The 72089-nt window shown below is 30.1% G+C and overlaps 2 protein-coding genes and 5 long non-coding RNA genes across 9 annotated transcripts; 4 read left to right on the top strand and 3 right to left on the bottom strand.

Moving 5' to 3' along the window:
* The first annotated feature begins 2312 nt into the window (after positions 1 to 2312).
* Positions 2313 to 3487, top strand: LOC125608086. Its single transcript, XR_007339158.1, has 2 exons — positions 2313 to 2835; positions 3250 to 3487. It is a non-coding gene; the product is annotated as an uncharacterized LOC125608086 (long non-coding RNA).
* Positions 3488 to 11464: 7977 nt separating this feature from the next.
* Positions 11465 to 12899, bottom strand: LOC106449223. The gene is made up of 3 exons (XR_001289105.3): positions 12494 to 12899; positions 11886 to 12291; positions 11465 to 11787 (listed from the first exon to the last, which is right to left on the bottom strand). It is a non-coding gene; the product is annotated as an uncharacterized LOC106449223 (long non-coding RNA).
* A 9-nt stretch (positions 12900 to 12908) lies between these two features.
* Positions 12909 to 14374, top strand: LOC125608088. The gene is made up of 2 exons (XR_007339160.1): positions 12909 to 13686; positions 14052 to 14374. It is a non-coding gene; the product is annotated as an uncharacterized LOC125608088 (long non-coding RNA).
* On the bottom strand, positions 13976 to 21697 carry LOC125608087. Its single transcript, XR_007339159.1, has 2 exons — positions 19416 to 21697; positions 13976 to 14375 (listed from the first exon to the last, which is right to left on the bottom strand). It is a non-coding gene; the product is annotated as an uncharacterized LOC125608087 (long non-coding RNA).
* Positions 21698 to 52654: 30957 nt separating this feature from the next.
* Positions 52655 to 54610, top strand: LOC111214997. 3 transcript variants are annotated; one of them, XR_002664109.2, is made up of 3 exons: positions 52665 to 53403; positions 53493 to 54214; positions 54320 to 54610. It is a non-coding gene; the product is annotated as an uncharacterized LOC111214997 (long non-coding RNA). The 3 variants fall into 3 exon arrangements; XR_007339161.1 differs by having other exon boundaries at positions 53493 to 53693; positions 54029 to 54610; XR_007339162.1 differs by having other exon boundaries at positions 52655 to 53403; positions 53493 to 54610.
* A 3792-nt stretch (positions 54611 to 58402) lies between these two features.
* Positions 58403 to 64807, bottom strand: LOC106449222. Its single transcript, XM_048777948.1, has 2 exons — positions 60007 to 64807; positions 58403 to 59552 (listed from the first exon to the last, which is right to left on the bottom strand). Exons 1-2 carry the CDS (start codon positions 60310 to 60312, stop codon positions 58566 to 58568), a joined length of 1293 nt encoding a protein of 430 aa, XP_048633905.1. The 5' UTR covers positions 60313 to 64807; the 3' UTR covers positions 58403 to 58565.
* Positions 64808 to 69319: 4512 nt separating this feature from the next.
* Positions 69320 to 70123, top strand: LOC106448132 (lysM domain receptor-like kinase 3). Its single transcript, XM_013890058.1, has 2 exons — positions 69320 to 69372; positions 69445 to 70123. Exons 1-2 carry the CDS (start codon positions 69320 to 69322, stop codon positions 70121 to 70123), a joined length of 732 nt encoding a protein of 243 aa, XP_013745512.1.
* The last annotated feature ends 1966 nt before the right edge of the window (positions 70124 to 72089 follow it).

A 72089-nucleotide genomic window follows, 5' to 3' on the forward strand; every position in this document is an offset into this window, starting at 1 on the left:
CTCCCTATATAAAGAAAAATTTACACATTCTCTCTCCTCCTCTCAAATGGCTGCAACAAAAATGTAATGTTCATCATTCTAAAACTCTCCAACCTCTCTCTAATCTCTTTGACTTGAAAACACCAAACTTTATATGAATTTTTCAGTTTTGTCTCATGTATTTCTTACTAATCTATCTCTTTTGCAGGTTTTTAATCAAATGGTACTCATCTTCCACTAATTTAAAGGTAGATCTATTAATTTTAGATATGTATTTTTGTTTGTTCTATAAATATAGATTTATCTAATCTTCCACTCATTTTCTCTATTTTTAAGTCATTTGAACGTTTTTGGATATGCAGGTTTTTCAGATCTGGATTTGATATGCAGGTTTTTCAGATCTGGAAGACTTCTGAAACGACTTACCTGTTAGTCGTCTAGAAGTCGTCTGGACTTCTTGGAAGTCTTCTGACAAAGTCGTCTGGACTTCCAGGAAGTCGTCTGGACTTCCAGGAAGTCGTCTGGACGTCTGGACTTCCAGGAAGTCGTCTAGACTTCCAGGAAGTCGTCTGGATTTTTCTGGGCGTTTTGGTAAGTTCTTATGTCTGATTTTTCTTCATTTGATAACTTCTTGTTGTATAAAGTTTTTACTTTTTTTCCCAAACTAAAACTCTCCAAACCCACTCTAATCTCTTTGACTTGAAAACACCAAACTTTATATGAATTTTTTCAGTTTTGTCTCATGTCTTCATTACTAATCTATCTTTTTTGAAGGTTTTTAATTAGATGGTACTCATCTTCCACTAATTTAAAGGTAGATCTATTATTTTTAGATATGTATTTTTGTGTGTTCTGTAAAGGTAGATTTATCTAATCTTCCACTCATTTTTTCTGTTTTTAAGCCATTTGAACGTTTTTGAATATGCAGGTTTCAGATCTGGATTTAATATGCAGGTTTTTTAGATCTAGAAGACTTCTGGGACGACTTACTTGTTAGTCGTCTGGAAGTCGTCTGGAAGTCGTCTGGAAGTCGTCTAGACTTCCTAAAAGTCGTCTGGACTTCCTGTAAAGTCGTCTGAACTTCCTAAAAGTCTTCTGACAAAGTCGTCTGAACTTCCTGGAAGTCGTCTGGACTTCTTAGAAGTCGTCTGGACTTCTTAAAAGTCGTCTGGTCTTGTCTACTCAAGTGGAATCCAAGCTTGTCTTTATAGAGGAATGATCTATAATAGTTTTGTTTGTGGTCTGTTTTGTGAATTGCATGTCTACTCTTTTAGTTGTGAATTTTTTGTAAAATCAATAATAATGTTTTCCAAGATGTATTAAATGTGCTAACAATGTGTTTACACATTTACAAATCAATGAAATAATAGACTTCAGTAGCCTTTTTCTTATCTTTGGATCTCTCATATGCAATAATAAACTCCAATGGCCTTTTTCTCATCTTAATAAACAAGAATGTTAGTAGCTTCATATTGATACATTATTTTAAGAAGCATTTAACCCTTCTTCCAACTCATAACAGTAGTCATCATTATTGTGTATAACAATAATACTTAAGAGATGGAAACAAACAATAGTAACTAGTCAAAGCATATCATATTTTTTATAAGTTTGCGTTGAAAAACTTAGTCAAATTTAGTAAAACTAAGGGAGAGAACATATTTTGTAAATATTAATTTTTACATATCTTAAAGTTACTTATCACTCTTAAAAATACAAGTTATTCAAAAACTAACGTAGAAGACTTAAAAACTAGCGGAGAAGACGCGGACGACTTCAATCTAAGTTGTCCAGACGACTAAACTATACGTCGTCTGGTCAACGCAGAGGTTATTTTTGCAATTGACTTTGAAATCTGTTATTTCGGACGACTGAAAAATAAGTCGTCTACTATTGTTTGGTTAAAAAAAACTCCAAAAAGCTAGACGACTTACATTTCAGTCATCATAGGTTAGTTTTGCATTTGACTGGATTATTTCAGAAGTTTGACTTTTCTGGACGACTTACATTTCAATCGTCTAGTAAAAATTAAAATAATAATATTTTTATAAAAGTAGACGACTTACAGTTAAGTCGTCATAGGTTAGTTTTGCAATTGAAAAAAAAAAACTTCAAGATTTAATTATATACAGACAACTTAAGACGACTTATAATTCAGTCGTCCACGAGACGACTGAAATGTAAGTCGTCCAGGATTTACGAGGTTTGACCAGAATCTCGAAAAAAAATCTTGGACGACTTACAAGTAAGTCGTCTGGTGGACGACTGAATTATAAGTCGTCTGTGTATAATTAAATCTTGAAGTTTTTTTTTCAATTGCAAAACTAACCTATGCCTACTTAATTGTAAGTCGTTTACTTTTAAAAAAGAGAAATTAGGATAAATATACACATTTCACACCAATATTAAGAAACTACCCTATCCCTGTTTTGTGCACTGTGCAATTTTGATTAATACCATTTTACCCCTAATCTCTAATGATGCTACAAAATCCTATCGAAAGATACGAATTTATCTCAAGTACATGTATATTGAAAAAGAGAAAATAGTAAAAGAAAGAAATATGGGAGACACCAAAGAGAGAGATACGATAGAGAAAACAAATGACAGGAGGAAGAAAGAAAGAAGAAGACAGTCGGTGCGGAGGTGGTGATAGGGGCGGAGGAGACGGTATACTGGGAAGCGATGGTAAGCGCCACAGACGGTACATCAACTCGCTTCCAATGGTGACTCCTTCACTTCCTTTACCATCACCACCTCTGGCAACATGAATCCTAGATAATTGCATCATGTTCCTATCACTGCACCAAGTCTATTTCTCGTCTCCTTCCTGTTTCTCGGCTTATATGTTATTTGGTAGGAGAAACATGTTTAATAGTAATAACTTGTTTATTAGATGGCAACTTGTATTATAACGGTTACTATTTTTCCTTTCGCTCTACCTTTGATGATATATATGTTGTGTAAATGCCGTAGAAATAATAATTGTAGAAGTTAACCATATGTGAGAACGGTAATAACAACTGTAGACTATAACTACATAGTTAGATGTTAAGGTTCAGACTGTAACGACATAGTTAGACATCTATCTTGTATGTATTAACTAACATAGTTAGACGTTAAGGTTCAGATGTAGCATGTACTATATTGTATGTATAACTCTGTTTATTGTAGTAGACTGTAACATCATTGTTAGACGTCAAGTTGGTTGTTAGATGTAGCAGATAAATGAGTTGGTTTTCCACCATTCATTCTTTCTCATTCGTGTAGGTTATGAACACGCTTATGTTCTCCCTGGTGCTGCAAGGGAGCTAGCCACAACGATGTATCAAGATCTGGCTACTGGTTAACCAAAATTGGATGTCCCTATGCTACGGATAGTGTCCTATGGTTACCCTTCTCTGTGTTGGATTTCCTTTGTTGAACCATCTATGTTTTAACCCACTTTTTGTATTATATTGTCATGTCTTAAACATTTATTGACATTGCTATCTATAACTTCTATTAATAGTCACGAGTATCTTCCTCCACATTGTTATGATAACCACTATTAGATATATTAACAACTTTGTTTCAGCATTGCAGATCGTACCACCTATCTATATAAGTTAAAAAATTCATTTGCGCTGTAGTCATAATGACTCAAGTTATGTTAACTCTTCTGCGTAATAGATCAAAATAATCTTATCCACTAACAATTGACTATAGAAGCTATTTTACATATTAACAAGTTATATCACTAGGCGTTAATAGATTAGTTAAATGCTATTACTTAATATACATGATTCGTATACATTTACCATCAACTTATATAATATAGTTTCATCAACCAGCCTAATCGTTAGTCTATCATAAGATATTTTTAACCAAATATGACAAAATCCTCTACAGTCTATATAGCATGGTTCATGAAAGAATATGTGGTGTAAAATCGACCAACAAGCAGAGCTATACGTCAACAAGAACCTATCATATCTCTAGACCATATCCCTCAACCACCTATGTATCTACTATCATTGTCAACGTGGCCAAGCAAAAAGGGTAAAATTGGAAGCACAAGAGATAATAGCTACAGAAAAATGGAGTTTTTCACGCATATGGGTATATAGCTAATTTTGTATTCTCATGGGTATATTCACCCAATTATCTCTTTAAAAAAATATTATTATTTTAATTTTCGACAGACGACTGAAATGTAAGTCGTCTGGGGAAGTCAAATTTCTGAAATTATTCAGTCAAATGCAAAACTAACCTATGAAGACTGAAATGTAAGTCGTCTAGGTTTTTTGGAAATTTTTTTGAAACCAAACAATAGTAGACGACTTAACTTTCAGTCGTCTCAGGTTACAGATTTCAAAGTCAATTGCAAAAATAACCTCTGCGTTGACCAGACGACTTCCAGGTAAGTCGTCTACAGCCAGACGACTTCCAGGTAAGTCGTCTACAGCCAGACGACTTCCCAAGTAAGTCGTCTGACGAACAGATCTGGAAAAAAACTCGATGTCATACCTTAAATTGGTGAGATAAGTTCCTTAGCATACATAAAGCTTCTCCAAGCACACATAATCACAAACGAAAGTCACCCACCCAGAATCGTTAGCTTCTATGACTCTATGAACCATAAAAATTTTAGAATCAAAATCTTGGGTTTTTTTAGCTCATTGTGGAGAGAAAGTGAGAGATATGTTGTGTTTAGTTCACAAGAATGGAAAAAGAAGAAGGGTAAATCGATTTTGGGAGCATTAAGAGCTTCAAATTGGTTGTTCATGGTGGTTGTGGTATTGATGACAATGACAATCTTGTAATTACTTGAAGATGATGAGGGTGAGAGAGTAAAGATGTCATTTTCGAAAAAAAAAAAATTGATGGCATTTTCGTAAATTATATGAACTTGTGGGGTGAATAGGGCAAAACTAATTTTCAAAAAAAAAAGAGGTTAGTTTTGTGTTTGACTTTAAGTTGTAGGTCAATTTTGCAACAACCCCTATATAATCCCTTATATATTAATTGAGAAACATTACAACTTATTTTTGTAGCCACGTGTCATCACTAAGATGATTCTTAAAATCATTAGAGAAATAGGTTGGTCCATCTAGTTGTATAATAATTTTTTTATTAAACTAAACATAAATTGATTATTAATGTTGGTTATTATTTCCTTAAATAAAAGTTATGGAATTGCCTAATGTGGCTAAAGTATATACGACAATTAATGATTTTGAATGATACAGATTTGATAAAACATTAGTGTATCTTCTATACAAAAAATTAGTGTAATAAAAACTAGATTTTTCTGTATATTTTGAATTTTTAAAAACAACTATAAATTACTAAGATTGTTTAAAGTCTCATATTCAAATTTTGTGATCCTAAAACTTTTGTTATGAAAAAATACAAATGATTACAAAATCATATAAGTAAAAATTCTAATTTAATTAATTATTAAGATTAAAAGAGATATATATCTATATATAGTTTTAAATTAGCTATATACCATATAAAATAAATAAATATTTTAATTTCGAAATCTACTTTGAACAAATGTTTTTTTGATAAAAGCTTTGAACAAACATTGACAACTTATTTTTAAAAAAAAATATAAATTTCTAAAACTATTAATCACACAATGAAAATTTTGTTATCAAAAATTTAAAATTTTTTCTATAAAAGATACAAATGATCAAAAAAACCATATGAGTAGAAAGCACCATTTAATATTAAAAATATATGATGTATGTTAATATCATTTAAATTTAATTATATATCTTATCAAATAAAAAAATTACTGTTTGGATTAATAAAATTGATTTATATGTTCGTACTAATTTAATTATATGTATAATAGTTACTAAATTTTAATTATTCAATATATATTTATTATTTCATAGTATGTAAAAACATATAATACATTAAATAATTTATACATATAATGTTCATTCCGCGCATGACACGTGTCTTAATCTAGTTTGCAGTATTTCAAGCAATTTCTCTTTAAAATAGATGTATATGTTATATCAGAGCCAAATTCTGATTCTAGGATCCTCCTATATATTAACTGAGTCACTTTAGTGATTTATGTTGATGTGTCAGTCATAGAAGAGTTCTCCAATTAATTGTTATAATTTGATTGGTTTATAGTTTTTCATTCTTTATTTTTCATTTATTTAATTAAATTTTTTAAAAGGAAACTATTCATAAAATTACCTAATCTAATCTATGTTTTCAAACATACAATTAAACATCTTAAATATATATGAATTAACATAATTTGTTTATAGAAATAAATAAATATCTAGATTACATTATATAAATTGATAAGATACATATAAATACATATGATACTATAGAAACAATTATAAAAACGGTTTTTATTATGTTTGTATTAGTAGTGAATAAAATAAATCATAGATTTTAGAAAACTAATTAATCTAAAGTTAATAATATTAATTAAATTCACTCATTCACTATATATATAGTATAAAAATGTGTCAAATGAATGCAAAATAGTCAAATATATAATTCTAAAAAAATTCAATCATTTTTCAATAACAATGTGAAATCTATATACGTTATCACTTTTAGAAATGATTAAAATATTTTTATATTTTTAAACATAAAAATGATATGGTAAGTTATTGAGAGGGTACAGAAATCAAGAAAAAGTTTATTTAATTTATCTATTAATATAAACAGATGAATTAACATTATTATATTGTAAATCATTTACAATTATATTATTTGGTAATTTATTTAATTTATTATATGGTAAGTCATTTAATTATATTAATCAAAATATTTTTCTAGAGTTAATACTCTATTAATATAATTCATATAGCTTGGATTATTATAAAATCAACATGCTTATTTTTAGTAGGAAAAAAACAGACATAAATAAAAGAAAAAGAGGGAAAAATAATAAAATATATTTTTTGTGTTCTTGGTATTTTTATATTCTTATGTATTTAATTTTATTTGTTTGTCGAAGTACATGTACTTCTTATGTTACTATAAATGTGAACTAATTAGTTTTATGTGTTTTTAAAATGTTAAGATAAATTTAGTAAAAAAGTTCAATAAAAATGACTATCTCTACAATTGTTAAAATCAAAGATGGAAAATACAATGTATATTAAAAGTAAGAAAAAGTTATTTAAAAATTAATGAGATGTATTTTTACGCTATATTAAAATTTTAAAATGTACGATAATAAAAAAATTCAAAAAATTTATACAAATAAAAACATTTCATTTTATATAATATTTGATCTCACATTAATATTAAGTATATATGTCCAAAATAACGACATATGGTTATTTAAAAATTGAAATATTTTTTTTTCTTATTAGTTAATAAGATTTAATTAATATAGCTATGTTTTAATTTAATTTAAAATAAATTCAAAAAAATAATTTTAAAAGATATGTAAACTGTGATTTGTTTTAATTACACATGTTCGCATCGCAACTAATAGAAAAAAAATGACTACTAACATTTGGTTGAATGAGTTAGTGTTAGATAAAATAGTGTAATGATCAGAGATAATTTAAGGAAGAATTTGTTTGCTTAACCCATTTGAGTTTTATGTTAACACTAAATTAAAAAAAAATGAGTGAGAAAGTGTGACTTGGAACAAAATATGAGAAAAATTGCTTAAACTACCATTTTCCTAATACATGTTTTTATGTTTACCTTAACCAAATTTATCCTTAGTTTTAAAGAGATAAATCCTACTACATGTTTTGGTTATGTGTCTTTAATAAGTTAAGTTTTAAAAAATAGTTATAATTTGATTGGTTGTTAACATTTATTGGTAAAATTTTAATCAGATCTAAAAAGAAAAGGTAACTCTAGAACTAATTAATACAAATTATCAAATAAAAGAAATAATATTACAAATAATGATTTATGGTAACTAATTGTAGAATTAGAAAAAGAATATATATGTTTTAACAATTTCTTTATTTTTATTAATGAGTTATATATAATATAATTAAATAAAATACTTTAGCATTTTTATAGAAATAAATTTAATGGTTATATATTATTATATAAAAGAATTATATTTGTAGGTAAAGAATTATTATAATTTTTATGTTTTTAAAGCCCACACCAAACCGTTTACAAAATATCTTTCATGATAAAGGTTTCCGATCATTGTATTGGTCATATTGGAGATACACAAAAAACACACTTTTTTTTTCTTTCTTTTGAGAGCTAGAGTATTTTTGGTTTTTCATGGGTTAAACTAAAATCCTCCTATATATTAATTGAAAAGTCACTTTAGTGATTCTTGTTTATGTGTCATTCATACAAGATGTCTCCATTTAATTGTTTTAATTTTATTGGTTGACAGTTTTTTTATTTGATTTATTAATTCAGTTCTAAAAAAAACTAAATAAAGAAAAATCTTACATCAATAGCCAAACAAACCATACTTAACAATAATGGTTTTCACAAATATGTATTTAAGGAAACTATGTCATCAATGCTCGGTTTTCCTATATTTTAATGTTTCCAATTTTATCTAATTAGCATTGTAACTTTGGTAAGTTATAAAAAATAAATAGATATTATACTGTACATTTATTCATATGTTATTAAGAATCTGAGTTAAATTTATAGTGAATAATATTTTGTTTAAAGATTTCGATTGTATTTAATTTATATTACTAAATTCTTAAATTAAAACATCAAAATTTATATCCCATAGTATAACATATATTTTCTTAAAAATAAATTTGATTGGTTAATGTTTTTTAATTTTGATTTATTTAATTCATTTTAAAAATCTAAATTCAAATACAAACTTACACCAATAGCAAAACATATCATACTTAATAATAATGGCTATCACAATTATGTATTTAAGAAATCCGTGTCAACAATACCAGTTTTTCTCTATTTTAATGTTTCCGGTTATATCTAATAAGTATCGTACGTTTTTAGTAAAGTATAAAAAAAATTAGATTAAAATATTCCAAATAATATTACATATAATAATTAATTTTAGGATAAATATTGAAACATAATGTGTATCAACATATATTTTATTTGTATAAGAGATATTTTTAAAAAAATTCTCTTGCATATTATATAGACTAGGTAAGGAACCCGTGCGATATCGCACAGAAACTCATTTTATAAAAATAAATATGCTATATTTTATAATGTAGATTTTTATAAAAAAAATATTCTTACAATTTATTTTGAGGAAATACATGTCTTAGCATGAAACTATCTTCTCTTTTATTAATAATACTAAAAATCTACATTTTGTTTATAGGTTTGGTTGTAATAAAATCATAAATATTTTGAATAAACTTTATTTTGAAAACGAAAAGACACATATTTTTAATTCTTTAAAAATATAATAAAAATAATATGTCACATGATAAAATTAACATCACAAAAATTATGCAGTTTATAAGAATAAAAGACACACCCTTGGACATTTTTAGTAAATTTATCATTATTGCCTATTATTATGCACTTTTGATTTTAGAATATGTTAACATAATAAAATTTATTTGATAAAATATGTCTTTATCAGTGAGTTTAAAACATATTACAGTTTAGTTAAGAAAAAAATAAAGATACACTCATATAAAAAGATTAATTTTCTCTAAAATATAATTTAAACTTAAAATATATTAACTTTTTTTAAAAGGATTCACTTTTAAAACATTTTAGTATTCTTAAAGAATGCATCTACTCAACAGAAAAAAATAATAAACAAATGAATACTTTCATGAAAACTAAAATAAAAATTAATTAAACCGAGAAAACTAAGAATTATATAAATAAATACTCTTGCACTATTCAATTGTTACGTAAAACATACAACAACTTAAAAATATAAACAATTGGTAAAGGCACACACACTGACGTTTCCATGCATGGTTAAAGTTATTATAATGAACTCATTTTATTAAAAATATATGCCCTTTTTCATTTATAATATTGCTTTAAATTTCGGAAAGAAATTTTGTAAAACACTAACACTTATTATACTAAACTATGGAACATAAAATTAATTAAATTGATAAATTATGGATTTACCTTTTTGAAACCATTAACAGCTTTTATTAGATTTTCAAATAGTATTTTTGAAGTAAAGGTGGTATTTAGATATAAACACTCTAAAAAATTATTGGTTCCTCAAACAAAATTTCTCACCTTAGGCTAAGATATTAGAATAACAGAAAAAAAAAATTCATGTGTTTATATGTTTCTTCAAAGATTTTCGATGATTTTTGAACAATAAATCTTTTTTCTAATCTATTTATGATTGTTGTGTTTTTTTTTGTTGTGATTTGTCAATGTCCACAACTCTTTATATAGAGGACTAAAAGTTGCAATGGTTGTTAACACGGTAAGTTGCAATGATTTATCACCAAAGACTAAAGTCACCTACGATTGCAATAGTTCATCACTCAAGATTGTAATGGTTGATCACTAAAAATTACATTCACCAAAAGTTGCAATGTTTCATTTAATTAGTTATAATTGTTTCACCAAAAAATTGCATTGATTCACTTAAACTGTTACAAATTTTCATTTAATCGCTAATAATTCTTCTATTTATGTTTAATAGAGGTTATGGAACTCATGTATAAAGGAAAGTATTTAACCAATACAATTATTAGGTTGAAAAGACACATATTTAAACATTTTGACAGTTTCTATTAAACTCATACAATTCTTAAGATGAAGAAACACATTGTTAAAATGAAAATACACATTTTTAGATGTGCAATTCTTAAGATGATAAGATTTGTGCATATATAAGAACAAAACTATAAACATTTTGCCAACCGCTTGAATATCAAAACAATTTTATAAATAACTTCGAAAGAACCTATATAATTTATAGAACGATAAAACATATTTTTAGACATTTTAAACTTTCTAAAACCAATGCTTTCTTACAGTGACAAGACATATCATTACATAGTTTTACAGTTTACTAATTAAATAAAATATTTATAAAGAAAACTTAAAAAATATTACAACCCACAATGTAAGATTTTTTTTTTTTTACCATACGGTTAAAAATAACATTTATATATTTCAACTAAGAATAAATCAATATGTTCTATTTTTTGGAAAATCTTATCGTATATAGGTTTATGGAATTTCAATTAAAGTATGCTTTGGCTGTTAATCAATATATTATGTCTCAAACTTCTCCCAAAAGAATGAATTACCAAAACAATAGGATATCATCATTTCGTTGAAATAATGTGTGTAGTTGTAGATGACCCTAACCAGTCTCTGCAGTATTAAATATATATCTTGACAATTACAACAAATAAAAAACAAATCAACTTATAAGTTATAACACTTACAAAGTCGAACATGTGATCATAGACAGACTCATAATTTGCTTCTTGCGTATACACGTCGGTATATGCGTTCATCCCACTAAACATTATTCAAATTAGAAGAACAATATGATTTTGAACCTTGTTTTTACATTATGTGATTATGTCTAATGGTAACGTTACCATTATCTATATATATATATATAATAGTAAACCCGCATTGATGTTAGCAATTTTTTATAGGAAAATAAAAACAAGATAACGTTTAAGATGAGCTCCCGTGCATAGGATTTGTGCTCAGGTTTGTACTGTTTACAATTTGAGAATAATAAAAGGAAAGTATAATTCAGAGATATACATCCACGGCTCCATCGGACTCTCCTTTTCCCTTACTGGTCTTCTTCTCGGCTACCTTTCCAAAATACTGATCATCAAATTTATCGAGGCTAACATCAGAGACTTTCAGTTTCTGGCAATCATTGATCTTGAAGGGCCAATTTCAAAAATAGGAACATATCAGGTGACACAAGTAATCGATGCTTAAGATGGATAATAGAACGTGGCAGAATTAGAAAAACTCACCGGTCACAAAAAAGAAAAACAGAGGGTAGTTGGTTAAAAAAAAAGGATGATCGGTACTGTCCCAGGGGTGATGCTGGATCTGTAATACAATCACATTCACAAGAAAAAGCCTACTCGGACTACAGCTATAAATATTCAATAGATATCTAGATTCTTTTGCCATATGGAACCAGCCTAATCAGACAAATAACATGTAACCGTAAGTTGAGAACATGCAAGAGATGAAAAAGAACATATATGTGAAATAAGGAATGGATAATTAGTTTGAACCGGTTCAAACCCCGCTGGCCACACGAATATGGGCTATTGTTTTCGGCTCATTTGAATGCCCAGGAGAGGGTCTATCCGTGGGCTGTACCTCCATCCGGGGGTTAGGTCTGTGTCTTTAATAGACCCGGGTTTAACCCTTTTATGTTACAAAAAAAAATAATTAGTTTGAACCAGTTAACAGTCTTATCCTGTGCATACATCTACCATCTATGCAATCTATTCACTGACATCTAAAAACATCACATCTCTACGTTCGGAAACTTTGTTAAATCAAACTTTTTGTTAAAGCAAACAGATTTTCAACGGCGAGAGAGGAATATGATTAGAGAAAGACATACACTGACGTCTGCTCCGGTAGCTTACGACCCAAGAAACAGCGAAGCTTTAACAGACAAACTTCCTATCTTATTTTCTGAACTTTTAGCTTTTCAATTCCGTCCATGGCAGAGTTGTCACCGCCACAACTTTCTTCTTACTTCTTACTCTTCTCTCTGATCAACTTTATAACGTCGGTTTCTCGTCATCAACGGAGACGGCGGCGGTAGTTTAGATTCGCGGCGAGATCTATTAGAAATCAATTGTAGCCGTTGAACCAAAACTTTTCCTTTGGGACTTGGATTGAGAAGCGTTCTCAGAAAAAAACAACGGCTCAAACCAGTTCTTCAATCTATTAATCAGTTTAAAAGGTGTGTCGTTTCATTATCAAAAGAGGTCACTGTAAAAAGGGGCGTCGATCAGAGAAGAGGTGCGTCGATCTGTTGAAACAATTAGATGACGTAAGATTTTGTGATTAAAATAAATCATGTCCGTTAGATTAAAAGTAAGGATAAACTCAAACGTTAGATCAAACTTTTTTTTTCCACTATATTTTTAGTAAACCCGCATTGATGTTAGCAATTTTTTATAGGAAAATAAAAACAAGATCGTACGGTGGAGATTGCTGCTGTTATCAATACTAATGCAAACAGTATCTCTTTCGTTTCCTTTTTTCTGAATCGTCACTTCTCAAAAAACGTAACTTTTCAGAATAAAATCCTTAAACAAATTTAGATATCGTTTCTTCATCATCATTGTACTTATTTTTTTTTCTGTTTCATCTTCCTTTCTTCAAATTTTCTCAGTCGCTATGTAGGTTTTTGTATAATGGAATTCCCTTATCCAATTCAACCACCAATAAACCGAACTGAGTTTTTGTTTTTTTTTTTTTTTTTTTTTGAATATATGTTAAATTTATTCAAAAGAAAAGTACTTTTGTACAACAAGTGTAAACTGTTTTTTGAAAAAGCTAAAACTTAATTTTAAACCAAATCTCTTATCTTGTGGCAAACCACATTGTTAAAGTTCCTGAGAACTTCAAATCTCCCATTTTTTGAACTGAGTTTTTGTTCCTCTGCTGTTGATCTCTATCTGAACTTTTTACTGCTCTCGATTTTTTTCTTATCCTCTTTTTTTTTTCTGATAACTGCCACTTGTTTCTGTCTCCCCAACCCACTGATCTCTTCTGGTAATGATTTCCATCCATAAGTTCAGAGTAAGTATATCTATATGATCCACGATTCAAAACAACTTATTTGTTTCGATGTATCTCCATATCTGTTTCATTACCAAACGTCTCCAATTGAAGAGTTATGATTTTCTGTTCATATGAATGTCCGAACATTTGTCTGTTTAATTTCCTTAATCATTTTTATCCGAAAGGTAGTTCTTACTAAATTTGTTGGTAGTCATATTAGTTACACCTGCCGTTTAACATTGCATAAATTGTAGATATGCTTTTGTCGAACGTTACTGAATAGATAGTATATTTTAGGTCTGTTTCTAATTATTACTTTAATAGCAAAACACAAGGGTTGTTTTTACTCCAAAAAAAATGCTCATTTCGTTTCCTGTTTGCAGCCGGACAATAGGAGGAGATTCATTGATCGATGTGTTTCCTTGTCACCAAACAATTACGGTTTCGACTCGCCTTTAGGACCAGATTCAATAGGGTAAGTTCCTCTTTCTTTTCGTATCATCTGTACATGCGAGAAAATCAGTCACAGTGATATTTAATTAGGTAGGAGAATTTTGTTCTGGTGTAATAGATTTTGTTTGGAAGATTATAACCTTCCAGGCATGGGAGATCTCTTTTGTTCGTCTGTAATACTCTTGACAGTAGCGCTATCGTTTGTCCAAATCATGTATTTTCTTTATTACTTCTTTTATGTTATCTGTTGTGATCTGATGAAGTCAAATGTCAATGAACATGTTTACATAAGGTGCTTGAACTTTAAGTCTAAAGATAGTCGTTGGTATACATAAGACGTGTGCATGAATTTGAGGCTATATATTTCTGAGGGTGAAATATATAAATTTAGTGATTTTGAAGTATGGAGGAGTGTAGAGCATTATAAAACTGACTATTAGTCCCTTGACATAAAAGTAACAAGTTTTAGAAATGTTCTTATTTGAGATTTATTTTTTACTATTTTAATATCAGTTTGATTAGTGGAAATTTTCTTTTGAGAAATGCATGGACATAGACTATTTATAGATTTTAAAAATTATTTGAATAGTCACAACTCTTCAATTTAAATAGTCACAACTCTTCAAGTTGAATAGTCACATTTTTTCCATTTAAAGGTAGTTATTTTGAAAAGATACTTATAAGAATAGTCACAACTTTTCATTTTTTAAAAGATACTTATATGAATAGTCATAACTCAATTTTTTGAAAAGACACAATTTTATTGACAACTTTTAGAAAAAACACAACCTTTCAACATAAGTGAATTCACAACCTTTGGAATTAATTGGGATTGATATTATTAGTAGATATAAAAAACATAATAAAATTTAGTGGTTAGTAATTATTATTACTTATATATTATATAGACAATAATATACATATAATATAATATAAAGTAAAACGTAAAAGTAACATTATATAAGAAACATATTAAGCTTTCCCATCAACAATTCTTTAAAAATCAAAAAGCTCTTTCTCTATAAAAAAAATCTATAAAATTACTATTTACTGCAAAATCTGCTAAATTATTTCATACCTTTTATAAAAGGTTTTTTAAGAGATTTGAAGTTGTAAATATAATGTTTATTTACTGAAAAATCACGATTTTCTGCAAATTCACTTTTTATTTCATATACATCTAACTGTTTTAATTTATCTAAATTATTTCATTGAATATTGTTTATAATTTCTCTGAACTTTCCACTAATCAGAACTTTTTGGTTCAAATTCTTGCATATTTAACACTAAATAATCAACATGGTGAATTATTTCAAGCCATATTCATAATATATAATAAGACTGTAGATCAATTAAATTGCAGTATACATTAACTATTTTACTATAGTTGTTGATAAAAATCTAATAAAATATTGCAAAAGTCATATTTATATATTTTTAAAGTAAAATACAAAAATATATAAATCTGTTTATTTAGAGAATATATATCAAATAAAATTCATATTCAAATTTGAAAAATAAAAATATATTATAATGTATCAAAAACATAATTAATATTATATGTTTAACACTTGAAAAATTATTTGTACCCGCGAATTCCACCTAGGCCCTGTTCGTTTGCTCACCCAGGTGATCCATCTGGGTGAAGATGCAAATTGATGTTCGTTTAGTGCATTATAATGCTACATCCAGATGGATTACCCAGCTGAATTTTTAAAAACTCATCTCAAATTCTCACCCAAATGAAGGTGAGTCTTGATGGTGCATCTGGATGCAGATACATCTAGTTCAGTTCAAAATGATAAATGACAAAAATGACCTTTTAAAATCAAAATATTATTTTCAAACCGTAAATTCAATTTTTTTGCATATACTTTTTTCCACTATAACCAAAAAATACATTTTCTCACAAAAACGAAAAAACACACTTTTCCGCCAAAACCGCAAGATGCATTTTTCCGCAAAAAACATAAAACACACATTTTTCATTAAAACACATTTTTTCGGCTAAACCAGTAAAACCACATTTTTCGACCAAAACCCAAAAAACGCATATTCCTACCAAAACCGGAAACAACGCATTTTCTCGCCAAAACAAAAAAAAAACGCATTTTTTCGCCAAAACCGAAAAACACAATTTTCTCGCCAAAACCGAAAAATGGAATTTTCCTGCCAAAACTGAAAAACGGAATTTTCCCACCAAAACCAGAAAACAGAATTTTCCCACCAAAACCGGAAAAAACGCATTTTCCCGCCAAAATTGAAAACACACAATTTTCCCGCCAACACCGAAAAACACAAATTTCCCGCCAAAACCAAAAAACACAATTTTCTCGCCAAAACCAAAAAAACATAATTTTTCCGCCAAAACCGGAAAACAGAATTTTCCCGCCAAAACTGGAAAACAGAATTTTTCTCCCAAAACCAAAAAACAGAATTTTTCCACCAAAACCGGAAAACACATTTTCCCGCCAAAACCTGAAAATGTATTTTCCCGCCAAAACCGGAAAAATATATTTTCCCGCCAAAATCGGAAAAATGTATTTTCCCGCCAAAACCGGAAAAATATATTTTCCCGCCAAACCCAGAAAAAAAAAACTTATTTTCCCGCCAAAACCGGAAAAACGTATTTTCCCGCCAAAACCGGAAAACGTATTTTTCCGCCAAAACCGGAAAAGTTCATTTTCTCGCCAAAACCGCAAAAATGTATTTTCCCGCCAAAACCGGAAAAATGTATTTTCCCGCCAAAACCGGAAAAATGTATTTTCCCGCCAAAACCGGAAAAATATATTTTCCCGCCAAAACCGCAAAATAACTTTTCCCGCCAAAATCGTGAAAAAAAAACTTTTTCCGTCAAAAACACTTTTTGCGCCAAAACTTCAAAACACACTTTTTTCCGTCCAAACCGCAAAAACGTATTTTTCTGCCAAACCCTTAAAACATATTTTTCCGCCAAAACCATAAAAATGCACTTTTTCGCGAAAAACACATATTTCCTCAAAAACCGCAAAAATATTTTCGGCCAAAACCGTAAAAATGCTGTTTTTTCGCTGAAACGTAAGAAATTATATTTTAGTCATTTTATTAACAAGTCCACCTGGATGCAGAATGAAGTTAAAAAATGAAAAGCAAACGAACATAGTTGCATTCAGATGATTCATCTGGATGCATGAACGAAATGAAGAAACGAACAACACCCAGATGGAACATCTGGATGATACATCTAGATGGACCATCTGGATGCATTTTCCAGATGTACAAACGAACAGGGCCCTAGTATGATAATATTTGAGCTCCCGTGTGATTCTTTTAATTTACTATAAAATTGTCATTTTGAAATATATAAATATTCTTAAGCATATATGACTGTTTTAGATTTATATATATGTTTTGAAATATTTATTTACATATTTTCTAGTCTTTTCAGTTATATATATATATATATATATATATGTTTTACCAAATTACGGTATTAGTAATTAATATAGTTATGCATATAACATCTAAACTAACTTGATTACCAAAAAAAAAAAACTAACCAATATGATTTTGCTCATACTATCTTTTTATTTTACTGATTGGTGTGGGTGATGGAAAGAAAATATTTCACTCTAAGATCAATTCATAGAAGTTGGTTGGATAGAGGGTACAAATGAAAAGAATGCTGGTTCAATGCCTAAAGCAATGGTTACTGATGATAAGTTTGACAACACGATGTTATTGATCACTGACTTCTACCATCTAGCTTTCCTCCCTGAAGCAGAGGATAGTCCAATGATATGTGATCAATGATGGTTTGGCTCTCTTAATCTTCGGAGATGGCAAAATAAAGGAAGCAGTTCCTCCAAAAAGGTAGAACCTTAGTTACTTAAAGTCTCACACTTTGTGATTATAGCATCTATGTTACGCTATTACCGATCGTACCATACTTTAATCTTTCCATGTAGCGTTTTAACCACTTCTAGACATAAGCCTTTGGTATTTTAATAGTTTCTTGCACGTTTTTATATTAATATTTAATTACATAAAATGGAAAGAAAAACCAATAAAGCATTGAACATTTTTTTGTTCTTTGTGAAAAGTTATATACATGCATTTGACATTGATCGGGATCTTACATCTAACAGAAGGTTGACCCACGGTAAAGAAAAAATAAGTGGCTGAAATCTTTTTAAAAGGGATCAGTGGAGAAAAGAAAGCTTAACCAGTGAATATCAGCATCGATTAGTTACTTTACACTATAAATATAGCATTTTCCTACAAAAGGAGGACAAATCATTGTATTGGAAGTCTCTTTACACTTTCACAAATCATCGAATAATTAGAATTATAAATTTTACACCAATTGACATATTTTCATTTGAAATACACGAGCATAGCCTTATAAATTACGCTAACTGAATCATTATTATGTCTTTTCTCTATTCCATTTTCAATATTAGTTAATTTTATATTCCAAGTTGTATTAAACCACCCTTACAGAAAAAAATGTATTAGACAACGAAAGTTGGAAAAGAAGATTAAGCAGGGAAATGAATAATATATAGCTACTATACCGTAACATATTGTTTTGAAAGTTGTTAGTTGGGTTCATAAGAAAAAATGTTGTACATAAATTAGCAGTCACGCACCATACTTATCTGATAGTCATTTCTTAGAAACCAAAACCAATTTCATGACATGTTAGAACTGTTTCATTTTAAAAACAAATCTCTAATCACATTTTTGTGTCTGGAAAGAATAACCAAGGAAAAGGAGGCATGACTAAACTAATTACCTCCTCACATTGGATTTCACCCATTTTCATGATTATTATTGTTGATGTTAATACGCAGAATTAATATTTTTATTTGGGTAAAAAACGCAGAATTAATTTATTATTTTCCAAACTTAATATCGATACAAATGGTGTAAAATCAAAATGGATCCGATTCTCACTAGTCTGAAAACTAATTTACGGGTCCAAGCACTTCTTGATCTTGGATCTCGAACTAGTAAGTTAACTTAAAATTAGTTTTGAAGTAATACAAGATACTTTCAATATTTTGTTCATAGGAAAACAAAAACACTATTTCGACAAAGAAAAGAGAACACCCTAACAAAATTATTCACGGTATGTATTATATATGCGTATATGATAACAACAACAACAAATCTTAGTATAAAAAACAAATATTTGTATTAGCAAATCAGTGCCACAAAATACAGATAGTAAGAGGTGTGGGAAAAAAGAAGAAAAGACAAGGTTCTTGTGCTCTTGTTCTTGGCATGTATCCTAAATCTTTGAAACTTACTTGTATATGAACAAAGTTTTATCACTTGTCGTAAATGACTGGTTCGACCCACCGAAGAATCTCCCGGCGGCGAAGTCTCCGGTAGAGAGACCTTTTGACCAAAATGGAAGCTACCAAAGAATGAATCCAATGAGATCGCATGATCCAGAAAATGAAGCAAGTCTTCTTTTCATCTTTCGATTGAGAAAAAGAATAACTATTGGGGAATAATTCAGCTTAATTTGGATCAATGCGATCCCTTTGGATCCTTTCTCTAGTTGCTGTGAAGCACGCTCTCTCTCTCTCTCTAAGGGGGAGCAATATATGGTGTTTTTCTCGAAGGCCATTGATATAAAAGATGACCATGTTCCTCTTCTTGTATAAATAAATAGATAAAATACGTTTTTATCTTTTTATTCCACCTTCTAGACTAGTCTTTAGACCTTTAAAAATTATTACCGTTTCCACATTGAAGGTTCCTTTATATTTGACCTAAAGGAGTAAAAAAGACACAGTGTTTAGACGAATTCTTGTGGCTTTAATTAACCCATGATTTATATATTTTTTTTTGTCATCAACTTATACAGACTTGTACTAACTATTGTGAACCATACCGAAAGATTTTGATCTATGTGAATGAGAAAAAACAGTTGTTTCCTGACACTGCGTGCTAGGCTATCCGTTTTTGTATTTTACGTCTTTGGTACATAGATAATCTTTGATTGTGTGAAACCTTCTTTCAAGATCTTAATATATTTCAAATAATTTGTAAATGCTGGTCATTCTTCTGGTTCTAAAACCATTTTCACCAATTGAGAACAGTCCGTTGTAAACGTAATCTAAAATTGGCTTAAGTTTTTCATGCATTTCATTGCCCATAATTTATACTATCTAAACCGTTGTTAATATTATACTTTAATATTTTATATTCATACACGTATCAACTAACATAGCCGGATTGGACACAGCCGTATGAAATATTAATCTTAACCTCCTAAATTTTATAGAATTTTTTAACATAAAGATAAGTTCATAAACTACAAAAAAAAAGAGATTTATTAAATTTAAAAAAAAGAGATGATTATGGTCCTCGAAATCTTATATCCGGTGCCCGTAACTTGCCATCTACAACAGAATTTGATTGACTTTTGATTTCTTTATATATTTCGGAAAGTCTAACTACTATACCGCCAAGCATGAAGCTTATACAATTTAACACAAATCCAGAGAGTAAACGAAGTAGCACTAAGAGAATGATTGTTTAATCGTGATAGGAAATGGTAATTAAAGACAGACAATATTCAATTTTTGACGGCAATATTCAATTTTCTTTCAATTATATGAAAATATAGATAAACGATTAAAAAACATAGGGGCAAAAACAGCACATATCGTTTGATTTATCACATTAGTCAATAAACAGTTATATATTCAAAATAGCATAACATAAAACTCATTAGTTGTGCATGAATATGAAATTGTCACAAAAGATTTTTTTTTGAGAACTAGACAAAAGATTATTTATACCACAACATTGCCATAGTTAAGTTATTTAAGAACATTACCATAGTTAATTTCTCTCCAAATTTTTGCCATCTCACCTAAATATTTTCAAATTGATTATATATATATATATATATGCGTGTGTGTGTGTTTAAATGGTATAGTTTATAATCATAATACTAAAGTATCTTTTTATATAGACAAAAAAATTGTAATCTACAAAATATTTTTCATTCTTGATTGATGATCCGAATCTATGGTTCGACTCCATTTGACTTGATTCTTTTGCTTATATTTTCAAAAAATAATTGAATGATTAATTGTTATTATATACATGTTTGATAGCGAAACACAAAATCCAAGAAAAACATAATTAAGTATAAAGAAGATATTGCTTTGGATTTGTTTATGGCGTCGAGTTGCACATATTCAGAAGAAAAATGAACAATATACTAGGAGCCTAAATTTAAAAAAAATTACAAACGTTACAAAAATAATACAAGAAAGGAAGCAAGTAAAATTTAATAGAAACATATAATGTGATGTTTAACATCAAATCCAGGTTAACTAGATTTTCTTTTTGGTATGCTGGATCTCAAGTTTTTATCTGTTTGTTATATTTTATTACCATTAGAAGTTAGTTGAGCAGAGATTTTATGTATTGTTTAACATACTTTTTTATTTGAAAGTGTCTAGATATATATTATGTGTAAATGCTTATTTTGTGATTTTTTCTTTTTCATTTTTATCATTTATTTCGATTAAAATGTTTGATGTTAGGAGATACAAACTCAATCTTGATGTGATTAATTAAATTTCATAATTTAATTGTTTAGATGTTTTTAAAAAAGCTATGTTATGCTTTGTTTTAGCGATGCAGATATTTTTATTTATTCTGTCTTAGGTCATATGGTTTTAATTATGCTCTAATATATTCTCAGTCATGTTGTTTTGTATTGCATCATTAGTTCAAAATGTGCAGTATATATTTTTATTTTCCTATCAGTATTAAGTTTATGTTTAAATTATTTTCGGAATTCATGACGTAACTTCAAAAAATTCACAATATCAATTGATGGATTCTCCAAATCTTTATTCCTATAAACCTTTCTTGTATATTTTGAAATTTTGATATTTTATTATATATGTATTATTTTTGCTATACTATATATTTAACTAAATTTTTAATTATTTTATTTTATTATATTGATATTTTCACAAATTTTTAATAACCTTGTTTTAGTTATGTATTAATTTTTGGTTGTGAATTTTTACTAATTTTTAGTTTCATAAATAAAAAATATTTTTTTTGTTATATTCACTCTTTTTAGGGCTGAGTTTGATGGAACTGAAAAATTAATATCTTATATAGATACTTTATTTTATTTCTTATGTAAATTTTTTGTTTATTTTTGAAATTAATCTAATTGTATTACATGTTTTCACCAAACTTAAGTTATACTATGTATTTTAATAAAATTTAAGTATTATTTATTATATTTCTTATTCTACAAAATGATTTTTAAAAGAATATATGTTTTGTATTAATTTTAGGTTGAGATTCTTTCTGTAAATTTTTCTAACTTTAAGCTTCATGACCAAAAAGAGAAGAACAAAATTTTTGTGAGATTCACTTTTTTTCTTACAGATTTAATGAAATGTGAAGAATCATTATCACAGATAAAACTTTCATTTATTAAATTATTGTTTTTGATACATTGATATCAAAATTTACCGAACTAAAATAATGAATCATTTAAAATATTTTATGGATTAATTAATGGTCTATTTAATTTTTTTTTTAAAATAATTAAAATAAAAAATGTGAGACAATTACTAAATATATTAAAACTATGCTACTTATTGGTTGGATAATATTTATGAAAGATAATGTATCACTCTCTAAAGAGAAAGATCAACTTTATTTATTTATCTAGATTATATTTTCTCACTTTTCAAAATGGTGTTAATATGGTTTAATATTTTATTTTTTACTTTACGAGTAAATAAAATTTATTAAGTTAAAAATTATAGGAAAATTTTGGAAAAATAAAATTATATGAGATCTTATTTTGAAACAATACCATTTTCTAAGTTTCTGAAAAATACACTTTTGTATATATAAATTTACTAAATTATCCTATCTAAATATTTAATGTTATCTTCAAATTATTGTCATCATAAGTTAATGACTATTTAAATTAACGTTTTGAACAAGCATTTTAAAAAATTAAGAAATATAAAATATATTTTAAAATTTTATTAAAATTGAAAACAAACATTGTCTTGTGCATCTACGTCTTTGTTATCTTTTATTCTCCATTTTTGCAAAGTATTTTTTTTGATGAAAAAAATACTTTGAAAAAATGGAGAATAAAAGATAACAAAGAAGTAGATGCAAAGTATTTTTTTTCTCTAGTTTCATAATTCATTCTTCCTCTTGTTCAAAGCTTAGTTAATTTTTCATCCATGTTTTAAGTATAATTCAATTTGTAAATTATCATTTAGTCGCTTTCTCTTCAAATATACATTTGACCTTCGTAATTTTTTCATCTCGATCTTTTATAGTTCTCCTAAGATTATATAATTAAAATTTGAATCAAAGTTTTTTGATAATTTCAAAAGCAGATTTAGGTTTAATTCTGGTTGTGTTTTGTTCCTAAAATAGTTCTGTTTTTTTTTGTATACAACTGGAGTTTTTCGAAAGTAGAATGATATTTGGACTTTGGAGGGAATATCGTATTTTTTTATGAGAATGAGAACTGTCAGTAACTTGTTTATATAAAAATTATAAAAATATAGATAAACTTGGTAAGATCACAAACACATCATAATTTATTTATTTCTTAATGATATTGCTATTTTAGAATCCTAAATGGTAAAATAACATATATATTTTAAACAAAGATTTATCTTAAACATAAATAAATATATTATTATTAAAAATTTAGATTTATATTTTATTCAAATATCTAATCTGGATAAAAGTTTATTTTGACATTGAATAAAGTGTAAATTTAAAAAATAGAAAGATGTGCAATTTTCAAAATTTAAACTATTAATAGAGTTTTTTTCAAAATTTCCCAAAATTTGAATAGCCTTTCTCAAACAACCCAGACAAACTATCCCATCTTACATATTCCCCACAAGTTGGGTGGCACTATTAATTATTTTTCTGTCGTTTATATAATCCTTTTTCTTTGTTTTTTGAACAAAATCTTTTTATTTGTTCTTCACTTGTTAAAAAAAGAAATTATGGTGGGGTCCATCCCATGTTCCTATTTGCTTTTGGCACCAACCATTTCATATAGACTCTTCAAATATTTGTTTTAAGTTAATAAATTGATATAGAACCAATATATCATTAAATTTTTCTTTATTCATAAGCAAAATGAGAGGAATGGTTCCAAGGATAAATCATTTTCTTCTAAACTGCCTATACATAGGCACATATGGAATCATAGGATCAGATTTAAGTCAAAGATATGGTCATATGATTGACACCTAATAAGAAATATTAAATAAATGGATCCAATGTTTCTACATCGCCTTACACAGCACATATATTCATGTGTATAATTTGTATCATTTTTCTAATATCATCAAAGATGCTCATTAAGCATCTTAATGATTAAGTTAGCTCATAGACATCACATGCTTTACATATTTTCCTTCACATATATCACATGCGGAAGTAACACATACAGATTCTTTATTTACGAAAACAACAATTTGGCGAACCAGTAACCACTATGGATATGTATTATTGGCGGATGTAATAAACCCATGATGTTGTGTGTTTTCAAATGAATCAATCCACAGAGTGGTGTACTGTAACTATCATAGACAATAATTTCATAAATGTTTTATTGTATTTCGAAATTCCAAAAACGTGAACAATCTTTAAACATGTCATCCCTGCTTGGCTTGGCCAGGAGAAGAAAAAGAGCATGAGCATGTGGCCTACTGTGTTCCTCTAGTGGATTAATTTTTGAAAATATTTTATTAATAAAAATATACATATATCTTGAGGTGGGAAAACAAAGAATCTACAATAAATCAGTGCACATGGAGAGTCTATTCTACATAAGGGAGGTATTCAATTTCATACCAGACAAGGATAATCTTTGGCTTTTCCATCTGTTCGAACATGGCTCGAGTAACAGCATATATGTGAGCATTTATATAGTAAAAATAAAAAGAATAATGTATTGGCAAAATCTTCTTTAAATTAACCAGACAGTATTTATTTGAGAAACGTGAAAGTTGGAATAGAATGAGAATTTGAAAATTGTAAATGAGATTGTGCCAGTCTTCTCAATCACATGATTTGTGTTTGTGCTTTTTGTGACTACCGAGTGCCTTTTACTTTGGCAGGTAAAGGATACTCATCTAATCAGTAATATATTTTCAGCACTATGTATAAACTATGAATGGACCTGCAAGAAATAGACTAAACTAAAGGACCTAAAACATTGTTGACAGGTAATTAATTTAGTACTTCCTTCTGCCATCATCATTAGACCTAATCATCATCACGCGGCAACCTATATGGTTAGGAAAAAAAAACTTTTAAAGCATTTGGTCATAGCGTGTACCTGGAATCAATCATTAGAATTCAATAAACTGTTAGGTTTAATTTATAAACTGTATAATATGGCATCAATACACCAATTATTTTTTGTATAAATACCGAAACAATTTTTTTTTTTCTTTTGGTCAAAACTCAAAACCGAAACAATATCTAACTAGGTGATACCCGTACCCTGCGCGGAGTGAGTGATCTAAAATTAATTTTCATATATTAAATCTATAAATTGTTCATGTATATAAGTTGTAAACTTGTTTTCTTTTGATTTTAAAGATTGTTTAAGTGGTTATCTGTAAATTATAAACATTTGAAGGTAACAAAGATATAATAGTGTGCAATAACTTATATTAATTTATTATGAATTTAAGACAAAACATAAAATAAGAAAAATAATTATTACGATCATAATAAATTATGATTAAAATATTATAAAAAACATAGGCAAAGAAAAGTAAAAGTACTAACGATCCCAAATTATAAAGAAATAAATTAAAATCTGAAAAAAACAAAATACTGTAAGAAGGATCTTCAAAACTCCTGATTTGCAATTCTATACCAAGAAGAAACTGAAAATTAGTTTAGCAAACTAAACATAAACTACTAACCAAATTCACAAAATAAACTCATGGGATATACCTTTTTTTGAACTCATTGATTTTTGGAACATCTTTGAGTTCAAAAATGATTTTGAAAAACCCATCGATGTTGGTGACATGCTTCAGACGACCTTAAAAAGAAAAAAGTTCAGCAATATATGAAAGGAATATCAATTCCATAAATTTGTTTATTCTCAATTAGTACAATATATTACTTAGCTTGTTTGAAAGTTTTTTGTTTCTGAGATTTTTTTTGGTTGAAAAAGAGGTAGCTATGAGTTTAATATGAGTCGATGTTTTATATGTAGCCATATATTTATAGTATTAGACAAATAAAACTACACGGAATAAGTAAATGGAAAGTGTATAATGTGATTGAGAAATTAATCATTTGTTACCATATTAGGCATATACGAAGATTTAAGTTTCCTATAAATTTGAATTTCAGTCAATTAGATTCAATCTTGTGACTGTAATATGTATTCAAGCTTTTGAAAATAAATCATATATGCAGATATTAAATGGAGTGAACATATAAGGAAAAATCATATTTAAAATAATGGAAGTTGTTTCCGAAAATAAATCAGGATTGATCATAAATGGGATTGATCACGCATATTAACTACACGCAATCTCGCTTTCAGAAATCGGTAAGTACTATATTTTCGAACATAATATGGGGAAAAATATTCAATATGATATTTGACCAAATAGTAAGTGTATCAGTTTTCATATTTGAAATTATACGATATCCCATTTAGAACGTAGGTTTTATGGCGTCACTTTAGATATTTCAAATCCAAGGCAAAATGGAACATAACTATAACAAAGCCAAACCATATACCAATTGAAATCGGTTTAGTGTCAAACATTAGAATATCAATACCCAAATAAAGATTATAAATTGATTAGAATATCAATTCCCATCAATTTTGCCATGTTTTCAAATAATTATTTTATTCATGTTTCGTTATATAAGAAACAAATATTATGATTATATTATGTTATTCAATCAATCATGACTCAACTAATAATCAATCAAATATTTCAACTCTACAAAACAATAAAAAAAGAATAGGGTGAATACAATGATATTATGACTATTATTGAAAAGAAATGTGACGTTGACAAAAATGTTGCCTTTTACAAAAGAGTTAATATTGCATTATAATTAACGTTGACAAAAATGTTCATAAAACGTTCAATTATAATAAGTGTTTCTAAAATAAGCATAAAATTATTCATAAAATTATTCCCGTTTCTTTAGTTGCATTATAAAGAAATTTGATATTAGTTTAAAAATGTTCATAAAATGTTGCATAAAAATGTTCATAAAATGTTGATTCGGTTTCAGAAATGTTCATAAAACGTTGCATTATAATACAATTTGATATTAGTTTAAAAATGTTCATAAAATGTTGCATTATAATTAACGTAAACAAAAATGTTCACAAAACGATTTGATAGATGTCGAACTTATTTTGTTGCCTTTTACAAAAGAGTTAATATTCTGCCTGTCATAAATTCTCGTTTTTTTTTTCAAATCGGATTGTAGTCATAAAGTATAATGTATATGACCAATGACATTTGGTTGTAGTTATTCTAGTTCACAAAGGTTTTTTTTTTTAAATTAGTGAGAGTGCTTGAGGTGATGACACATAGGAAATGACACTCATGTAATAAACACATGAGGTCAAGGTTTATTTCTATGAATGTTCCTCCTTTAATAAGAAAGGGATATGACATTATCTGGTCTTAACATTCAAGTTTTGCAAGGAAGGTTATAACTGGAATAAGCTCTAGACAGTTTTTACATCTTTTTCTTTTGTCATAAAAACCGTTTTATTACTCAAATTTGGATGGTGTGCCGCACTAGAATAGAACAACTCTAAAATGAAAAAAAAAATCTGTACAACGAAATCTAATCAAAAATAATTTTTTTAAATATATATAAAATTTATTCAACCAAAAAAACTGTATTACATCAAGTGCATCTTTTGTTTCTCTATGTATAAAGAAATGTAAAATAAAAGATTTTGCTTATTTCTTTATGGGTCTTGTCTTATTTCAAACCATGTTATCAAACCTTCTTAAAAGTGCTTTACCATTCTCTTTGACTGATAATAACTTCAGCCCCACAGTTTTGTCAACAATCTTTGTCAAGCAAATCATATCTCTAGGTTTTTCTCCATGCTTGCGAGAATTCCTCTCCCACCATATAGTATGCATTTTTGCTTGTAGAGTATATCTAAGAATGAAAGTCTTTATGGGTGTTAGTCATTGATTCGAGACAATCTCAATCAAATCATTCCAATTCGCAGTAAACATATCTTGCATAAGCCCTTCTACAAGACTTTTCCAAATCTCCCATGAATATTGATATCCAAAGAAGATATGAGTGCATGATTTTGGTGTGTCATTGCAGAGAACAAAGATTGTGTTAACAGAGTTGTTCCATTGCTGCATTCTATATGTCGTCTGCAGTCTTCCTTTTAAAGTTATCCACATCATGAAAAAATACTTTAGAGTAGACTGGGAAAACCAGACTCCCTTGTTCCATGCACTAGCATGGCGTATATCACGATAACATTGAATCCATTGAACTCATAATGATGATTCTGAAGACAGTCTCCCTATACGCTTCAGACAATGCACTTTATTTATTTCCTTTAGAGATCAAAGTCCTAAGCCACCTTTATTCATTGGGAAGCAAACATCTTTCCAGCTCACTTTTGCTTTAGTTGTCTTAAGCTCAGGACAAGATCATACAAACGCATAGCATAGCTTTTATATCTCTTTTAAACAGCTTCCAGGTAGTCTGAATGCTGCCATCCAAAAATTAGTTAAGCTTGTTATGACCGAACTTATAAGATGTAGTCCTGTCCCAGAACTCATTTTCTTTCTGACTTTTTCTACTAGTGCAAATAGTCATTTACAGTCATGCGCTTGGTAAGAAAAGGAAATTCTAAATATTTAACTGGTAGCTTACCAGATGAGAATGGGAAGGTCGTTAGAATATCCTTTTCAATACCCTCTGATATGCCAGTGTAGATTTTTCCAAGCTAATCTTTAGGTCAGAAACGTGTTCATATTCCTTAAATACCTTGATAACTCCTTAGATTGATCTTTTAGTACAATCAGTGAATACCAGCAGGTCATCCGCAAAACACAGATGTGATAGTAAAATGTTTTTGCACCTAGGATGATAGCCAATTTGCTTCCTTTGTACTGCCTTGTCAAGCATACATGGTAAAACATTTATGCAGATTACAAACAGATAAGGAGACAATGTGCACCCTTGTCTCAAACCTCTCTTGCTTTGAAAAAATCATGCAAGCTCTCCATTTACTTGCACCGAAAAAGAAGTTGTACAGACACATAGCTCAATCCAATGTATGAATTTCTCAGGGATATTCAACGCCCTCAATGTGTTTAGTAAGAAAGACCAGTGCACTGAGTCGAAAGCTTTTGTAATATTAATCTTCATAGTACAGTGTGGTGAAACATCGTCCTTATGATAATCTTTAACTATCTCCGTTGCCAATAACAAGTTCTCCACAAGAAGTCTTATCCTTCACGAACGAATATTGATTATAAGAGGTACATATGGGAAGTGTACCTTTCAATATGTTGGCTATGATCTTTGAGATCACTTTGTACAAGACGCTGCAACATGAAATCGGCCTATAATTCCTCATCTCTTGAGAGGTGTCCTTCTTGGGAATAAATGCCAGTATAGTAGCATTTAATCTATTTGGAAAGAAACTTTTACTGAAGAATGACTGCACTGCAATTGTGAGATTTTTCCCAATTATATTCCAAGAGGCTTTGAAGAATTCAGTAGTATACCCATCTGGTCATGGAGATTTATTGCTAGGCATTCTGAAAACCACATCCCTTTTTTCCTCTTCTCTTACCATTTTTGTAAGCCTTGTTCTTTCTTCTTCGTTGCACCGAAATGGGAGAATGTCCTGAAGCTCCTCTTCTTTTTTTCCTTGCATACTAGTCAGCTCAAAAGTAAGGAAGTCGTTAAAAAATCTCTCAGTTTCCTTCTTTATTTCTTCTTGCATAGTCACTATGTTTCTATCAGAACACTTTATTTCTCGGATTGCATTTCTGGTTTCTCTGACCTTTGCTGCATTATGAAAAGCCTTATTATTCATCTTCAACTTGCAAGCAGTGTAACTTCGATCTTTGCTTCCAAACCTTCTCCTTTATAGCCAAAATCCTTTGCCATCTCTCAGCTGCCTCTTGCTCTGCGTGAATGTTTTCCTGTGAAGGCACCTCAATTAATCTCTCTTGTTTCTCACAGAGATCGATACACTCTTCTTTCACCTTTTTGTGAGAGATCCTAACTTGTCTTTACTCAGAGATTGAATAAGAGGCTTCAGCCCTTTAAGATACTTTGAGAATCTGTATAGAGCCAAAGTGGATTGAAATAATGGTTGTGTATCCTTCCAGTAGTTAGACATAACCTCCATAAATTTCGTTGTTTATTCGACCATGCTTTTGAATTTAAACGGTTTGCATTTACCACCAGCTTCAACTGTGAGATGAAAATTACCCCTTAGATGATCTGATACTCCCCATGCTTCAAAAAGTAACACCATATGCATGCGTACGTTGGTGAAGTCATGTTTCATTAACCAGGATACGATCCAACTTTTTATAAATAGTCTCATATTTTCTCTTATTACACCAGGTGAATTTCGGACCCAGATAACCCATATCCATAATGGCAATGTTGAATAAAAATTTTAAAATCTCGCATTCCTCAAGTGATTAAACCAGAATCCTGATGATTTGAATGTTCTTCCCCATCCAGCACCTCATTAAAATCTCCCATAATAACCCATTCCTTGTTTCTGAACATTTGAAAATCTTGATGAGACTTGATATCCCTCCATAACTCTCTTCTTTTCTCTATCGTATTTTCCGCATATACAAATGAACAAAAGAATTCCTCCTCTTCCCCTTCCAAAAGAACCGACACTGTAACTATCTGATCTGATTTGAAAACCGGAGTCATCCTGACTTGAGAACTCCAAATCACCCAGATTCTGCCTTTCCTGCTGAACTCGTAATTATTTATAAACAACCAACCTTGAAAAACTGAGGATACAATTTGAACTGACTTGCTCCCCTTGACCCTTGTTTCCAGTAAACTCCCAAATAGTAATCCTTTATTCTATATCCAATAACGGACAACTTTATGTTTATTTACTTTATTAAAGTCTCTCACATTTGGAAGCATGTCATTGAGATGGTTTCCGATCTTGCCTTTTTTGAGGATCAGGAATGTTTGTATCCTTACTTGTATCAGGAACTATCTTGTGATGATACTTTGAGTTCCTCGGTAAAGAAGGCCTCAAGTTCCCTCATCTTGCAGCAATCACAATATCTTCCCTTTGTTCTTCTACACTTCTCCCAATACTTTTACTTTGTATATCTTTCTCAAGTTTCTTTATGGTATTACCGGAAACATTAGTTTCTCCTTTTTTCCTTCTAATAACTTCTTCTCATCTTTTACATTTGTCTTATTTATCAAATCACCATTATCAACTACAACAACTAGAGCTGAGAACCATGATGGAGTCGCAATTCTCACTTGACCATATTCAAGTGGTTTTGTCTTCGGGCTTAATTCTACTTACTTTCCCAGGAGAAATATGAGACCAGCCTTTCACTATTTCACAATCCTCTACTTCTATTACTTCCTCAGCAACCTTGTTAATAAGTGTTTGCTTTACTTCATTCTCCTTTCTTTCTATTGTATTTTCCTTTTTGCTACCTTCCTCCTCAGTCTCCTTTGCTTTGATCCCTTCTTGTGTTATGTCAGCTACAAATTTCTTTGTCCCATCTTTGTTATTCAAAACACAAACATTCTTCTTATGACCCCATTTTTCATATGTGTGGCATCGCGCTGGTAGCCAAGGATAGATGAATTGTACTAGTGTTAACTTTCCATTCTTCGTAAAATTTCTTTTTGTAGGAAAATCCTTTGACAAATCTGCATTCACGAAGATTTATGCTAGCTTTAAGTTTGAGCAGGATGCTTTTTCCGGGTGTAGTCTCACCGAATGTCCTACAACACTTATGATGAAGCTTAAGTGAAACACCCTGAACCTTAAATATTTGAAAAACACGTTGAAAATTCTAAGTAAAGATCTGACCAATTTTCAAAGGAAGAATACGAAAAATTACTATAACTATGTCAACAAAATCCGAAACCAATTACTTAAAATCCATACTGTTACAATAAGATGGTTTGATCAAGACTCCAAAAACATTACCCCAAGTGAAAACACTATTTCCCGATGGTCTTTATAGCCTTGCATTCCGGTTCGCATAATCAACCGTACCTGCATCCGCAAAAAGAGGCATGAGTATACAAATTACTTACTGAGGACGCTCAAAACCGCCCCCATGCAACTCACTAATCAAACAATAAAATTCAATGTTCCATTCTAACGACCTAGCATTTCCATTCTATCAACCTAGCAATTTGTTTCCATTATTTCTTACCTAGTCTTTTTTCCTATTACTTATCTATTTTCATGCATCCAAAACAAACAACCTAACATCCGGTTCTATCATTCCTTTACTTTAACTTTTCCTAACATTTCGACCCAAAGGTCCATCAACCTACGGCCGTAGCCAAACCCGCGGCCCTAGCCAAACCTGCGGCTGTAGCCAAACCTGTGGCCGTGGCCAAACCTGCGGCCGTAGCCTAACCTGTGACCCGTCGGTCCATTACGGCATGTAGCCAAACCTGCGACCGAAGCCAACCTGTGACCCAAAGGTCCATAACGGCCGAAACCAATATACCCGGTCTGAAGCCAAAAACATACTTTCCTTAATTAAATTATGTTCATCTAATCCTGTACTTTCCATAAATTACTTTGATTCTGAATCGGTTTCTATATAACATTTCCAACCTAACATTCTAATTATGGTCGAATCAAATCTACATATTTCACATAAACATCTCAATTAAACATGACATCATTTCATGCAATCTAGTATGCAAATATCCTATGAACACATGAACGTGCTTTGATCCTTGAGAACCACCTCGAAGAACAAAGAACAAACCTTCCCTAAACGATTCCTCTAACGCATGATTACCATCCCAACAAACCAACTATAATAAAAATTCTAATTATTAAGTTGCCACGAATCACACCCTCACCTTGGCTGAATCTCTAGGATTCAAAGACTCTGAACTTCCTTGCGTTTTCTGGTGAAGAATTTCTCTGCTCCTCCTTGTTTGATCCTTCTTCTTGAAATCTTCTTTCTAGAACTTCTTTCTTCCTAACTACTCTCTAAGTTTGTTTTATCTGGTGTGTCAGAAATGAAAGCTTGGGGTCTCCTTTTATATTAATTTTTGGACTTGTTTACCAAGTCGGATATGTGCTCTTTCCTTATTTAGTTTGGTCAAATTTTGCCATCAATACTCGAAGAATCTCTATGCTTCTTTCCTTATATGAATCTCGTTATCCCGATCTTTCTTCCGTAAAATTCCCCCTATGATGACCATCAAACTTTCCTTAGTTGGAACCCGCATTGTCCAGTAGCCGAACATTCCTTAATTAGCCATGTGGTCTCGAACTTTCCTTACGTACGCTCCGATCACTTCGTGATCGTTTTCCAGTCACTCAGCCCATTTCAATTTCGTTCCATAAGCTCACCAATGATCCGAAACTTGTCAATGTACAACTTATTGTTTCAACCTTCATGGATATAAGTGTTTCTACACTTAGAAAAATAGACTTCTTGCAGAATTAAACCTCTCACGAGTTATTTCTTTCAAATTTAAAAATTCTCCGGGAGCGGGTCGTTACATTAAGCCCTCCCAAGAGAACATGTTCATCGGGACATTCTTCAGGTGAACCCATAGTGGGATTGATTTAACTTATGACTTCTCCTTAAGTTCATCTGGAGTCCAATTTGTTACCACCAACAGAATATTTCCAATACTCCACATCCCCCTTCTAAATATGCGAGCTCTCATAGATGGATTTGCAACTCAGAACTTCATTGTTTTTGAATTTACCTCATAGACTTTAACTACCTGTCATTTTCCTCCATCTCTACAAATTTTATTCACCACAGCATGAATACGAGCAATGTGAGGTGTTGTATCTAAGAACTTCCCAATATGAAAATCTCCCCATAATGGATTTGTGTTGATTATTACTTCATTTGGAATCTCCACGTTCAGCTTGCCTTCTGAATCCGTAATATTGAGATTATATTTCTTAAATACCTTCTTTTCCTGAGCAACATCAACCCACGAAGCTGCCTTTGGTTTAGTTATTTCTTGCCTCTTCCGATCCTTCTCCGATCCAGATCCAACCTTATCTTCCGATACTCCCTCTTGATCCTTTCCTCTTTCCAAACTCAACTTAGATAATTCCGATTGGATCACCGATCAAGCGCAATCTTTTTATTCTCTTCTAAACCCAAATCAGATGGTTTCGATTGAATAACAGAATCCATCACATCCTTCCGATCTTTGTTTACTTCCGAAACCGATCCAGATAAGCTCGGCGATACGCCGATCCATCAGAATCATGATCTTCTTTCGTCTTGAAAATCGCCTTCTTAGTAAAACGGTGCATTTCACCAACTTTTTTCTAAAACATAATATATTATGAAATAAAAGGAGTATGTCACAGTGAATAATCAACAACAACAACAATAATAAAATTAGACACATAAGGTATGAAAGAGAGAGAGAGAGAGAGAGAGAGAGAGAGAGAGAGAGAGAGAGAGAGAGAGAGAGAGAGAGAGAGAGAGAGAGAGAGAGAGAGAGAGAGAGAGAGAGAGAGAGAGAGAGAGAGAGAGAGAGAGAGAGCTCGCTCGAGAGAGAGCTCTCTCGAGACTAGATCTCTCTCTCTCTAGAGAGAGAGTCAGAGAGAGACCCCCCTAGCTTCTAATCATTTGAACCATTCCTCTGATCCTCATTAAGCATTTTGTTAGGCAACCAAATTTTATGATCATTACACGAGTGGACTCCACTTAAAACTAGTAGGCTATTGGTCATTGGTATATATATATAATGTGTGTGTAAGGTTCTTATTTTAAAATTCGGTAAAAAACTTAAAACGCATCCACAACATAACAACTGATGAAGCGACAAAACTTGTTGGCAAAACAAGATTTTAGTGAAATGTTTTTGGCGCTCCATACAACGTACAATGATGGAAAGATTTAGGGGAAAACTACTATATAAGTTCTAATTAAAACATTTAAATATGCGCTTTAAAACCGTAGAATTATTTCTTTGGTAAATTTATTTTAAAAATAAGTTACTATATGATGCTTTTATTGATGAAGAAGCATAATAATTATTTTTATTTTTTTTGGTGAATATTATTTTTCTATTAACTTAATTATATATAGTCTTTTTGTTAATTAAACTTACACATATTATATTGTTATACTTGTTAACAATAAATATCTTGGCATATTAATAGTTTTGAAATGTTATAATATATTTACAGCAATTTATGGTTACAAATTTGTTTGAAGATTCTTTTATATTTTGTTTCCTTGTGAGAATTTAATTTGATTCTTTCTCGATTATTTTGTAGAAACTAATTATTTGGTTGGTTTGCTATACAAAATATATTGAATGAAGATACACATTGTCGATAATACTATAATAAACAAATTGTGATGATATACTTTTAGGGTTTAAGATATTAATAGTATTGATTTTGAGGGTTAATGTTCAACACATTTCTCATGGGATTACACATTTGGCTAGTCTGTAATGTAGGTTAAGCTTTCCACATGTACTTTATATAATACAAGGTTAAGATCAGCGCCTTGCACGGAATGACATTATATATGTAAATTATTTTTACGTATCACATGTTCTGTTATAAAATAATACAGATACATATTAGATAATTAAAAGTCAGTAACTATTACATATATAATTAAATTGGTGCAGATACATAAATAAATTTTGTTAATCCAAACAATCAAAATTTTTTATTTTATATTATATATAATTAAATTTAAATGATATATACATAGATATATAGTATATTTTTAATATTTATATGTTAAATGATGCATTCTACTCATATGTTTTTTTGATGGTTTGTATCTTTTTATAACAAAAACTTTAAATAATATAACAAAATTTTCATTGTCGGATGTTTGAAATTTTTTAATAATTTATCATTTTTAAAACATTTAATGCAAGTTTTAAAATTTAAATACTAAGTTGGCAATATTTGTTCAAAGCTTTTATCAAAAGAAAATTTGTTCAAGGTAAATTTCAAAACTAAAATATTTATGTATTTTCTAGGTATATCGTTTAATTTAAAAAAAAAATATATATATATATATATATTTATTCTTAATATTTATTAAATGAGACTTCCTACTTATATGATTTTGTAATCATCAGTATCTTGTCATAAGAAAAAAAATTAAACCATGGATCATAAAAATCTCAATATGAGACTTTTTTAGAAAATTAAAATATAATATATACGAAAATCTAAAATTTTAATTATATGGTTATTGTGGTTGTTTATTTTATTTTAATAATTTAAAGTTAAGCAAAAATAATAGTGGGTACACTAATATGTATCAAATCTTTATTATTCAAAATTATTAATTATCATATATATTTTAGCCACATTAGATAATTTCGTAGTATTTATTTAAGGAAAGAATGAAGAACATTTATAATTAATTTATAGTTAGTTTAACAAAAGCTTATTATATATTTAGATGAACCAACATATTTCTTTAAGGATTCTAAAAATCATTATGGTGATAACACGTGGCTACTTCTTTTTTTCAACAAACCACTATTCTATTACGCAAACTTGAGGTGGTCTTGGTAACCAAAACGGAAGTGAACAACCAATGAAACAAAGCCCTCTACGAAAAGACCTTGCAGTCCTTGCACTCCTAGCTAAAGAGTCTGCAATTTGATTATGTGCTCTTGAAATTTGGGATATCTTGAAGTCCGGGAAGCATATCTAAAGAATCATACCTTTTTCAATTTTGTTGTAAAGCTTGGCCAAGTATGAAGTTCCTTGATCATGGAGATCAAATTCTTGCAGTCCGTTCTAGAGCTCTAACATGCTGAATGCTGAAGCATATTCTGCACCGTTCATCGCAGTGTTTCCACTTCTGCATGCAAAGCAGACTCCCACCGTACAAAATTTGTGTCTCCATAATCTGAACCTTCCCCAAGCTAAATATCCATGCTCATCCACATCTGCTTAATTGTACTGTAGACTTGACACATGGTTATTTCAAATATTGTAATTATTTTCTTTTAATATATAGGGATTGAATACTAACGTATATATCTCAATGATTTTAATTCTTAGAACGTGTATATCTCAATAATATTCACACTTAGGATGCATATTGTGATATGTAATTGTTGTAAATCTATACAATAAAACCAACGCGACATATGTAATGGAAAAATAATTGTAAAAACTTTAATAAACTTATTATATAATCGGTAACTTGTTTTGAAATATAGTTGGTGAGATTTTTTCTAGTTATTTCAGTTATAGTAGGCGAAATAATAGGGATGAATGGCGAAAATATAGTTTTTTTTTTTTGGAGAAAAAACAGCCAAGAGACGCTTAAATTAGTGGTACAAGTTGTAATTTTCTTTGTACAGCTAAGTGCGATTATTAAAAAGGGTACAAATGGAATGGTGAACTTAGGGCTGGGAAAATAAACCGAACCCGAAAATCTGAACCGAACCCGATCCGATAAAAATGATTCCGAACTGATCCGAACCCGATATAAATACCGAATAGATCCTGTTTTTTGGTATTTTGGGTTATGGGTATTATCCGAACCGAACCCGAACCTAAATGGATATCCGATAGAACCCGAAACATTTAAAATCACAAAAAGAACTTCTACCAAATATGATCTTAATTCTTAATATGTATCCAAAATACTTTAAGATATTATTGAACTTCTAAAATAATTATCTGTTACATCAAATGAAGGTTGATGGTGGAATGCGGCGGTTGATAGTGGAATGTGGCGGTTGATGCCTGAAGTTTTTAGATTTTGGTTTTGTTTTTATTGAATAATGTTTCTCATTTCATGAGAACTTATTTTTTGTTTTATGATTTCATTTATATGGTATTCTTTATATCACTAACTATGTTTATCTTTCGCTTGATTTTGAATGATCACGTTTGATGTTTTCTCTTATTTTTGAATCGATTTTACTTATGTTTTGGCTATTAAAATATATACAAATCATGTATTTTAAATTCGAAGAACTGATTTTATTTATGTTTTAGTTACAAAATAGGTACAAATCAGGTATTTTTAAACCGAAGAGCCGATTGGGACCCGAACCCGAAAGTACAATGGGTTATACTGGTTCTTTGAAGATTTACTAACCCCGACCCGAACCCGATAGAACCCGAACCGGTCCCGAACCGAACTTTTATATAACCCGAATGGGGTTGATTTTGATAAACTCGAAAAACCGAAACCCGAATGGATAAAACCGAAACCCGATTGGAACCCCGTATGCCCATGCCTAGGCGAACTTTTTAGTTAAACAGTGAACATTCAACAGTAGGTTTTCTCAAGGCCAGTCCACTATGATTATAAATAATGTCTTTTCATTGGTTACTTAAACTCATTACCGATCATTTTTAATCATTAATACTTTTTAACCGTTCAACAACATATTTTTCAGAACATATAGTATTAGAAAAATGAAATAATCCTTCTTAGATATGATATTCTAGAGACATAAAAAAATGTCTAGTAATACAAGGTAAAATGGTTTGGAATGGTTTATCAATTGTGGCAGAAGAAATACCATGTCCATTAATTTTGCTGTAAACAGAAATACAATAGCAAATAGACATAACTAAACTATTATACAAAAAAAAACTATTATAACCAAATATGTTGGCTCTAAGCCAATGCTTACCTTGCTTGTGCTCCAGACCAACACATGGTTCAATTTCGACGGTAAATTTAAGTATTGTTACAGAATATAAATTATGAAACAGATTTTTTTCTTTCTTAACTCTTGTTTTCTCGTATTAAATATCATACCTTTTATGTTTTAAGTTGTAATTATTTCTTTAAAATATTTGATCAGATAAACTGTAAGATACATGATGAACTGCACCGCCGAAGATGCAGCCATGATTTCTTGTTGGATTGGTTGTCGTACAAATATGTACAAAGATGGCAAAAAATGATTGGTTGTGGGAAAAGAGTGAGATCCCCAACAGAAATTGAACAAGCAATAGATGATCCTTAAACCACTTCTCTTCTTTCATTTGAAAAAGAAAATCCATTTAATATGTAAGATGTTATATATTAATACATATCATATAAAGTGTATGTATTTGGAGCGCACGTAAGGACGTAGAGCGGATGGTAGGGTAAAATGGGGATGCATGGCTTGTAGTTGTAGATCGATGAAATTATGAAAGTGAGATATACAAATAAGACAGCAAAACAAAAGTGGGTCACTTAGAAAAGATCCCAACGTAGAGAGCATAATATTAGATGTCTCTTCTTTGTTGGGCACCAACCCCAGTTCCGCACACCTCTTTGTCGTTCTTTCCATTTCCTTATTTCGTACTCACCATGTCACAACTCATTATTTTTCATATATCAACTTTATGAACTCATCCTGATATATACGTAGACCATTGTTATAACTTATATTGATGTTATAAGCTTGATTTTGTTATCGGGCTAACAAGTTCTTATTACTTCGAGTTTCGTTAATTTTTGCTACCCAAAACAAGAATAATGCTCGGAGAAATTTAAGTAGAACATTAAGTACTTCGGAACAAATTTTAAAATTAGTAGTGGCTCAAAAACGTTGTAATGATCCAAGACTTCAACCAGCATGCTGATATGCTAAGAATAATAATAATAATAAAATTGAACAATTGCACTTGATATACAAGAAAATAAGATTATTTAGCTGTTTGGTAATGTACTGTTCGACTTTCGATATATCCCAAAACTGACCCTATTATGTAGGTATTCGTACTCTGCACCGCCTACCTAGTTCTAGGCATCATCATTCTTTCATAGGTTTTGAAAATATCTCTGACATATGCAATATTTAATTACTTTACTACATTCTTGAACTCTTATTTCCAACATTTCGGTCCATCGGTTGGTTTAAAGAAATTGGTTTGGTTAGTTTAATTAATTTCACAAATATGCCTATACCAACTTGGTTTAATTTGTTCTTATTAATTGGATGAAATGAAAACCGGTTTGTTACATTTTCCCAATTGCTTTTCGTTAAACCGGAATGGTTTTCATATTGTTGCATTTCACCACCCAAGTGTTATACAGTAAAAAAACATTCATTATTTTCCCTACCAGATACTGTTCTTCCTCATCGACGTACCATCTGTTTCGATTGTTTTATTTTCCAAAAAAAATTGTTTCGCTTGCTTTGTTCCGAATTGTTCTTCTTTTCCGATTCAGTTTGATCTTCTTTGCATAAAACAAACATTGCCTTTTTATTCTCAATTAACTTTTCGGGACAAAATGTTAAAATATTACAATGTTGTTTCAGTTACCTATTTTCCTCATGTGTACCTCGTGTGCTTATTTTCGAAACCTTCGATACACGGGGATATAAGTGAGACAAACTGTCATGTCTTATGACAGCACCTGACAGTATTATCTATATTCGATATGCCTACGATAGCACTGCAGCCTATCTATACAACTTAGAGTTTACTATGGGACATGAATGTAATTTCGCTTTCGTCTTACTATCCAATTACCTAAAAAAATATGTTTCTGCATGGTTTACTAATTATCTTCTGTTTCGTGTTTTTTCAGCCAATTTGGCCAATAAAATTTACCAAAAAAAAATAATAATAAAAAAAAATCAATGATTGACCATCTTCATACTCCAGCTCCATTCATTATTTTAAAAACAAGATTTAATAGGGTGAACCTTTAAGTCAACATCTTCTTTCAGGACGAATTAAAGTGACATATAGATAATTAGTTAAAACATATTAAACTTATTTAAAAATAATTAAAAAAATAACGTTAATTTTAACTACGATAACGCCGCTAGCTAAACCGTAAACTCTAAATCTTAAATTTTAAACCCTAAACCTTAAATCGTAAACCTAAACCTTATACCCTAAACCCAAATCCTAGATCCTAAATCCAAAATGTATACCCTAAACCCAAATTCTATATCCTAAACCCAAACCATAAACCCTAAACCCAAACCTTATAGCGTCTAGGTTTAGGGTTTGGGTTTAGGGTTTACGGTTTAGAATTTAAGTCTAAGATTTGGGTTTATGGTATACGGTTTGGGTTTAGGGTCTAGGATTTGGTTTAGGATATAGGGTTTGGATTTAAAGTTTACGGTGGGTTTAGGGTCTAGGATTTGGGTTTAGAGTATAAGGTTTGGGTTTAGGGTCTAGGATTTGGGTTTTAGGGTAGGGTTTGGGTTTAAGATTTATGATTTAAGGTTGAGAATTTAAGATTTCGGGTTTACGGTTTAACTGGCGGCGTTAGCGTTGTTAAAATTAGCATTGTTCTTTTTTTAGTTATTTTTAAATAAATTTAATATTCTTAAATTAATTATTTACGTGGCACTTTGATTGGTCCTAAAATGAGAAGTGAATTTAAAGGTTCAGTTTTGTTCCTATTTTAATTGTCTTTATGCAATTTAAATAAAAATAAAAATAAAATGAGCACGGAGCACATCCATGTTGAAGAGTTTTGAGCGGAGAAACGAAATAAGGACAATTTGAATAAAAAGGCACAAACTCTTATGGACCTACTTGCTTTAGATCAATGCTTCAAGCTTTCAACTCTCAACTCGGGTTGATTTACAGGGTATATTGCGTCACTCCACACCACACGTTTTTGGGTCTTAACTCCACACCACACTTCAATTAGGGTTATCTTTTTACTAGTTTAGTAATAATACATATGAGGATTTTATAACCAATTATGATTTAATCAATTCAGCAGTGGTAATTAACAAAACCTGTAACTTGGAAAAACAAATGGAATTTGAATCATGCATTGAGGAACCAACAAAGATTAATGTAGACTATAGTAAACTGAGTATTAGCGACCATCCTTGAAATTACTCAATCTTCATCGGCAAAGATAAATATTTATTACATGCGAATATATGCAGCTATATATATACCCAAATGTGTATTTGTTTGAAAATAAATGAGGAAAAAACATTGGTCAGAAACGGAATGACAATCTTAAATGTATCATTCAAAGCTAGCTAAGAATTACGGGGACCATGTCTCATTTACTGTGTAACAAAGATAACAACTTTATTTAACTCCTCCTCAACTATATACATATAAGCTATTCAAAATTTATATACTCCCTCCGTTTTTTATTATAAGTCGTTTTGAAGCTATGCACATAGATTAAGAAAATCATTAATTTCTTATATTTTCGAAACAAAAACATCATTAATTATTTACCTAACCACAATTTAACCAATAGAAAAATAGAAGATATATTATCATTGGTCAGACAACATTAATTACTAATAAATGTTACATAAAAAACCGAAAACGACATATAATTTGGAACAAAAAAGTTTCTCTAAAACGACTTATATTAAAAAACGGAGGGAGTATATGACTACGACAAAACTTATTAGATGACTATAATATACACAATACATGGAAATCGATATGTCAAGGTTCAAATTCTTATTGTCGAGATTGAATGAATAGATTTTTATTGCACATAGAGGCAGATTTTTACTTACATGATAGGTCTCTTTGGTGGAGTTTCGCGTGACATATCGAGTAAACATTTAATCTCTTTTACAAAATGATTTGAACCTAAAAGCAAGTGTCAAGAGTTGATAAGAAGGTATTAAAAGCACATGTCAACATTAGTGTTCACTAAAAAGAAGACAATGTCGTTGTCTTCCCCAATTTGGTTGCCCAAATTTAAGGGCAAGAGTCAAGAATTGATAAGAAGGTATGACTAAACGCTCTATCGTTTTCTCCTCTTGTCTAACTTCATACCACTGACTTGTATGTTACTTAACTTTCAAAATAAACCCATAATTTAACTATTAAAAAAGGCATTTTAACCTTTGAATATAACAGTTACACTGACACATATTTTCAATTTTAAAATTTTTATTATCATTTCTAACTTTTAAACTAACAACTTTAACATATCGAATTTTGAATTTTACTCCATATTTAAAAACTGTTGATTAAAATGACGTGGCAAATAACCATGATGCAAAACACACACAAAAAATGCAATTCAATAGAGGCTTGAGACCTCTGGATACAAAAAAAATCCGTCGAGTCTCACTCTCAAGTCTCAGTCTTCCCTGTTAAATGCATATGTGATCCATCTAAACAGAGCCGGCTTTGAAGAAAACCCAATAAAACATGTACTTCAAAACCGGACTGATTTATTTATTCTAGAGGCTAATAGTAATACACGATAGTCCCTAGCTCTACTTGTAACAACTAAAACTAGAGTACCATCCGCGCATTCAAAACGTGGAGTTAAATTTTGTTTTTTTCTTAACATGTTTTTTTCTTTAAGTATGTGCGTTCGGTTTCCAGTTTATTTCTAGATTGTATTTTTTTGGTTTTCGGTCTGATTCCAGTTTGGTTGTAATTTTTGGTTTTCGGTTAAAGATATATAGGAGCCATTCGGTTAGTTATTAATATGAGTTTGGTTTGGATTTACTTATTTGGTTTTTGGTTTAATTAAGTCACAATATTCAATAGATCCAAAAAAATACCACGGTAAATTTCAAAAAGACTGAATTTATTTATTTTTAGATAGATCTAACAAATTTTTACAATAAATTTATTAAATGATTTTGTTTTAATAGTATAGATTTTAAATAAATTAGTTAAGAAGATATACACAATTTTAGTTAGTGGTTTAACTTTAGCATAGGTATATACCATTTACTAAAATCTTGGTATATATAATATTTTTTGTAAAATAAATATAGTATCTACGTTCAAATCTTTTTAAAATTATAGTTTATTATTTAATGGTAAATTATTGAAAATTATAACATTATATTATCACGTAAAATATAATGGTATTTGAAAATCACTTGGTCTATGTTATAAATGACTAAATATATAAGAACTGCCCATTATGTAACTTATTATAATATTATTATGGCATATGATTGTCTGATATGTATTCTATGTAACGTCATGTATATGTGATTTATATTTATATAATATATGATAATTTATATTTATAAAATATAGTATATAAGTGAAGTTTCTTAAGTATACGTGCTTTTACGTCTATGTTACTATGTATAAGTGTATTTGTGAAAATATATTAAAAAGTTATATATCATTGATAATTATAAAAGATAAATGTATAAACTACTAGGGCCGGTCCGCCCTACGAGCGGGATAAATATTTGAAAATAATTTAAATTGTTAGAGTAAATATTTAATGTAAATTTTTGTTAATTAAAAATTATAAATATTAGTTAAATTTTATATATGTTTTTTTATTGGGGGTGGCATTAGATCATTTCTTGCTTAGTATTCATGCTGTTGTACTGGAAGTTATTATCATATAATAACTTATGTGGTGCTTTTTATTGTGTAAATTGTGATTGAGATTTAAGAGTAAATTGTAAGCTAAAAATCTTAGGGGTTTTTAACTTGTTTTAGTTATTTTCCGTTTTTGTTATGTTTATAACTTTAAAAATGTTTATAAATTATAAACTGCTAAATTCCCATTGAAATTTTGTGATTGAATTTTAAATATTTATTACAAAATACAAATGATTACAAAAACATACTGAAAATATATTTGCATTGGATTTTGAAGACTATATATATATATATATATATATATATATATATATATATATATATATATATATATATATCTTTTACAGTAAACATATACCGTATAAAACTAACTAATTATTTCAATTTTGATTTTAATAGTTTCATTGTATTTTTAATAACAATTATGGATTACTAAAATGAATATACTATTTGAATTTTTATTAATATATAGTGCTTTCAAACATAATATGCGAATGATTATTTTTACTTAACAATATCATGGATGTACAATTTAGTTGTTTTTTTTTAACTATTACTATTATGTTTTTGTGTTTGTAATTATGACAAAATAATTTAGGGTGTATGTATTTTATTTTATGCGGTTATGTCATGCACCAGTTGTGTTGATTTATTCGAAATATAAAGTTTTGTGTGAATAAGGTAGTACGATATATTCTATGGATATATTAAACCGTTGGAACACAGTAAATACATATTAGGGTCTCAGTATTTGAAACCACTAATTTGACTTACGTGTAGTTTTACGATGTTTTCATCAGAACGAAAAATATAAAACTTTAAGATAAGAAAGAGTGGTCTGTTGACAAAATTTAAAACAAAACAGAGTCAAGAGTCTCAAAATATTAGCATTTGTAGCTTTGAAAATGATGTTTTCGTCGAAGCTTAAAAGTGTTGGATAACACATTGGCTGATGTTCCTGCGATGAAAGTGATGCAGTCAGTATTTAAAAAAAAAAATTGATTACAGATAACAGACGAAGAGGGTTTCAGTATGTCAAATGCCTAAAATATTAATTATAAAAGCTGCCAAATTTTGATTCAAGCAAATATACACATGTTTTTTAGTAACTGTTTTTTTTTTTAAAGGAGAGTACCCTTTTTTTTATTTCTTTTAGGGTATATTTTGTGGCCCTATGGTTTATATCATTCGAGTTTTGGTTAACCGGTTTATACGTTACATAAGTATCAGTAATTTTTGGGTGTGTTTGATCCATATCTGAAATTGACTATTCAATTATCTGGCCGTCATTTTGTTTTGGCAAGAAATTATTAATATATATTAATTAATTTATGCAATGAAGCAGCTATAATATTCAGAATTTTCACTAAATCGTTCAGTGTGTATATTTTTCTTAAATGGAACTTCTTATAAAAATCTCGTCGTCTACTTGTTTTAGTAAATGTGTTATCATGATAACGAATAATAAATAACTGCAGTAGATGTTCCATTATATATACTGAATATTGTAATAATATTTTCTTAGTACATGTGTTTTTTAGAGATCATGTGATATATAATATTTTTTTACATTTTAAACGCCTTTAGTGGAACAGAAGACATCCAGCATAGTGCTTCACGTGCATGTCAAGTCAGCTAAGACGTCGAGCATTCTAGTATTGAAATATAAGCTCACCGTTAATTTCTCAAACACAAAGTGATTTGGCTGTTTAGATAGAAAATGGTAGTCTCTAAATTTGGTCGATCATATTATAACATAAATTCATTTACGTTTAAATTAAACCAATACGATTTAAACACCTGTATAAAACAAAATAACTTATACTGGAATGCAAATAAACTTGAATAAAGATAGTCACTTAAAGTGCCCATATAATTGAGAATATCCAAAACAGAAATAACCTAATACGTGAAATTAAACAAGGATGCATAAGCAATATTAAAATTAATAGAGAAATTGTACTCCCTACACACCATTTTTTTCTTATTTACATTCCATACCCTATATCCCTCCAATTTTTTTCCCCCCAACATTACCATTTTCCCCCCATTCAATGATATCCCAACTTTGTTAGTATATTTAGCTAATTTACTCAATTTAATATGTCGTGTCGCAATTTCCAAGCTCATGTGCAATGAAGTGAACCCGTTTCATCGATCTGTAAATTGGGTTGGTTATTGGGCTAAATTTTAAATTATATTCGGGTTGGATGGGGTTTAATATTGTTTCACCATGTAATAGACTTTGAGCTTTTCCATAATTAAAAAATGTTGACAAAAAAAAAGTTATCTCTCCTTTTCTATCGTCTTCTTCCTTACTCTTCTTCTCTGTTTATTTTGTTTTTCATCTCATTTCTTCTGTTTCTTATTACTTTTCTCTCGCAATCCATAAGCACAACCATGGGCTTAATAAATCTTTTTTTCATCACATTTTTGTATTGTTTATTAAGAGAAATGAACTGATGATTTTTTGAAGAAAACTTTCATATTTATAATGGAGGATTAATAAAAATGAATGAATGGAGGGATTCACTGAATGTGAGATCGTGTGAGAAGTGGAGAATAGGTATTAATGCGAATGTTGATGAAGATGCATGAACCAAGTTAATTTCCGTAACAGCACCAGATTAAAGAAGTCTATTCGCCAAAAACGATGGTTTCCAACTCACATTGATCGGAATCATTCGTCACTGGTGAAACCGTTGGATTTCTATTGACAGTTGACTGAACGGAAATTGTTGCACGGTGGCCACTTTCTCTAGGTTTCGTATACAGTTTTTGGAGAATATGTATTTGGGCTGTAACACATAAAATCTATTAAACTCAAGAATAAATGAAACATTGAGTTTTGATTGACCGCGACACATGTCACCACCACATACTCCGACTTATTGACATAAAATCTGATGTGGATGGCCTAGGAGTGAAGGAAACCATTGTTTATATATATATAGATCTTACGTGAAATGAATACACCTTCCTTATACGATAAAATCTGACATATTATTTTTTTATTTTGTGTTCATTATATATTATGAAATAATAAATATATAGAATAATTGAGAATTGAATAACTATTATGTACATAATTAAGTTGGAGTAATTAAATAAATCAAAACAATCCCTCTTGTCTACAATAATAGTTATTGGTAAATAAATAAAAACAATCATTTTATTTACTTTATAATTAAATTTAAATGATATTGACATAGATATATAGTATATTTTAATATGGATATTTATTAATTGAAGCTATCTACTCATATAATTTTATTAACATTTATACATTTGTTGTACCAAAAATATTAAACCATTAATCACAAAATTTTCAGTATTAGATTTTTAATAATTTAGTGATTTATAATCGTTTTTAAAAATTAAATGCAAATTTTAAAATTAAAATATTAAGGTCTCGATACTTTTGCAATGAAAATTTTGAAATTAACATATTTATGTATTTTATATGGTATATATTTAAATATTAAATATTAAATATTATATATATATATAATCTGAATATATATTAAATGAAACTTCTTATTTATATGATTTATAATCATTTGTATCTTGTTATAACAAAAAAAAAAAGTTAAACCATTGATCACAATTTTTTTAATGTGAGACATTTAACAATATTAGTAACTAGAGGTTTGCCGGCGCTACGCGCCGGTTTTTAGAATATTATTTAGGTATTTTGATACATATTTTAAATATATGATTTAGTTGTTAACACAGATTTATGTGATTTTATAAATTTATGAAAAAAATCATGGTATCTTAGAAAATAAACTATTTATCGAAGACATGAAGATATGTTAATTTGACTATCCTATCAGCATAATTGATTTTACTTTTGTATTAAAAATTTTATACTTGAAAGACTTTATAATTAATTAGATATTTTTTTATATTTTAAGAAAAGATACACATGTCTGCATCTTAGTTATCTTACAATTATCATTTCAAAATTAGAAAGTTGATAAGTTTTGTCAAACTAAATTTCTAATAGAGCCCAAACCAAGCAAATATTATTAAACATATTATAATCACACACTTAAGTAAACTATTATACTTCAATATCATCAAGAGGAATGCATTAGAATTGATAGAAAAATATATAGCCTTTTTGATTATTTAAGTTAGGAAAACATAGTTTTTACAAAACATGATGAATGATCTAATATGCAAAAATATGATGTGTATTTTGCGTATACCATTAGCAGAACATGTAATTTTCACATAGACTCTTACTTCAGGCTCATATACATATTTATTAATTTTGTTTCATGTATGCACTGAAAGAAAAATTTTTGTCTGAGTTATTTTATTTATTTGATATTTTAAAGCCTTTTGGACTGAGATGACTCTTCTGCATGGAATTGTACTATTATTTTTGTTTTATTTTTTATTTATTTTTGTTATTTCATTTTATTATATTTGTATCATATAAAATTTTATTTTTCTATTTATGGAATTTTTTCAATAGTAAAAATAATGTTTGTTTTTAAAGTGTAATAGTTGAATTGTTTATTATTTGAATGGAGTTATTATTTTTATTATGATATTAATAAATTTGGCCTTCATCATACGACAAAAATATAAATAATTAAATCTATATTTTTATTAAGTTGTATATCGACAATGAGATATGATAGTAAACATACCTAAAAACTTAAATTAGATAAATTATTGTTAGTTAGATAAACATACTTCTTTATTTATCGTTTATTTTGCGTCATCATTTGAAATCAGATGAAATTTTATTTTCAATTTTCAGATTACTAACCAGTTTCTTATTTGAAGCCACTGACCATGTTCTCTCCCCCTCTCGTTTTTTATATTAAGATTTGCTTGCAAATTTATTTTTTAAACATAATAGCTTTATTTGGTTACAAAATTTGTTGTGACATTCATAGATGTTCCAAAGCATATAACAAACCCTAACACATTGCGTAATCTTATTGTGAAGAGAAGTCAACGACTTCTAAAAAGTGCTAAAATAATACATTTTTTACTTTCGATTTGTTAATCTTAACTTAAGAAACTTATTTTATTATTATTATCTATGTAATAATAATCAAGAAGCAGAAATGAGTGAGTACTGTGAGGGTTCTGACATATTTAAGGGCTCCAAGAAGCGTTTCTTCTTGGGGTCACTTCCGCATCAGGTTCATAAGTAATTGCCTATGTTATTTCTTTGCCATGCCCTCCAGGACGCTGACTGGAGTTTGGAACCAAATATCAAAACCTTGACAGAAGACTTAAACACAATTAGAAAAGTCAGGGAGCTGTACAACACCATGTTATATCTGTAGACGTGAGGCCAATAGTAAGTATTGAGACACGTTCAAAAGCTTGTTGTTGTTTGTTTCTCGTGTGTGGTATGGTCATCGAAGAGTGATAATGCCAACAAAGATAAGCGACCCTTGGAAGCTTCAAATTCACATAGACATCAAATTATATACACAATCTGGAATTTCTCAGAATGAACTTTTGGAGCTAAAACATATAATGTAAAATCTGATCTGTAAATTTTAAATCAAGATTCAGTATCATCAAATGAATACACACAAAAGAAAACGAAGAACTAACCCTATCTAAATTGACACAGAGGTGAATACTAAGGTTGATGCAGAGCTCGTACATCTGACCGCTATCAAAAGCATTTCCGTGCGAATAAATAAGGGGTGCGAGGGGCATATGGTACCTGATGTAAATTTCCATAAGATTCTTATTAGTGACTCACATAATCACTTACAGGATCAACTGAAAACCAAAATCAGTATTACAGAATCTGGAAATATGATGTTTTATATACCTTGTGGGAACTGCTGCAGATACTAGCTTTCTCAAACTTCTTCCTGTAAACAAAAGTAAATATCAAAAACCATTTTCTCAAAAATCAGATAGTGAGACGAAACAAAAAAACATTGAGGGCTATTTAAAGTGTACTTTGAGTTGATGTAAAGAGCGAATAATCTGAAAAAAACCTTTCTAAGAGTAAAGATACTTCCATTTTCTAGACAAAACCTGAGTGAGACATAGAATCAGCTCAAACAGAGTGACATGAGCTAACTTTTTCTAAAGAAAGTGAGTTTACCCCGATGCTCTCCAATATATTGTCCACATCATATATACACCAACGTTAACTCCTACAACAACCACACAATTTTCTTAGTTTTGGAATCCAAATAAGGTTTAAATCTATTTACAAAGAATTATGAATCTCACCTAATTTGGCCACGGCATCATTGATTCAAAACAAATCAACATCATCTCAGGAAACTGAAACGCACATACAGACAAACGACAATTAAAGTTACACAGAAACTCAATATGGTGGGAAAATATTGAGAGAGAGAAGGAGAGGTATATGTAAATACTTGGAGAAAGAATGCCTAGAGATTTGTCCATGCCGATGTAGGATTGGAGAGCGAGAGCATCCACATCTTGAGACACAATCGTAGAATCCCTAAACCTCCTCGGCTGTGGTCGAACAGAGACCCTCTTCAAATCAGCAAGAAGATGAAGGAATTCGCCATTGTTGGAGCTGGTAATTAGCATAGATTTCGTAGATTCATCGACGTTAGCATGAAAATATATAGGAGACCTTCCGCCGGTTACGTATGAAGAGTGGGGCGAGTGGGATGAAGCATGTTAATAGTCGGAAAGAAGAAAATAAATGGGAATCGAAGATGTTACATGAAGTTAATTGGCTTCGTCGGGATGAACGGGACTACATTTTGTGCTCAGACACACCAAACTTGGGCTTGGACACAACAAAAACCTGATATAAGCCTAAATAAAATATTAGGTCTTGGTATAAACGTTGGAGAGTTCATAATGGTTTATAGAACAATTTGAGTACGAAAAAATTGGTTTCATTAAGGGGGTGTTAGTGGCAGGGCCGTCTAACAGCACGTGCAACTGGAGCGGTCGAACAGGGTCCGAATATTAAAAATAAATTTTTTAGAATTTTTTAACAATATATGTATAAATTATGGTCTAAAATTTCAATTAAATATAGTATTCACTAATTTATAATTTATAAAAATGTTAAATATATATAAATAAAATTATTAATTTATTAAATTATTTTATTATATTTTAAATATAACGTTAATATTTTTTGAACAGGTCCAAACAAAATTTGAGACGGCCCTGGTTAGTGGGATATGGATTTGTAGTGATTGATAAAATTCTCAAATTCTATTGTTATTGGTTGGTGGATTCTAAGATTCTTACTAAAATCTATTGTTATTGGTTTGATGATTGTTTAATGACTTACAAAATCTCTTATTATTCAAAAAGTTTGGTTTTTAAAGATTCTAAGTTTCCATCAAATCTAGAGTTATTGGGAATTGAATTTTAGATAATTTTACTCATAAGACAAAACTTCAAAAATCTTGCATATTACCTCTAGATTCTTAAAATCCTTGAATTAGAACATTTTCATAAACTTTTAAAATATGAAATACTCTTTATAACTCTTTACAAATTTAACAAATCTCTTGACTTTTAGAATCAACCAACTCTATAAAAACTCTACTCCCATAAAGTTTTGTTGCGGTGACACGTGGCAAAAAATACCCTATGCATATCGATGAGGTGGCTTCATGAGGAGAGAATATACTCAACTTTATTATTATAGATTTATAGTCATTTTTTAAAAATTCAAAAGATAACATATAAGAAAAAATCTAAATTGTTTATTATATATTTAATGTAATTGTTTATTTTCTTTTTAGAATATAAAATTAAACAAAAATGATGAACGATGCAAAAGTTGTTATCAAATCTTTATTATTCAAAATCATTAATTGTTATATATATATATATATATATATGTTAATCGTTTTAGGTAATTTCGTAGTTTTTATTTATGGAAAGAAATTAAAATATTTTTTATACTACTAATCACTTTTATATTTAATTTAATGAAAAGTATAATATATGTTTGGATGGACCAATTAATTTTTCTAAGAATTCTAAGAAGAATCATCTTAGTGATGGCACGTGGGTACAAAAAAATGTTGTAATGCTTCTGAATTAATATATAAAAGATAAATAATTAGATGAAATAATATTAAGTAATCTAAAAATAATAATATTATATGTATCTAAGTCTATATTAAATCAAACATGTTCAATAGGTTTAAAAAAAAAATGTTACGGACCCTAAATTAATATACTATTATTATATATCTTTATATATAAAGTTGACTCGTGTGATGCATACCGTCCTTGGGGCTTTTTTTGACACGTGTCGGTTCGGTAGGGCGTCTGTGTAGCCCACGCTCTCCCTTCTTTGCGAGCGCGTCGTGATGCTTACTCTGCTGCGCGTTTGTCACACGAGGTTGGCTTTCTGAAGATTTATGCCCAAGTGTGACAAGAGAACTGGGTTTCCTTTTTCCGTAGGCCCATTAAAGTAGAAAAACTCATTTCCCAGAAGCTCTTCGCCTCCATCGTCTTCTTGACTTATCCTACCTTTTTGAAACCATCGAAATCACTCCTATCTTCCACTCCACTCAGCTCAATGTTTTTTGTTTCTTTAGCTCATCGCATAAAATTGGATTTGTAACATTTGATTGTTTTCTTATTGTTGCAGTCCACGCTAATTAAGGGGACCAGCTGTTTATGTCTGTGTTTTTGATGGTCTGGTCTCAGCTGTTGAGACGAAGGTGTTCGTCGCAACTAACGTCAATTATACTATAAGTTTGTCGGAGGTTCTGGTTTTCCTGAAATCTTTTTTCAAATTAATCAATTCTACTTACCAACTCCTGATTTTTTTTTTTTATCTTTTCCCTTCTGACAGATCGTCTCTTCCTAAACAATACGACAAAAACCCATTTTACCTTTGACAAATAATGTGTTGTTGGACAAAAATGCATTTTTACTTAGCCTGCTTCTATGCAGTTACTTTAAGCTTTAGTAAAGGTGAACTAGCAGACTCACCAGTAGTGGTTGTATAACACAAACTCATACATCTTCTTGGGTCGATGAAAACCTACACCAGGTCAGATATCTGAAAGCCTAAACTTTTTTACGTATCTGAATCCATTATCGTTTCCGGAACCTAAGAGAAAAGGGTTTCACTTTTAACCCAAGAGAAGCCAATTATCATATATTGTATGTCAAAGATACCAGTGGGATATTTTGTTCTGGTTTGCTTATACTAGCAGCCATACTTTTTTCTTTAAGCTCTTTTTTTTATCAATTGTTGTGCATAATTTGAAGGCACTGCATACTTGAGAAAAGCTGCATTATACAATGCAGCAAATGTTTTTCTGTTATCCCTATTATGTGATCCCTCTTATGTGTCACTTTACTTATCTCTTGGTTGTTGACTAGGTGAAAACATGGTCCTATTTTTGAACATGTTCTGCAGCAGCATAAAGCTGGAGCTGGTGCACAAAGTCCAAATGCAATGCCATGAGGATGCAATTTTTCCCAGAAATAGTGAGGTCATGACCTTTAGTCCTCGCTGAAGGCACCATCCTCCATTTGTTTTGAAAAGGAATCTACTCAAAAGGACAGGTTAGTTCCATAACATTATGTACAAACACTTCATCAGGCAACCTGGTTTCAAACAAAAATTATTCGGTCTCAGAGCATTTGGGTTGACGTTTGTGAATGTTGCAGCAAAACCTTTGTGAAAAGCCTACAGCCATTTTCTTCTGCACTCTGCTCTGTATTTTTGTTTCTTTTCTACAGTCAATAATTTTAGAGTTCTAACTATTCTATCTATCTTTAAACTCTATTGCTTCTGATGTTTTTGCTGCAGTCTTCTTTTACTGATGTTTTGGCAGTAGTATACATTTGATACTGTGTTTCCTTTTCAGTTGACTATTTGTTAGTTTCTGACTTTGTATATCAGTTTTAAGTTGACGATTCATGGTAAAGCATATTAGAAACTGCCTCATGTAAAGTTAATTGGATGCTTTTTTCTATAAACACCAAGATCTGAGATTAAAATGTAATGTTTATATAGATTGGAAACAAAAATTACTCAACCTTTTAATGTAAAATTCATCCGCAATGAGAAACACCAAAGAAAGAAAATCTAATCTTATGGGTCTAATCGGGTTGGGGAATAATAATGTTGAATCGTTGATGACCAAAATAGACACTGTAACATGAAATATAGCTATTATATTATTAAGAAGACAGTGCACCTCCTTTTAACAACTATGTGAACGAAATCACCTTTCATCTTTGAGAAGAATGATCTCACTAGGAAGTAAATTTTCCATTTACAGTTTTATTCAGAAAACATTTCTAATTATATTAGATTTGAGTTTATTTTTTACCTTTTCAGTTTTTAGTGTTACAACATGTGTGAATAAATGGGATATTGTATATTAACGGGATAAAGTAACATTTTTTTCTATTCTATTGTTCAAAATAACTCTAGGCATACGTTAAAAACAATGAGATCAACTTTAGAAACAAAGTTTTAATTCCATCATCATTCAATTTGATGAATACATGTACAGACAATTTGCGATTGAAAGACAATTGAGCTAAGCCTTTTATTAAAAAAAGAAGAAGAAGACAATTGAGCTATATCAGTAGAGTAAAAACCACATTGTCAAAAACCTTTTCCCTTTATAAAGATGATATTTGTAAATAAGTTTTTAAAAATAATGTAATTGAGAGATGTATAATTTATATTACATGTGTGAAGAAAATATGATTGAAGAGTTATATTTAGTTTGGTTCAGTGTATTGACTGGAAATTTTAGTTTTTATCATACTGTTTGTAATCGCTAGATTAACATAATCACCAAATTAATACAACAAATATTCCTTAAAGTGGAATGTTAACGTAATCACCAAATATTCCCTTCTCCTTATGTTTCTTATTTATCAGTGGAATGTTAACGTATACCTCTGCTTTATATTAAAGGCACGTGTAGCTCAATGCATACAATGCTCTGTAAGTTGATCCAAAATCATTTGAATATACAGAAATACAGAAAACTGTTATGTTGTAGGAACTTTAACAGATTGTTGGAGGCTCATACGATGTCCTCACCTGATTGAAATTTGGTAGTGGACAGTGGACACTCTATTATGTAACTTATGAATCTGATCTCATTTAGTACATAGTGGCTCTGTGAGTTTTAGTGTTCATAATTGTTTGCTTAATAAAATATTACATTGTCAAATAAGTTATGCTATTTTAGTTGATAGTCTTCTGATTATTCTTACAGATAATTTACAAGAATACAATAGAAAGTGCTATGATGATCCTAAAGTATCAAGACAAAGTTACGGAAATGAAATCGATGTTTGGAGTGAAGGGACTATTCCAATCATCTTGCTTTGTGGTGTGCCTCCTTTTTGGGCTGCTACCATATTGCTAACTGTTTCGTCCATTTAATTATGTAACTAGATTTTGATCCGCGCTTAGAAAGCGCAGGTTTTTTTCCGGCTAAAACCAAAGTTTACATAGATTATTATTTTGTGTTTATATAGATTTTTAAAGTTTAAAGTGATTATGATTTATATGTTATCATGAGGTACGCAAATGTAGGTCACAATATTTTAAAGATTTGATAAAATATGTTACTTTGTGGAATAAGGAATATTATGCGAGTATATTGTAATTAAAATATACTTTTTTTTAATTTTTAGAAGATAATGCTAATCCAATTAAAGTAGGTTAGCGAAAATTCTGTAAGTATTAAGGAAAATAATAACTAATTGTGATATTAAATAAAATTTGTAGACGAAGCAATATAAATATTTCCGGATTTTGTTATTAAATATCGTATCTACAATAAATATTTCCGGATTTTGTTATTGAATATTGTATCTACAATATATTGTTAGCAAAAAGATTTGCACAATAAATTTAAATTGAGTTTTTTTAGATAGTTGGTAGCAATTTAAGCAATAACATAGCAAAGTTTAAAATTTGAATTTTTGTCAAATATTTAGCTATACCAACATTATAAGACTGTTTGAATCATACCAAGTATACGCAAAAATGGTTTGGTTTGGTATAGATAGCTTGTATATTAGATTTTGAGATGAATAAGGTGGTATAGATAGTTTGTATATTAGATTTTGAGATGAATAAGGTGGTTTAATGGGGCCAGTCTTATAGTGTTCTAACTCAATAATATTGTCATGACTGTAATATGAATGAGATTGATATATTGAAGAAGCATTTTTTTTATTTTTCGTGTACTATAAGTTATACCAACTACGACATTTTGATATATACATCTTCTCTCTTTTTTTCACATGGCAGCATTCTGTATTAGGAAACATTAATATATAAGATTGTGTTTATAAAACTCGTATAAGGTCCGTATGTTATATAGGTCCGTTTGAAACATTAATAATATAGGTCCAATCTGAAATTGAAAACTATAAGCCAATTTGTCCGTTTATAAAACACGTATGATTTTATATATATAGACTAAAACATATGTGATTTTATATGGACTAAAAGAGAATTAATTATGGTTAGAGTAATATATGGAAAGAGAATAAATTATGGTTAGAGTAATATATGGTAACATAGATAGCAGGCGAAATAATAAGTAGACCAATATACTATTAGTTAAATGAAAGGGTGCAGTAACCTTGTAAAAGTAGATTTTTCAAGACTGCTTCCCTTTTAATAGAATAGATTGATATGTTTTATGATTTTGTTATATTTACAATTAGAGATGTTAATTGTTGAGCAAAGCTTGAAGAGGTTTATTCATTTTAAATTCTCAATATTTTTCTTTGTTATTTTCAATCTTTTACTTCATTAATTCACTCATGTGTGCAAAATAAAAGTGTGATCTTAAATTCATTTTAAATATGATCTTAGAAAACACTCATTAACCCACTCAACAGATCGTGTACATGTTCTTTGCTGCTAATTTTTGGAGTTTCTCTTTGAATTGGGCCGAGCTGTGTGCACACATATCAATTCAAAATGCAAACTTGCATTACCAACTTACAATTTTTTAAAAACGCAAATAACAAATAAAGTATGATCTTAGAAAACAAATTATAACAATTTTTCAACGTTAAATGTTAAATGTAAAAAAATAAAATTTACAATATGATCTTAGAAAACAAATTATATTTATTAGATTTAATTTAAAGTAACTTTAAATTTTTTATAAAATTATAACAATTTTTCAACGTTAAATGTTAAATGTAAAAAAATAAAATTTACAATATGATCTTAGAAAACAAATTATATTTATTAGATTTAATTTAAAGTAACTTTAAATTTTTTATAAAATTAAAATGCATTTTAATGTAAATAATTTTATTGTAAATTTACCCGTCCGTAGGGCGGGCTAACTCCTAGTATTAAGATATTTTAGGGGATAAAGTTCGGAATCGGTAGTTACATTTTTAGTATTTTCATACATTATAAGATAATAGGCCAACAATTTTTTTTTGCTTATGGACGCTTAATTATCTGGGCCATATCTGCATCCAAATTATAAATCCCCGTTGCTGCCAAACCAGATAAGTTAAAAAATTTAATGCATTAGCAAAACCCAAAAAGGTATAGCTGGCCTTAATTCAACTTACCTTACTTGAATATGTGCCTTTAACCCAATTCATTGGCTGCTAAATTTCTACAATTTCTTTGTGACGAGCATAAAATACCTTCGACATTTAAGAGAGATCTAGTGGTAGGTTTTATGACAAGAAAACAAATCTTTATTGTAAAATACAACTAGTGATAAGAGGGAAAAATGTAGAATTACATAAACAAGATTGAAGGAAAAAGGCTTGCTTGCTAGCTATGCTTCATAATATTATATACAAGCACTTTTCTCCTAAACTTTTCACATATTTACAAACACAGAATATGAAGATCAGTTTACAACTGAAAAACCTTTTGAAACGTCTTCATCTTTTATCCCTCAAAATCTTCAATAGCTGTGACTTTAGAGGAATTGAGTTTCCACGAATCTTTGCTAACTTTCAATGGAATCATCATTGGACTACTAAAATCTCCGAAGTTAAACCCACTTTCTTCATTTTCCTTGGTACACAAGTCACCTGGAGGCAAGAAGAAATCGGAAGACAAACCCTTCACATTAAACCCCACTTCTTCAATCTCCCAACTCTCTTCCATTGTAGTCTTTGAATGACTCTCTAAGCTCTCATCAAGCCTCAATAACGATACTTGTGTCTTTCCTCTGTGAGCAATCTGAATCCCATCAACGCTCTTATAATCTTGGATCATTGTCTCAGAAGTAGTTTCCCATAGGACCACATCTTCTTCATCAAGACCAATCTTGATCCGCACGAGATAAGTGTCCTCTAGCTGGACCAAAAGTCCTGTTCTTTGACTAAAACAGCCCCATACGGTATGCTTTACTGTCTCCATACCGTTCTTGCTTCTTGATTTCAGCCCTGAAGTCTGTGTCTCGAGCTTAAGCACGAAGCATTCTTCATCGTTAACCACCTTTTCTCCCACGCAAACCGATCCAGCAAACATATTTGCTGTGGTTTTAGGATCAAGCCCTTGAAGAAACCTTCTGAGAGGCCCAGAAGGTTCATTAGAATGTGCGAGCCAAGGACTTTGCTTCCAAGCTACGTTACCATCACAACCAGCACTGACTTTACAACCGGAAACCACAAGCTCTAAACTCCATTGTCTCGATCCTTTCTTCCATAACACGAAACCGCCCATCTCTCCTCCGTTTCCGTTGTTGAGATTTTTGATCCTCACCATCTTCTTCTTCCTCTTTCCAATTAGGGGTTTCGCTGCACAGAACTCGGTCACTCCCATTTTAACCTTTCCCATGGCATACATACTCTCTACTCTATCCAATGCTAGATCTCCTCCAGATGCTGCAGTGTATTGCTTTACTATGTACTTCGCCATGGCTGCTTCCTATTATAACCCAAAACAGAGCAAACATATGAGAAAACTTGTCGGTCAAGTAACCTTTTTTATTTATGCATTTACATGTATGAATATAAAACAATTTGGGAAAATATATGAAGGAAAATTTCCTATAGCACAAAATATTATGACAAAATAGTACATAAAGAAAAAAATACCTAAAATAACATTTTAAGAGTAAAATGACTAAATTACTATAAACATTTTTAACCTAGTCTCACCCTCATATACTAAATCTAAATCGTAAACTCTAATCACTAGATCCAAACCAAAATAAAATAAAAAAAGTCTCTTTTAAGTTTTTAATTAATGATATTTCGGAATTCTTTTTTTTTTGTTATTTTTGGAACAGAAATGTGTTTTAATGCTACGTGAGACTATTTATGAGGATATAATTTTCCCTAAAAATCGGTAAAATAAGTATATTTATTTATTTACTTACGATAGATTGATTTTTGATGAGTTTGGGCATGGGATGGTCAAGAACATCATGATCGGAAGAGAAAGGAAGAGGGATCAACGGAGCTCCGACGATTCCAAGAAGCATCTGAATCTGAGCGTCATGGCCACCGAAAAGAGTGGAGAGGCTGCTATTGTTATCCGGCGATGACCTGAGAAAACTAGTCTTGACACTTCTCCAAGAGCCGGTCTTGTTGTTCTCGGAACAAAATAACTCCTCCGGCATCGGAACTTCCAACACTGTCTCTAAACCGTCTTCTCTGTCAAAATTAGGACAAAGCGTTCTCATCTTTTAGTCTTGTGTTGAAGTTGAATATAATCGAATAAATGTTGGTTACAAAAATATATGGAGACGAAAGGGTTCAAAATATTATGAGAGATTGAATGGTGTAAGCTAATGAGTTGGCGATTTATATATAGAGAAATAGAGATGACCAACCGACCGAAGCCGATCTGAAACTATTTGTGTATTGTCGTGTTCGCACGCTTCATGTCTCCCTTTGTTCTATCTAATAACAATTGAATATTAGTATAAGTCTCTTTACCAAAAATAAGTAATATAAATTTCCAGTAAAAGAAATAGAAACACATTTTCTTTTTGTCGCCGAGGAAAAAATACATTTGAAGTTTTTTGTCCTTGCCGCTTAACAATTTATTCTTGAATAAAAAGGTTATAAGTTATACTGAGCTTTTTTCTCCAAAAAGAAGAAGTTATATTAAGCTTTTAATTGGTAAAAGAGGACCTTGTAGTAATTTGTAGTTTTGTCCTTTGGTGCACTTCAATGAAATGTGTCAATTGATTTTATTAACTGTTGTGCTTAGTGTAAACGCAGATTGAAAGGTTTAACAATAGTCACACTATATGAAGCATTAATTCAACGGTTGTTTACTTTTAGTTGATAAATAGTAGTTAATTCTTTTTAATGCTTTGATTTTTTTTTAATGTTTGGTTCGCCCAAAAAAAAACTAATCTTATATGATATTATCACAAAGTCAATGTGAAATCTTATTATTATTACTAGGGTCGGTGTGCGCGCTTCGCGCGGATTACATGTTTAATAAAAGTCAGGTCAATTAAAATTTGGAGTTTTGAAGTTTCTGAAAGGGTAAGTTAAGTTTTGTTTATTTTATTATGGGAAGATGTTAGAAGCGGTGATCATTATTTTTTTTAAAAACAACAGTAAGTTTGAATAATAAATTGTTTTGAGGAATTTACTATTTGTAATAAATTGTTACGTCGAATAATAAGAAGTAATGATGGTTTACTTAGAAAATGTAGAATTTTAATATGTTGTTGTATAATTAATACTGTTCATTCTTTTTGATATAGTTGTATAAATCTTTGTTGTCGCTGTATGAATTTGTGATGTAAGATTTCAGTTATAAGTCTAAAAATATTAAATTATTTACTTTTAAAATTTGCAAAATAATATTAGAGATTACAAAATTAGCAAAATAATCTGCAATATTATGTTATGCAAAACAATATTTAATTCTTAACAACACGTTATTCTGGGATATTTAAAAATGTCGAAGAGGTTCCACATGTTTCTTTAATAATATGATACCAAAATATATTTGGTTTATTTCATATTAATTATTTTAAAATAAAAAGCATCTTCTACATAATAGGAAAAGCTACATTTGCAAACAATTATAATGATGAAATATATCTATAATAATAATGTATATATTTGTTATTATTAGAGTTTTGGATGAAAGTATGAAATTAATATAACAATACTAATAATGTTTTTATTCAAAATGAATTTCTAATTTCAGAATACCTCCTAGAGGTGGAGGATCTTGGGAGGATGGTTTGACTATGGTGTTGTGAGAGAACTGTTAATTTAACAAAATGAAGAATATGAAAACAAATAATCTTCGCACTTTCTAAACCACTCCTTAAACAAAAGAAACCACTTACACGGATTACTTTTCACAAGAAAGAAAAGGCACAAATAGATAGGAATGAAAAGCGATGAGTGGATGGTGAAATTCTTCAAACTGTGAGGCGGTGGAAATATGTTTAATGTCGACAGTCATTTGACTTAATGGCAGAATATATTTTATTTAATTCTCAAAAAATGCATTAGATATTATTTGACTCATAATTTACAGTCAAATATGTGACCACACATATATATTGACAACATATATGAATCAGTATCCAGCTAATATTACATTTGTTTTAATTACATAAAGCCCACTTTGTTATGACCTGGCATATTGATTGGTCCTGATTATTTTGCCTATGTGGATAGCCTTAGGAAGCTAGAAATTAGCTTCTTTTATATAGTAGGATTATTTTTTTGGGTCTAATCTTATTATTTTCTTTTGAAATTTGCTTAGCTTACGCCGCCTCATATTATGTCTTTGCTAGAAAGGAACTAACTATAACTTTACTTTCTTATTAATCTTTATTTTTTTGAAGATGGAAACCAAGAAATGTTGATTTGGCAAAGATCGTATCCTTTTATCCGTTTGTTCTTTTGACTTCTTCTAAGTGCATTTACATTTAAGGCCTATTTAGCTAGAAATCAAAATTCAGCGTGATAATTGCAAATCTATGCAAACTTTTTAATAATTGGCGAACCATGACAATTTTTCCATGAGTTGTCAATTATCTCCTTTACCCACACCTTTCTCATTACCTGCTATCCGGGTTGTTCGCAAATAATTAAATTTGTATTCAAAACGCAATACACTTAGTAAAACCGGCTACATTCTTTTAAAACTGTGATATTAGTTATTGCAACCGGATGTATCTATAAAAATTAAAGAGAGAAGAGTTTTGATATATTTTACAAGTAACCTGCAACCGGCAGTTATGACTATTTATTAGTTTTATTTTTGAACCTATTGAAAAAGTAAATAAGTGTACAAAATCGGTTATATTTTTCCAAATTGGTGAGAGAAGAGTTGTAAGATATTTTTAGAGAGGAGAAGTGAAGAGAAGAGGAGAAGATATTTTCGGTGAGGATAAGATATTTTCGAAGAGGAGAAACCGTAGTTGCCTATACATAAAAACCGGGTACAACTAATAGAAACCGGATTTGAGTATATACATAAAAACCATGTACAAAATATAGAAACCAGATTCGAGTATAATTGTCTGAATACTATTTTTGTCGACTTACAGGGACTTCGTTAGGTGAACCCGGTGGAGATGAGTAATGGCTGAGATTTGCCAACATTTGGGAATTGAATCTTAAACTTTTTTTTTTCATTGGGAGAAAAAAAATCAAAAGCAAAAATGAAAGAAAAGAAACAAAATTTGCTTGAAGAAAACATAAGAAACAGAACACATGTTCGTTATTACACACATGAAAGAAACGACAAAGGTTGTTGTAATAAGGAGAGAAAAGAGACCAATTTTAATGGCGGTGACTCGGAATCCACATGATTTGAGGATGAGACCGATGCTACTTGTCGTACTCGTACTCACCTACTCCCGTAGGTTGTTTGGAGGAACTGGGAATTGAGACCGATTCGGGGAATAATATTATTACAGATCCCTTTGTTTTTTTTGCATAAAAAAGAAAGAAAGTCTTAATTCTTTGCATTATTGACACTTTTTGTGTGCAACCGTTTGTTTTAAGTAATCACGTCTGACGTGTAACAGATACTGTACTTTGCTTTTCCTGTGGAAATAAGGACTGTCTTGGTATTACCTAAAAAGGTACAGTGTCTTACCCATCTACCTAATTATCTCATATATTTTTGCTATCTAGTGCAAATCCCCTACATTTAAACGATATGCATAGTACTGGTAAATAGGCTTACAAAAATTTCTTTACGCTGACCAAAAATATAATGGGATAAAAAAAAAATTCTGAACATAACAAAAATGGAATAATTCTACTATGGATAGAGTTGCAAGATGGAGCCAAAGTGTGGATACAATATGTGTTCTCTGTAAAACGGCCCAAGAGACAAGAGATCATCTCTTTTTTGAGTGCACTTACTCATCACAGTTATGGAGTTCTCTGGTAAAAGGGATATTGAAAGAGACGTATACAAATGAGTGGAATGACATTGTGATTTGGATATCTGATGTGAAGATGGAAAGGATGTGACTGTTTTGTATCAGATATGCATTTCAAATAGCATTGTATACTCTCTGGAGAGAGCGAAACAAGGTTCGTCATGAGGAGAAGCTCATGCCGATTGAAGTGCTGAAGAAACTGGTTGATAAAGGGGTGAGAAATAAGTTAAGTCTGATGAGATCAAAGGGAGTAAGAGGCATGGAGAAAGGGTTACAGTTTTGGTTTAGTACAAGATTGTAAATTTCATTAAAAAAGTTTTCTTAAAGTTCTAAAGGGGAGTTACTAAAACAGATTATATAGGCTGCACTTGATGTAAAAATGATCTTTTTGATGAATAACAATTTAACATTCATTCAAAAAAAAAAATGGAATAATTTTTGTTAAATTTACTTTATCTTTTACACTATCCTTGGGCTATGCTGTAAATTTTGCCTATACGTAAACCCATAATTAAAAACGATAGCGTAAAAACGAACGCTAACGTGATGCGAAGTATCTTAAGATTGTATGTTTTGGCAAAATTGTATTCCCTAGGAGTTGTGATCATCATAAGGAGATACACGTACGAGGACGTGATTTCTAAGTGGTAAAAGATGAGATTAATTCAAATTATGTACTCTCTTCGTGATTATAGATTTTTTATTGTTTTTACACATTGAAAAAACACATTAAATCACTATAATAAGTATATCATTTTTTATAATTTTCAATATTCAATATTTTTAACCAATAGTAATTTACTATAATCAATTGTTTTTTTGAAAATCGTAATTTTTAATAGAAAATTTAAAAAGTATCTCTTTATGAAACAAATTTTTTTTAAAACATCTAACTTAATGAAACAGAAAGAATGATATTTACTATACTTAATCTAAAAATGTAAGCAGCAGACGAGAAATAACCAAGTAGTTTTGATATAGTAGTAAAGGAGTTACAGCTGAAGCTTTCGTTCTGAGTTCGATTCTTTTTGGCTATCTATAAATATTTTAAGTGACAAAAAATCTCAAAATTTCTGTGATTTTTTGGTGATTTATCTTTAAGACGTTGGATCTAGAAAATCTTTGGAATGGCACAAAAATTATCAAAAAAAAAAAGGACGAGAAAAGGATAATGAAGAGGCAACACTTTGATTGGGAAATGAATTATCGGCCGAACGTGGCTGACGAAGTAGCAGAAGACCAACTATTAATATTCCCTTTAATTTTTATTTGCTTGCCGTTACGGCTACACTAAATTATTAAGTATAATACTATATAAATGTTTGTGTCTATTAGTTGCATTCATCATGCAGTCATGCATCTATTGAGTTCAATCTATATAATATGATCTTAATCATATTTTTGATTTTTTCCACCAGAGCATTGTATCGTATACTATATATATATATATGTGCATTATTAGTGAATAATGATGATATGCACGCTGTTAAGCCTGTTATGAATCTTTTTGCAGATATGCAATTTGTCTGCATAACTCATTAGTAGAATAAATATCACTTCTTGATACCAGAAGGTCCAGAACAGTTCAAACAAATAGAGAAAATCCGAAACAAAATCTAGACCTGATGATATCTTAAAGATTCTACAGGTAAGGTTGTTACGATAGTTCACGTCTAAAAGTAAAACGTATGCCACTTCATTATATATTGAAATCAAGGACGAGGCTTACGCCAAGTCTAATGAAACATTCGTCTCAGACACCCAAATTTGTAAAACATAAGTTTTATGCCACCAAATTACTAAATTTTTTACTAAATAGTCTACGGTTTCCAAAATCTCAAGACCGACCCTGATTGAACACTTATTTATTGTGAATAAACAACAAATGCAAACAAATTTAAGAAAATCGAAGAAGCTTAAAAGAGCAAAACGTTACTGATTTAAGTATCTGATTAGAATTTGTATATCGATTATGTGAATGAATAAATTTATAATCTCTTTGATTCATATTCTTATAAAATCTGATTTTTTTTCTTTAAGAAAACATTTTTATTTTAATAAATACTAAGTGTTTTCTTGCACCATGTGTAGTAATAAAAAATTTAAATTTAAATCATATTTAAAAGTAAAATTTTATTATTATTTTAGATTTTGTTATTATTTTACCAATATTTAGTTTAAATTTTGATTTAATTGAGCATAAATTAAGATAAATAAACAGTTTTGTTTATTTTAAATTATATTAAAAAAAAATATGTATATCTTTAAATTCTAATCTTAGATAATTTTTATCTATTTATTTTCATAAAACATATTAAATTAACTTGTAAACATTTTAATACAAAATTGATCTAAAATTTGAATAATTATCAAAAAGGAAAATTAAATAGTATTTTTAAAATTTGTAGATATATAAAAGATACTAATAGTATCACGATTCAATTTTATAATTTTATAATGTTTTAAATGATTTTGAAATTTTTTTTAAATAATAAAATTGTATAATTATAAAAATAGAAATAAATAATGTTTTGAAAATTTAAATATAAATATAAATAGGTCGGATTTTTTCGTGTTCTAAACATTAGACCCAATTAGGTACTTAGAAATTTTCTGCTTAGGTTTGGGTTGGTTTTTGTCGGATCCATGTCAGTTCGAATCTACAATTAAAATACATGTAATTTCGGGTTCGAATCAGTTCGCATATTTATGATTTGAAAAGGACTCAACGTACCCAAATTGGACCACAAACCAAAGAAATACCCAAAACCCGAAAAAATCCAAAAAACCAAAAAATACCCAAAATATATTCAAATACCTGAAATACCTAAATTTTACACGGATCTGACATGAAGACCTGAAATTTTACCCAAATATCCAAATTATGTTTCTGAAAATATAAAATTTACCCGAACTCGAAACTATACCCAAAAATCTGAATCCGGAACTTAAGAAAAGTATTTGTAATACCAAAAATATTCCAAAACACCAAAATATACATAATATCTACAAGAAGTTTCAGATATATTGGATACCCGATTGAGTCTCGGATAGGACCCGGACCCAAACCAAGACCTGCGGATCTATGAAAAAAGAAGACCCAATAGGTACATTAAAGTAGATCCGGTCGCAGACCCGAACATGTATTTTCAGGTGGTTTATGTTCGAGTTTTTGGGTCCAGATAAAATGTTTAGGCATGATTATAATTTTAGAGTGTTTACACACTTTAAGAATAAAAAATACAATACTAACAATAACACTACTTTAATACATAATTTATATTAAATATATATTATATGTAATACTTGTTTTAATTAATAATGGGTAAAATGGATTAAAATCATATAAAGTTATATTAAAAATATAAAACTACTATTTTGTGAAACAAATAAAAATATCAAAAAACTATTATCTTCGTGGAACTGAGGGGAGCACGATCATATTTTATATGAACATGTAAACTTCTCTATAGTGAACGTAAAATTGATCGATTAGAATCATAGTTGCCAAGTTAATAAGCGTATCTATCCGTGGGCTGCACCTCCCAATCGGGAGTTAGGTCTGTGTCTTTAATAGACCCGGGTTAACCCTTTTTAAGTTTATAAAAAAAAAGTTAATAAGCGTAGATCTCTAGACCAGAAAGAGAGAGAGAAATGTTGTCTTGGAGTTTATACCATTCGAAATGTATGATTATATTATAATTTATATATAAGGCCAAATAAATGTATGATTATTATGTTCAATTACCAAAAAAAGTTAATCTACTTTTCTTAATGTAAGTACTCCTATTAAATTTTGATATCTTGGGTTTTTATCGGGTTTTAACCGCATTCTTTCATTTCGTTTTTAGTTACTCTCTCCGTTCCTAAATATAGGATGTTCAAAAAAAAAATTGATGTTCTAAAAAGTTTTTAGTACATTTTTACCAAAAAGTGTTTAGTACATTTGTATATGCATTTTTTTTTTGACGAAATATATGCATTTTTGTGTTATGGACTTATGGGTCTTGGATCGGTTCCTGCAGTTTTCATAGTTATGATTTCTCTCTTGTTCCTAATGTTATATGTGGTTGATGTTTGGTCATGCTTACCAAATTGTTTATTGTTATTCAATAATTCTTAAATGATAGATAGAAATATGGAAATGCTTCCCAGTGATTTGTAATTTTGATTATATATAGCATTTTTTTTTCAGAATGGAAATGTATATATTATATGATTGATAAGTTAAGCATGAAAATTATAATAGTACTGACCAAAAAAAAATTATAATAGTAAGGGATAACAGAAAGGAAACTGATTAGAAACATTAAAAACCAAGATACAAAATCAAAGGTTCCGACCATTGTGTCGCTGATTGCGGATGGTTAATGGAGCTGACACGAGCTCTGGAACTGACGTGTTCCCATAGACCACCATCGCCCATACAGGATTTGCCTTCTTTAGCACGTTGGCTTTGTCTTTCTCTCACGTGTTTTGTCCAGCGCCGAATTGGCTTCGTATAAATCAGAAATCTCAAATATTTTTACTTTCTGTCCAATATAAAAGAAAATGATATAATATTTATATTGTTTTTCCCTCTCAGGGGCACTTTTGCAAGTCCCCAGCAACGGTTTCTCAGTTGGCTCAGCTGAGAATATGTCGTATTGTTATATGTAGAATTAATCGCATTGACTGAAGCTTGTATTAATTAGATTAGCCGCAGACTTGAAAAGCAGTAGCATTCTGAGGTGGATGAGTGTTTTTTTTTCTTAAACACTCAAATCTATACTATTAAAACAGAATCATACTCCTGCCTTTTCCAGTTAATTACATGCCACTGCCATTACCTTTTTTTTTAATAAATATTGCCAATTATTTTAGACCAATCCGAAGTATTCGATTTTTACAGCCTATCAAAACTATTTAAGCCCACAGCAGAGTAAACCCGTACTTTTTTAAAATCCAAACAGAAATGAATGTTCAGCCCACCGAAATCATCTTCATGATCAAACCCTATAATATGTAAACCCCATCGAAATCATCTTCTTTTTTTAACAAACCCTATACCCTGAAATGAAAACCCTAACGAAGATGAATATAACATATAGATAAACATAAATGTAAATCAATCACAATACTAAAAGCAGAATACCAAGCCTTCTAACCCTGTCCACGTCAGTTAATATATTCAGCTAATCAGAGATCACTATTTTGCCATGTCATACCAGTTTTAAATCGACCAATACAAAAACCAGGCCATGCATCTGGGCCATTAGTAATATCCAGTGGTCAATACGAAGCCCATCTCATTAATACATAATCTCTAATGAGGGCTATTATCGTGGCGACTCTTCAACCCACTCTCCCTCATTCAATCATGTTCTTTACTACTCTTTTCACGTTTCAGCTCCCTTTGTTTATAAATCATTAAATATCAAAATTTTGATCCAGGCTGATAATCATTGAATACCTTGACCATATTGACAGACATGCGTTTGAAGATCTTCACAACCACATCAAGAGCTCGGCGGTGATCGTGACGGAGCCCGATTTCAACGCCAAGATCTGCCACTTCGGCACCGCGAAGCTCTGCGGGGAAACAGACGGATCGAGAGATTCCAGAGCCGTTAGATTCGAAGGAGTGATAGGATACATGTCGCCGGAGTTTCAGGCTTCGGGGGTTGCGACTCAGGAATCAGACGTGTTCGCCTTCGGAGTCATGATGCTTGAGCTTCTCTCCGGGGAGGAGCCGTTGAAGTACAGGTATGAGAAATCGATAGGGGATTTTGAACGGACTTCGGTGATTGAAACGGCGAAAGCGGTGGTTGACGGCGGAGATGGTGGTGATTTAGAGGGGCGGTTGAGGAGGTGGATGGATCGGAGGTTGGGGGATTCATTTCCGGTGAAGGTGGTGGAGAAGTTAATGCGGTTGGCGTTGGAGTGCGTGGAGGATGAGGCGGTGAACCGGCCGGAGATGGGAAGAGTCGCCGGAAAGATATCGCAATTGTATTTGGAATCGGAGAAATGGATCTTCCAACCAAGATTAGAAGCGAGATCCAGAGCGGCAGACATGGACATGAAAAATATGTATGGAGGAATTTTTGTATTCCTGCCTTTCTCAGAAGATTAGTTCCCTAGAGCCTTTCTGAAATGAGTGCTACGGTATTGCCACATCGTTTCAACTCTACGGGAAGGTAATAATAGTTAGTAAAATTACTTTTTGGTTTTGATTGCCAAATTGTCTTATAATCCGTGTCCTAATTTTCAGCCATACAATAAAAAACGTTTTCCTGGTGAGCAAGAGATCATACCACAATTACCTTGATGTTGACTCTGCTTGGAACTGTGTATCAGATTCTGAAAACCCGACATGTGCAGTCATGAAGCACACAAATCTTTATGGTGAGGCCTACCGGCTAGCTGTAATTGATGATCCATGTAGCACCTTTGGTGGTATTGTAGTCGTTTGATTGGTTTGGAGCTGCTTATGATTCAGTTAAAATTTCATTTTGTATTGGGGTCAAAAAAATTTAGTATGGTTAAATTTCATTTTCAAGTAAAGAAAATTTATTTTACAATTTTTTTTAACAAAAAATGAATATTTAAAAAAAGAAGGGGGTCAGCTGCCTCCACCTCTTCCACACTGCCTCCGCCCCTGGGTGCAACGTTGCTTAAGATACATCCACTACTTCAGCTCAGGAAACCGATGGGCTGCATCTACTGAAGTAAGTTTATATCAAAGATTTTTTGCTGTCTTTTTACCTGTCTGTGGAAAACGATGATGCAGGCATCTGTTCATAGCTCAAAACAAGCAAAGTATTTGCATCTGCCATAATGGAGACGAAAATCCATTTGATTTTTCCTAACTCTGTTCTGTAAATGTGTAAATGATTGTTTACTTTCTTAATCTTGCTTTGTTTTCTGTAAACTTCATTGATTAGAATTTTCGCCTTAGAGTTACTTTTTGAAACGTGACCTCGGATGAATAGGTTCGTCTTAATCTTTCTTTGATGATACACAGAGACTTGAGAAGAAAATCTGATTTTGGTTTGTCATCTTTTTTTGATGATATACAGGGACCTGAGAAGGAGATCAGATTTTGGGAAAAATTGACAGTGAGATGAGACCATGATTAAGATGGGAACAAATACGAAACTAGAATGGACCGGTGAATTTTTGAAATATTTTGAAGTAAGCCCACACGTTATAAAGAAGTGTTAGTTTTTTTTCCACAAGAAAGATGCTTGATTTATTCAGTTTTCTATAAATCTGCTTCTTTCTCATAAAATCAAACGACAAGGCTAAAGAATAAAACCAAGGAAATCATAGCTTAAGCATCTCAAAATGACCAAATTTCCAATATCTTTAGGAGTCCCTTCTCAAGAGATGCTAAAGGAGACGAGAGGTAAAGCTTTTTGTGTCTACTCTGTTCATAACCCTCCATCAGATAAAGTAGAAGACGTAATTGTTTTGGAGATCCTTCAGTGACAAGTTCGGAAGTTGTCTTCAAAAGATCTGAACGGAGGAAAAATATCTCCTCGCTATCGCTGATCTTGGTGTCGCTTCACTCTGACTCCGCTTTGTATAGTATCTATGTTGTTCAATCAATTCCCAATTGTCTTTTTAAACTACCGTAAGAAGATCAGATGATCGAAAGGGTTGGGTTATGTATATATTGTGGCACACCTAATTTCCAAAACAATTAAGATTAGCGATAAGTTTTTGGCGATAAGTTTTTGCTGACCTTTGTATCTGCAATACTTCCAAAAAATATAGTAAATTTACCAAACTATATCAGTGTATGTATCTTCCAAATCAAAAAAAAAATTGCATTGGTTAAATATTATTCAAAAGATTTTAAACAAAAAGATTTAAACATTTTTTTAAAAAAAGGTCCACAGAAATACAAAACAATATTCTTTAAGACGGCAGAAAATATCTCAAGGTGGATTAAGAAACAAACTACTCTATTTGATATATTATATTCAACTTAATTTTTGTTTATCATATCAAAACTTTTGACAATTTAAAAAATCTAATATAACATGTCTACATATATCTATGTTTAGTAACATATAGGGATAACTTTAACCTTT

Source organism: Brassica napus, chromosome A4 (genome assembly GCF_020379485.1).
Source record: "Brassica napus cultivar Da-Ae chromosome A4, Da-Ae, whole genome shotgun sequence".
NCBI classification, from domain to species: Eukaryota; Viridiplantae; Streptophyta; class Magnoliopsida; order Brassicales; family Brassicaceae; genus Brassica; species Brassica napus.

Excerpts from the sequence above, each read along its gene's own strand:
- LOC106449222 (XM_048777948.1), bottom strand. The coding sequence starts at position 60,312 with ATGAGAACGCTTTGTCCTAATTTTGACAGAGAAGACGGTTTAGAGACA. Across the intron at positions 59,553-60,006 it reads TCATCAAAAATCAATCTATC|GAAGCAGCCATGGCGAAGTA; the intron begins GTAAGTAAATAA and ends GGGTTATAATAG.
- LOC106448132 (XM_013890058.1), top strand. The coding sequence starts at position 69,320 with ATGAGGGCTATTATCGTGGCGACTCTTCAACCCACTCTCCCTCATTCA. Across the intron at positions 69,373-69,444 it reads ACTCTCCCTCATTCAATCAT|GCTGATAATCATTGAATACC; the intron begins GTTCTTTACTAC and ends ATTTTGATCCAG.